The sequence below is a fragment of the Oncorhynchus mykiss genome, chromosome 24, assembly GCF_057628025.1.
Source record: "Oncorhynchus mykiss isolate SJ-2025 chromosome 24, ASM5762802v1, whole genome shotgun sequence".
Classification (NCBI taxonomy): Eukaryota; Metazoa; Chordata; class Actinopteri; order Salmoniformes; family Salmonidae; genus Oncorhynchus; species Oncorhynchus mykiss.
In genome coordinates, this window is record NC_143045.1 from 4,274,002 (window position 1) to 4,340,051 (window position 66,050).

At 44.5% G+C, this 66,050-nt stretch overlaps 2 protein-coding genes across 3 annotated transcripts; both read right to left on the minus strand.

Annotated features, from left to right (window-relative positions):
- Positions 1-20,437: 20,437 nt before the first annotated feature.
- LOC110503302 (bone morphogenetic protein 2) lies at positions 20,438-32,395 on the minus strand. 2 transcript variants are annotated; one of them, XM_036961773.2, is made up of 3 exons: positions 31,715-32,395; positions 23,848-24,200; positions 20,438-23,157 (listed from the first exon to the last, which is right to left on the minus strand). In XM_036961773.2, the coding sequence occupies exons 2-3, from the start codon at positions 24,191-24,193 to the stop codon at positions 22,091-22,093; spliced, it is 1,413 nt and encodes a 470-aa protein (XP_036817668.1). In that variant the 5' UTR covers positions 24,194-24,200; positions 31,715-32,395; the 3' UTR covers positions 20,438-22,090. The 2 variants fall into 2 exon arrangements, with proteins under 2 accessions (XP_036817668.1, XP_036817669.1); XM_036961774.2 differs by lacking the exon at positions 31,715-32,395 and adding an exon at positions 24,545-24,634.
- A 19,586-nt stretch (positions 32,396-51,981) lies between these two features.
- Positions 51,982-53,355, minus strand: LOC110503506 (gem-associated protein 7). The gene is made up of 2 exons (XM_021581845.3): positions 53,223-53,355; positions 51,982-53,006 (listed from the first exon to the last, which is right to left on the minus strand). Exon 2 carries the CDS (start codon positions 52,987-52,989, stop codon positions 52,603-52,605), a length of 387 nt encoding a protein of 128 aa, XP_021437520.3. The 5' UTR covers positions 52,990-53,006; positions 53,223-53,355; the 3' UTR covers positions 51,982-52,602.
- Positions 53,356-66,050: the final 12,695 nt, after the last annotated feature.

Consider the following 66,050-nt stretch of genomic DNA (forward strand, 5'->3'; position numbering starts at 1 on the left):
ATTAACAAAAGAAAAATCATCAATATACACACACAATACCCCATAATAACAAAGCAAAACAGGTTTAGACATTTTTGCTAATTTGTACAAAATGTAAAAACTGAAATCACATTTACATATGTATTCAGGCCCTTTACTCAGTACTTTGTTGGAGCACATTTGGCAGCGATTACAGCATCGAGTCTTCTTGGGTATGTATTTGGGGAGTTTCTCCCATTGTTCTCTGCAGATCCTTTCAAGCTTTGTCAGGTTGGATTGGAGAGTTGCTGCACAGCTATTTTCAGGTCTCTCCAGAGATGTTCGATCAGGTTCAAGTCCAGGCTCTGGCTGGGTCACTCAAGGATATTCAGAGACTGTCAAGAAGCCAGTCCTGCGTTGGGTCGGTGTCCTGTTGGACATGATTTGCTGTGTGCTTAGGGTTGGTGTCCTGTTGGAAGTGGGACCTTCTCCCCAGTCTGAGGTCCTGAGCGCTATGGAGCAGGTTTTCATCAAGGATCTCTCTATACTTTGCTCCATTCATCTTTCCCTCAATCCTGACAAGTGTCCCAGTCCCTGCCACTGAAAAAACATCCCCACAGCATGATGCTGCCGCCACCATGCTTCACAGTAGGGATGGTGCCAGGTTTCCTCCAGACTTAACGCTTGGCATTGAGGCCAAAATAGTTAAATCTTTGTTTCATCAACCAGACTATCTTGTTTGTCACAGTCTTTAGGTCCCTTTTGGCAAACTCCAAGTGGGTTGTCATGTACCTTTTTACTGAGGAGTGGCTTCCATCTGGCCACTAATACATAAAATCCTGATTGGTGGAGTGCTGCAGAGATAGTTGTCCTTCTGGAAGGTTCTCCTATCTCCACAGAGGAACTCTAGAGCTCTGTCAGAGTGACCATCGGGTTTTTGGTCACCTACTTGACCAAGGCCCTTCTCCCCAGATTGCTCAGTTTGGCCAAGCGGCCAGCTCTAGGAAGAGTCTTGGTGGTTCCAAACTTCTTCCATTTAAGAATGATGTAGACCACTGTGTTCTTGGGGACCTTCAATGCTGCAAAAATTGTTTGGTACCCTTCCCCAGATCTGTGCCTCGACACAATCCTGCCTCAGACCGCTATGGACAGTTCCTTCGACCTCATGGCTTGATTTTTGCTCTGACATGCACTGTCAACTGTGGGACCTTATATAGACCGAATTTCTAAAAACAAGTTTTGTTTTGCCATTATGGGGTATTGTGTGTAGATTGCTGTGTATTTGTATTTTATTTAATCGATTTTAGAATAAGGCTGTAACGTAACAAAATGTGGAAAAAGTCAAGGGGTCTGAATACTTTCCGAAGGCAGGTGCTGTTTATTTACACTGGGTGTACAAAACAATATGCTCTTTCCCTTTCCATGACATAGACTGACCAGGTGAATCAATGCAAAAGCTATGATCCCTTATTGATGTCACTTGATAAATCCACTTCAGTTGGGGGGGCATTTTGCTCGGCTCCGCTCATAAAGAAGCATTTAAAGGACCAAGTGCACTAATTTAATAAAAAAAATTCCCCCATACATTCACTTTTTTTTCTCCCCAATTTCATGGTATCCAATTGCTTAGTAGCTACTATCTTGTCTCATCTCTACAACTCCTGTACGGGTTCGGGAGAGACGAAGGTTGAAAGTAATGCGTCCTCCGATACACGGGGCGGCAGGGTAGCCTAGTGGTTAGAGCGTTGGACTAGTAACCGGAAGGTTGCAAGTTCAAACCCCCGAGCTGACAAGGTCGTTCTGCCCCTGAACAGGCAGTTAACCCACTCTTCCTCTTCCAGTTAACCCACTCTTCCAGTTAACCCACTCTTCCTTCCTTGAAAATAAGAATTTGTTCTTAACTGACTTGCCTAGTTAAATAAAGGTAAAAAAAATAAAAAACACAACCCAACCAAGCCGCATTGCTTCTTAACACAGCGCCATCCAACCTGGAAGCCAGCCGCACCATTGTGTCGGAGGAAACACCGTGCACCTGGCAACCTTGGTTAGCGCGCTCTGCACCCGGCCTGCCACAGGAGTCGCTGGTGCGCGATGAGACAAGGATTTCCCTACCGGCCAAACCCTCCCCAACGCGGACGATGCTAGGCCAATTGTGCTTCGCCCCACAGACCACCCGGTTACGACAGAGCCTGGGCACGAACCCAGAGTCTCTGGTGGCACAGCTGGCGCTGCAGTACAGCACCCACAGCGCCACTCAGCGCCACTCACTTTTTCAAACTTTTTTAATATATATAGTTAATTTAGTTCAGTTACCTTCACATTTTTGGGTACAGAAACAACAGTGGACATCTTGAAGCAAGTGGGGACAACAGACTGGGATAGGCAAGAGATTGAATATGTCTATAAACACTCCAGCTAAGTAGTCTGCACAAGCTCTGAGGACGAGGCTTGGGATGCCGTCTGGGTTGGCAGCCTTGCGAGGGTTAACAAACACACTTAAACGTCTTACTCATCGGCCACAGCAGGTGATGTAAAGCCATAGCTAGTGAGATTCTTCAATAACATAAAAGGCTGCACTGAAATCTAACAATACAGCTCCAACTATCTTGTTATCCATTTATTTTAACCAATCATCATTCATCCGAGTCAGTGCAGTACAAGTTGAGTGCCCTTCTCTGTATGCATGCTGAAAGTTAGTAGTTCTCTCTGAAATTGGTCTCTACATCAGTTTATTAAAAACAGGCAGAAAACTGATTGGCGGCTGTTAGAGCCAGCAAAGGGTGCTTTACTATTTTTAGGCAGTGGAATTACTTTAGAGTCCTTGCACGCCTGTGGACACACACTTATCTAGGCTTTGGTTAAAGATATAGCAAATAGGGGTGGCAATACAGTCCCTAACATTCTCAATAGATTCCCATCAAGGGTTGTCTTAATCTGGTGCCTTATCCTTATTAATGGATAACAATCATTTTCCAACTCTCCCATACTGACTTGATCAAATTCAAAACAACAATCCTTCCCTTTCCTTATTAGATCGATCATACAAAAATATGATGGTTCACTGTTCAATGTTGTCATTTAACGTCCACATTTTCAGACGTATTATTTGCAACATCGAAAAGGATGGTTTGCCACCTCATGTGCATCCTTTCTTTGAACCATACAATTGTCCAATTCATCGTCAATTCACTCATCGTCAATGGGAGAGGATGACAATAGTACGCCTGGGTATAACACCTGTCGTCACAAACAGCCACCTGCCGGTTTTAAGTGTGTAGCTGTGGCTAGACAGGTGCTGTGCAGGGAACGGGAGCGTGATTTGCTTGAGTGCAGCTCTTCCATGGATGGGAGTCAGTCAGGGGGGCCTCCCCCGCTAGCCGGTCATAAATCCTGGAACGTGGCGACTAGGAGGTTCGCACTGTTACTTTGACTCATGCCTTTTTCCTCTCCTCTGCTTTATGGAGATGTCAGGCGAGGACTGGGGGAGGTCGGCCCTGGGTCCCGAGGAAGGAATCAATCTTCTAAATAAACCAAATCCAAGAGTCAATCTCTGATCTGTTTCACACACGCAAGGAAGTGCTGCTGGTGGAATCAAGGGCCTCCGCGTTATAGCTAAAATGGAATAACCCTCCCCGAGAATGACCAAGCCTCTACACATTTTTGAGTATCGTTGGCAATGTCTTTCTTCATGGACAATATTCAACAACCCATTTCATAGATTCACAGACAATGGTGATAATAATGCAGTAACCACAGCAACAAAACAGATGGACTTACTTGCCTGTAATTGGTGGTAATGACCCAATTACAACTTCCACAGTTTGGCTGATGTGTCACTAACAACAATACCCATGGATAGTTTTTATGGCCACCCACTGTGGAGCCTGTGTCTCTTAAGTCACCTGGTCCTGCGGGCCTTTCCAATTGTCCCCTTCTCCCACGTCCCCTAAGGGATAATTGGGCTCGGCTGTTAATGATTGGTTTACCATGGCCTCTGTCACTGGGTGGAGCTGTCCTCCCTCCCATTGAACATGATAAACAACTAATGTCCCTCGTGTTTTACTGTCTTAACCCCATGTATTGCCCCTGTACTTTTTTGTTTTTGGTGTCAATGTACTGTCTGTATGTCCGTTTCTCTGTTGTTTTGACTTTTTTTTTATTGTAAAGTGTGTGGAGACTTTGTATAAATGCACTTTAAATAAAATTGTGATTTGAACATTGAAACCTGATGGCCAGGACTTTCCTGATCGAAATTGTACATGGGTACACCAGATATGAAAAATGAATTGTATCGCTTTGTACCAAGACACCAAAAAAAGAGAGAATTAGGGGCAGGCAGAGACAGAGAGAGTTACAGAAATTGTACTTAAAAACTAGCTGACCAAGGGCCTCCCGGGTGGTTCAGTGGTCTAAGGCGCTAGCTGTGCCACCAGAGACTCTGGGTTAGAACCCAGGCTCTGTCCAGTCGGTCTCTGTCGCAGCAATTGGCCTAGCGTCGTCCGGGTTAGGGAGGGTTTGGCCGGTAGGGATATCCTTGTCTCACCGGCTGGCTTCCGGGTTGGATGCGCGCTGTGTTAAGAAGCAGTGTGGCTTGGTTGGGTTTCAGAGGACGCATGGCTCTAGTTTTTTAGATATATATTAGATTTTGGCTTGGCTTGGCTGGATTGGGTTGTGTTTCGGAGGACGCATGGCTCTCGACCTTTGTCTCTCCCGAGCCCGTACAGGAGTTGTAGCGATGAGACAAGACAGTAACTACTAACAATTGGATACCACGAAATTGGGGAGAAAAAAGGGGTAAAAAAAATCTAATATATATCTAAAAAACTAGAGCCATGCGTCCTCCGAAACCCAACCAAGCCGCACTGCTTAACACAGAGCGCATCCAACCCGGAAGCTGACCAGGGGATGCAACTTGATCTATGACCTCTATGTACACAAACACACACCGTAAACTGTCAATAAGAAACTCAGACCACACTACAGACTAAAATACACACTTGTTGGCACACACAAACACACAAATCTTCACACACATGAACGCAAATACATAAACTCACAAATACATGAATATTCACACTACACACACCCAGTTCCAGGCCGTATGATGGGGAGCAACCCTGTTCCAGGCGTTGATGTAGAGGCCAACTCTGGCCATTTCAGAGGGCACTGGGCACAGACGTCAGTTCAGCGTCTATTCCGCAACGTTGACTCAACCAGTGTGTGACAGGAATGTTCAACAGAGCTGGAGAAACACACGGGCACTCAAAGAGCATGAATGAAAATTAACTATAGTGGTGGAATGTGAAACGCACTGCATATACCAGCATATGCTGGTGATTAGCCTTTGCTCTGTTTTGGACACTGGGGACAAGCCTTCACAGTGTTTTTGCTGGTGACCAGCCTTCACAGTGTTTTTTGCTGCTGACCAGCCTTCGCTGTGTTTTTTTGCTGGTGACCAGCCTTCTCTGTGTTTTTTGCTGCTGACCAGCCTTTACAGTGTTTTTTGCTGGTGACCAGCCTTCGCTGTGTTTTTTGCTGCTGACCAGCCTTTACAGTGTTTTTTGCTGATGACCAGCCTTCGCTGTGTTTTTTGCTGCTGACCAGCCTTCACAGTGTTTTTTGCTGCTGACCAGCCTTCACAGTGTTTTTTGCTGCTGACCAGCCTTCACGGTGTTTTTTTGCTGCTGACCAGCCTTCACAGTGTTTTTTGCTGCTGACCAGCCTTCACAGTGTTTTTTTCTGCTGACCAGCCTTCACTGTGTTTTTTGCTGGTGACCAGCCTTCTCTGTGTTTTGGACACTGGTGACCAGCCTTCACAGTGTTTTTTGCTGCTGACCAGCCTTCACGGTGTTTTTTTGCTGCTGACCAGCCTTCGCTGTGTTTTTTGCTGGTGACCAGCCTTCTCTGTGTTTTGGACACTGCTGACCAGCCTTCACAGTGTTTTTTGCTGGTGACCAGCCTTCTCTGTGTTTTGGACACTGGTGACCAGCTTCCCAGCTATAAATGGTCGCCGGCAAAACCAGCGTCAAGTCAAATTATGCTGGCTTGTAAAGTGATGTTTATTTCTATTGGAATCCAGTCAGAATGGGGATATCCAACATTTGTAACTTTAATTTCCCCACAATCTGCATTTAGAATGATGGCCAGGGTTAAAAATAATGAGACTACCTCAACCGTCTAAACTGGAACATCCATTTCAGTAACAGGTGCAAGTCCAACCAACAGATTGGATTAGTTTAGAAAAATGTGTATTATTTATCTTTGTGTTGCATAAAAGTCAATAATCAATCAATGGACATGCAAAAACACAACAAATAAAAAAACATATTGAAACAAACCATTCCTAAAATCTAACTGCAATAGAGCATGCTGGGAAATATGAAGGATGTGGTTTTGCAGACCATCTTGACCAGATAGACCACCAGCATGCAAGTATAAACTGCTCACCAGCATAAGCTGGTCACCAGCATGCCAGCATAAACTGGTCACCAGTATACCAGCATACCAGCATGACCAGCTAATCGGCCAGCCAAACCAGCTAGACCACGCTGGTAAGACCAGCTTGACCAGCTAGACCATGCTGGTCAGACCAGCTTGACCAGCACGGGCCAGCATTGACTAGCTTGAAATTTCTGCTGGTCTATGCCGTTTTTTTCCAGCAGGGTTGACATTTTTTATAGGTGTTTCACTACTCTTGTGTCTTGTGTCACTTTGCTTTGATGAAGATTGCTGTCTCTGGCAGAGGTTTACTATTGCTGAGGATGCTCTGCTGCTTCCCAAAACTCTGTCTGTCTGTGGCAGTACAGTAGTCCTGAATGTCATCATGAACTGGAACTACTTTTGTTAGAGAACTTCTGTGTGTTCGTTCAGTATTCTTCCATCCTGAAAATAGGACCAGTCTCGTTCTGGGAATGTAATATCTATATGCATGCTCTGTCTCCAGAGTTGGTCTTTCCTGTGCAATGTATTTCTGGATCTCCTCTGTTTTAGGGGAGTCTGGAGAGAGGAAGCCCTAGTCGGGGAGGTTAGCGTAGGGGTAGGTACAGGGGCGTTATTGATGGTAGCCCTCTCCTCTCCTCAGGTCTTACAGATGCACTATGCAGAAATCGCTCTGACATTTCCTGGTTGCTAAAATTCTAAAAGTTTGCCTAATTTCAATATGTCACAAAACAAGCAAATATAGTGTTGAGAATCCTTGTACAATCTAAACGGCTGTCAAATATATTTTCCAGCTGTTTGTAGCTGGTGTACAAAAGTAAGAGAACGGGAAGCATAGAAAAATGCAGATAGAACAGATCTACTGCTTCTTAGACTTGGTTTCAATGAGAATGACAGGTCTACAACTCACATTTCTATGTGAATTTGGTAGGGTCGCCTAAAAAGTTATATATTGCAGCTTTAAGCCAACTCTAATGGCTACCATATGTCCACCCGGTTTCCCAATCTAAACGCTTTTCTCTTTAAACATTATGAAAATACAAGGCGGGCCCTGAGAGATATAAAATCAAATGAGGATTTGATCTGTCACTGAGCACCTGTGTGTGGGGACTGATGAGGAACAGAGAGGTGCTTCGGATCCACTGCCACGTCATTAGAAGAAAAAGAGAGGGAAGAAAGAGTGGGAGGCTTTCCAACACTGCAATCCATCCATCCATCCATCCAGCCACCCGTCCATCCCACCTGTGCTAAGCCTCCGTCCGTTCCTGCCTTTTATTCCACCATCTGTTTATTCTCTCTATCCCTTCTTCCTCTCTCTATCCATAACTTGCTGGGTCTCTCTTTCACACCCCATGTCTATATCCCTCAATCATTCTTCTTGAGTAGAGATTTCTCTCTTGTCTCCTGCTTCTCCTGTCCCTCCAACACTCACACACACACGCACACACGCACACACACACACACACGCACACACACACACACACACACACACACACACACACACACACACACACACACACACACACACACATTGGGATTGGGACACAATGCCTGAAAACCATGGCATTGTGTCCCAATCCCATTTTTCCCCGTTCCTATTCCCAGCTAGAGGATAGGGTTAGGGAAGTGAGAATAGGGTTAGGGAAGTGAGAAAGTGAGAGTCCCCATCCATACAGGTCACTGTTAATTTAGCATTAGTGGCCTTGGGATTCTGTTATGGAATAGTTGTTGAGCTAACCTCTTCCTTCTTACAGACACTATCCCTTCATCACCAGGACAACTTCTATGGCTCACCTCTAATATACTAAACATATTAGTCTATTTCACAGCTGGATATTTCCGAGAATTTGTACGGTATGATTCCTAGGACAGACATCCAATAAAAGGGCCTAACAAGATTTGAAAAACCACAAACCACCACACTTGTGCTGCCAATCATGATCGTTCCAGATGTTTTTCTCCATCAAAACTATTTCTGTGTGGCTTCAAAAATAACGCCTAAACAATATAAACACAACGTGTTTTAGATTCATAATAACTTAGGTACATTTTCTATGGTCTCAGATTTGAAATAGATGTACACATTGACACCACAAAGCCACGAACAGACAAGAAAACCGGACATTATGGCGACCACAAATCTCAGTCAAGGAAGAGCCCAGACTCTCAGAGGTGGTCCAGAACAGACGATGCGCAGACGAAGGGAGAGAGGATGGAAATGGGGGACATGGACGTCTGTGGAACTGATCTGGTTCTGTGGTCGATCGTTTCCACTCAACCTCCCTGTCTGCAGTCGCATAGGGGAAAGAGAGGTAACTGTACTTCTCATAACGTCTCCTGTTTACTTGTCCTCTTCCTCCTCTCGCCCTCTCCCTTTACATCCTTTCCTCTCCCCTTCCACACTCTCCTCTCCTCTCCTCTCCTCTCCTCTCCTCTCCTCTCCTCTCCTCTCCTCTCCTCTCCTCTCCTCTCCTCTCCTCTCCTCTCCTCTGCCTTCCCTCCCTCCCTTCCTCCCTCCCTCCCTCCTTCCTTCCCTTACAGGGCTCAGGTCGGTCCCTCTGTGCCTGTCAATGATTATAAAAATAACCTGCAGGAGGATGGAGGTCCCTCTGATGACTGCACAAGGCCCTTCTCATGCCTGTGTTTGTTTGTGTGTGTGTGTGTGTGTGTGTGTGTGTGTGTGTGTGTGTGTGTGTGTTTGTGTAGAGAGCTTGGAGGTCTGGGAAGGCAGATGCATAGTCTAGAACATTCTCCCAGGCTTGTTTTTCTCATTCTGTGATTGATTTATCTTATTGTGCTATTGCTCAGGCAAAACAGGAAGGAGGGACAGTGCAATGGAGGAAAACAGGTGTTGATTGCTCAATCGAAGTTTTGCAGGACCTTACATTTTTGACTGCTGGTCTGGTGTTGGTGTAGAGTAAGGCTGACCTTTTGGATTGTGTCTGGCCCTAGTAGCAGCCAGGAAATGTGTAGTAAATGGACCAGTCATCACCATGTTGACATTGTCACTTCCTCCTTGGAGGTGGATGTTTTGGTGTTGTCTTGCCATAAGCAACCACAATCTATCCCAGGTTCCCTATGCAATGAAACAAAATACAGTCAGTCACATATTAAAAGGAAACCGTGTAATAATGTTTCCATCGAGCTCTGTGCCAGGCGACTGTGAAATAAGGACAATCTGGTCATGACGTTGGCCTGGGTTTATGACAGTCATAAATACCTCTTCCCATCTTTTTCCTCTCTCTACCCTACTGATGTGACATTTGAAAACCCCTTGGTTAACATAGAGATTCTGGGAACATCAGAAGGTGGGGGGAAATTAACTATATTCTGGTAATCCGACCAATTGAACATATGCGGTGGTATTTATGAATATGATGTCAGTTTGGTTGTCATCTGAGACATTCTCATCAATGATAGGATGACATAAACTCTACAGTGGAAAGTCTACGCATCTAGAGGTTTTTTAACCTTTATTTAACTAGGCAAGTGAGTTAAGAACAAATTCTTATTTTCAATGACGGCCTAGGAACAGTGGGTTAACTGCCTGTTCAGGGGCAGAACGACAGATTTGTACCTTGTCAGCTCGGGGATTTGAACATGCAACCTTCCGGTTACTAGTCCAACGCTCTAAACACTAGGTTACCCTGCCGCCCCTCCCCAGAGTTATCGGATTCACATGGAATTGTTGTTAATTTTAAATGTTTGAATATAAAATTATTGATGAAAAGATTAAATGTAATTTCAGCTTCCAAATGAGAGTTTTGGGTTTTCATAAGGTTAGGGCTCTGCTCAACCAGTGGCCCGGCCCTGTGAAGAGACATGGGTTATAAAACTTTTCAGACACACCCTTCTCGCTCCACTATATAAAGCCTTGACGAAAATGTAACCTCCTGTTCCAAGTACGTGAGGTCTGCAGCCTCTGCGTTAAAAGGACTAACATGTCAACTACAGAACTAAGCCAACCTCAGCGTGAGCTTTGGTTGTGAATGGTATGAACTTTGAACTCTTATTCCCTACAGAAGTGATACCTCCTAGCCGTTGAGTTAGCCACAGCAGCTGCAAACGTGGGCTAGGAAAGAACAGACAGAGTATCCTGTCTACCACACAACGATGTTACTACAACGTATCCAATTGACCACCAGAGACATTCTCCAAAGGACAAAGGACTCGGTTTGGCAACACAGCCTTCCATCTACCACCAACCTACCGAAGCGCAGCTCAGAGTAAATATTTATTGCATTTTCCTTTTCCAAATGGGAGGCAATTTAGAATGCATAAGATACTGTATTTACGATAGCACAGCTTCCCCCTTTGTCCCTCAGTCTTCCCGCTCTTTCGCTCAAACCCAGCCCCTTTTCTTTTGTGTAACCAGCTGTCACATCTGTTCTGCCCGCTAGGGACGTTTTCCTTTATGACGTAATTTATAATCAAGGTATGATTAATTCTGTGTATATGTAATTCTGTGTGATTAGTTAGGTATTTAGTAAATAAATAATTAAACCCAATTTTGCATTGCTGATTCAACTTGTTAGCCAGGGTTCGTGAAGATAACCAAGAATTTACAACTTTCAGGTGTGACTGAATTAAGGTGACGATTAATATTGACTGCTATTGATGTAAAATATTACTAGGTCTTTAAGAGTTTATTCGGAAGATAACAGCTCTATAAATATTATTTTGTGGTGCCCCGACTCTCTAGTTAATTACATGTACATGATTAGCTCAATCAGGTCAAATTAATTACGGAGAAAGGATTTTATAGAATAACATGTCATATCACTTATCCGGCATAGCCAAAGACACGACACTGGTCACGGTGCGCTGTTATAGCTCTCATTGTTATCGGAGGCTTTGTCCGTAGCCAATAAGCGTTTTGGATGATGCGCAAGCTGAGGTAGTGGGGCTTCCTCTCTTTCTCTTCCTTCGCAGTTGAGCTCGGAGTCTGAATCACCCACATGTGAAAACATGTGGGCTAGTCGGCTATACACCTGAACGTGATTTACAGTACGTTATGGAAAGCAGAGACCATGTGGTTTATGTGTTGACGGAGGATATTTCCCATCTATGTCTCCTATAGTAAAATGTGGTTGGAAACAAGGTGGAAACAGCAAGAGATTTGTATTTGACACATATGATAAGAGTGGCATTTGAGTTTCTGTCACTAGAGAACATTCCATAGGCATCACCAGATCTTGGGGTGAAACCAGTGGAGGCTGCTGAGGGGAGGATGGCTCATAATAATGGCTGGAATGGAGTGAATGGAATGGCATCAAACACATGGACACCATGTGTTTGATGTATTTGATGCCATTCCACTAATTCCACTCCGGCCATTACCACGAGCCCTTCCTCCCCAATTAAGGTGTCAGCAACCTCCTGTGGGTGAAACAATGTTAGTCATCCCTCTCCTTGCTGTTGAGTCTTCAGTCCGTGGAGGAAGGAGAGAGGAAGAGAGAGAGTGCTACACTTCCAAGTACAGCAGTAGCCAGCAGACTGAGTTCACTGGCCAGTGAGGATACGGTACGCTATATTTCCAAGAACTAGTTTGGCGTGGAGATTGGGCCTGGGCTTCCAGGGAGGTGCTTAGGTAGCATGCTTCAGTTAGCTTGCAGCTCCATTAACAGTGTATTACATTAGCGTTAGCTGTTAGCACCTGTTAGCTACTCTCCTCCCAGAAAAGTCTCCGCGCGGTGACTCGGCCAGAGTAATTAAGCCCTGGTCGGCCCACCCCTGGAGATAAGAGGGTATATACCGTACCAGGGGGGGGGGGGGGGGAATGTTATCCTTTCACACCCTCTCTCACTAGGTTGGATTGTCCGGGCGTATATCAAGCATTGTCATGCCTTAGAAACAGGTCACTGGACCTTCATCACTGGGAGTGTTGATGGTGTAACACCGCATGGGGGTGAGCCTTGTGAGCTGTATGATAGAATGAGGCACTCAACAGGTCCGGTCCCCTTGACGGGGTGGTGTTTAGTGATGGGTGTGGTATTGAGGAAGAATAATCAGAAACAGATTATTAGTACAATGCTTGAAGTAGTTAGTTGTACATTATTGGGCTATGTCATGGGTATGGTCTGTATAGTGTCAGACAAAGGCTTATAACAGGGGTTCCCAAATGCTTCTGTTCCGTGACCCCATTAAGATATATAAAAGAAAATTGATAATATCAACCTCATCACGTCAAAAAATGTTGACTTTTTTAAATATTGAAGCTATGACAGTCTGTCAAAAACTGCTTTAGAATGATTTGTAATAATATTTTAATCTGAAGGAAGCATGGTTTGAAATGCATCAGAAAGGTATTGGGAAGTTCCGGAAAACATCAAGGAAGATCATTGGGCAATAATTGTGTATGATGTTCTGTGTAGAAAAGAACATCATCATTAATGATGTTCTTTTACCACCGGTCTTCACCAGTCTGATTTTTTTGGCTGGTCCTGTACACTCTGTTCTAGGGTTTCTGACGGAAACAAACCATGCGGATGTGTTTGTGAGAGTTATCTTTCAGGAATGCGGTCATAATCATTTGTAGCGTAAACCGTTCAAAAGTTAGAGCCACATTTCTAGGAAGAATACAGAAACAACCGTATAACAAAAGTACTTAGCGGCTACCGGAGGTTACTCAAGTAACCCCGGTTCTATGAACCAAGCACCCATTTCTTTTCCCAATTTTTTTCAACGACCCCTAGGTTGGGAAACGCTGACTTATACGGAGGCACAAGAGGCACCAAAGCATCCAACCATTTTGTTGTAGGATCTATGCTCTGTAGACATTTGTTTTATATAAATTGTACCAATTTAACATTTGCAGCTTGGAGATGAATGGCTGAAGGAAGTGAAGGGTCGCAAAAAGAAACAACCGCACTCACACAGAGAAAAAACAGAACAGACAAACCAGAGGGGATGAGGGCGGTGGAGGATGGCGGGAGGGGGAAGAGAATGTGAGATCGGGCCCAGATCTGTCTGGAAGCGGTAGCTTGGGCCGGACAAATTCACAGATGTTTTAAAGTGCTAATCTAATCTCTATGCCAGGCCTTTCCCCCCTCCTCTCTCCCTTCTCTCCTTTTTTCTTGATTCTCTTCCTTGTTTCTCAACTCTGGATGGGCTGAAGCCCATGTTAATGTTCCTCAGGAGCACCGTGTACTGCTCAGAGATTGCCCGCAGTTATTCATGCGCCTGTTATCGGCCCTGTTCTCAGGCTTAGACACATGTGCTAATGCAATGAGGGAGATTTGCCTGAAAAAAAGGAGATAAAAATATCCCTACTCACTCAGGCAAAACACAAAGCCACCTTAAAAAAACGTGAAGAAGGAGGGAGGGAGGGGCTTGTTTCTTGTTTAGTTATGTCACCCCTGGAGACCATTCATCACATTCGATGAACTCACATTTCTTACTCAAGCAGTTATTCAGCTTATCCATGTCTCCTTTACCCATATTCTGACTATCAAAATGTTACAGTTTTACTCCCGGTAAAGAACCAAAGGGATCGTATTGCCATCGCATAGTAAAATATTGGATATGTTTAAGGGCATACTTTGAATTTTGACTACCGAATCCCTCTCTCCTCCCGTCTCTGCCTTCCTCCCTCTTTTGTCCTTTCCTCGCCACAATTCTCCCTTTCCTCTTTCCTTCAATCTCTTGCCAGGGAGGAAGAGCAGTCTGTCTAATACAGTAACCCCATTGAAATATAGTGACAGCTCCCCCCGACTCAACGGATGTACATGTTCAGGAACTGTACTCTCCTAATGTGACTGTAAACCTCAACCCTGTGGTTTAACCTGTATCACCCCAGACACGCTAGACAAGACACAGAAGTACTATCAGAAACGTCCACAAATAATATCAATGACGTGAGAGTCTAATGAAGTGTATAGAAGTAAGTGGGAATGGAGTCTGCTATGACCCATCATTTGTACAGTACTGGAGACCGATTCAATATACAACACAATGATATCTATCATATGTAGGCATATAAAAACAAACACATCAGTGAGTTAATCAAGGAGAGCAGCTGGACAGGGAAGCTCTGTTTTTTTGTTGTGTTGCTGGGCTCTGACTGTTTGGAATGTGTTTGCCACAGACCGGGGGCCCCGGGGCCAGGTACTCCTACTGTTGACCCTCAGTACCTGACCACGTAGCACAATGAATGTGAAAGTCATGAAATGCGTTCTATGATGATTCTATCCTGGCAACGACCCACAAACCCCAGCCTGTTTACTGGTCTGTTTACTTGACAGCCAAGTAAACAGACCAATAGCTGTCCTTCACCGGCTCCTTTCTCTTTCTCGCTCCCTCTTTCTCTGCCTTGCTCTTTCTTTCTTTCTTTCTTTCTTTCTTTCTTTCTTTCTTTCTTTCTTTCTTTCTTTCTTTCTTTCTTTCTTTCTTTCTGTCTGTCTGTCTGTCTGTCTGTTCCTCTCCATACCACCCTCTCTCCCAGGAAGCTTATTGATGGATGTTTGGCTTGTTTGTAGGGCCAGATCAAGTTAAAAACTAAATAGGGCAGATAATTGAATCAGTCAGTTAGGAAAGATGAGGAGGGTGTATCTGGGGCTCGTCTGAAGCCCCTCTCTGGGAGTTAGGGTTAGAAGAGCATCAGGTAATTAAGGGGGCTGTCCCATAGAGAAGCGAGGGTCTGGTCTACACGGTGGGGGGTTGAAGGGATGAGGGAGTGAGGAGTTTAGGGGTTGAGGTAATGACAGGATTCAAAACACTGCCTTTATTGTCAACAAGTTGCTCATTAAAGCAACACTTAAGGAAGATCGCCTCCCTCCTCTCAACTTTGATGATATATTTCCCCTTAACGCCCGCTTCCAGTGTTGACAGCAAAGCAAAGGCCGGCAGAAGGGAGAGTATGGCAGGAGAGACGGTGGGAAGGGAGGGACGAATGCGATTTCCATTTGAGTGCAGACAGCATCCGCATCGTGAGACACCTGTAAAAACATAATTTTTCATCCCGGGACTGAGGGGAGGAGGGAAGGGGAGAAACGGAGGGGGAACGGGAGCATGGCTGGCTGGAGGGTGGGGACTGGGGGCGGGGGGGGGGGGGGGGGAAATTCATGCTTTTCTCTCGCCCCTAAGTCGTTATCCAGCCTTGCATTTCCATGGCGAGGACTCTGGTACAAGACTTCAACAGGGATTCCAGGAAGAAATGGGATACAGGGATGCAACATGCACAAACAGAGACCAAAAGCTGGTCCTAACTCATCCCACAAACAAACCTCCATAACCCCCATTTACCCACACCATCATCCCCCAATTCCACAAACCACCCCCAGCCCACCATACCAATCCCAGACCCTGTGACTCCCACCCCAGGAGTCACACACTCCTGGCGCTCCGGTCTGCTTCCAGGATGGGGATTGGGGTCAGCCTTCCCAGCTTCATGACAGGCTGGCTTCCGCAGCACCTGCCTTGTTCTGTGACCCACTCACCCAGAGGTCAATGTTTTGTCATTCATTCCAGAATGGGTCCATTTTTGAAGCCCATAGGTGAAACCCAAAACCCTGGCTATCTATTTTCTGTGTTCCAGGCCAACCACCAACTCAGCAAACTGGATCCAGCTACCACATAACGTTCTGAGACCATGCGTTTCTTAGAGCTTGGTGAGAGCGTGGTTATCATATGTTTATCTTGCACACAATCTTTCCACAACGTTCTTGGCTTTGGAACATTCTCAGCACATTTAAGGAACTTAACAAAAAAAAAGTTATTTCTTGGTATTTCATTACTTTAACAGAACATTTCCTAAATGTTCAAACATGGTTCAATTGAATTTACACGTTGGTAGTGTTCTGGGAACGTTCTCCAACTGGTTTGACATTGGGAATGTTCTCAAATAGTTCACAGAACGTTAAGAAACAATGTTCTTCTCTCAGAATGTCAATACTTCAGCATATCTTTTTCTACAGTTTTCCTCATGGTTCTATTTAAAGTAATGCGCTAATAACATTAACAAAACGTTCCATAAAAAACACAGGAAAACATGAATAACGTTCAAAGAACGGAGTGGCTACGGATACTGAGTTTCTGTATCCCAATTTGCCCATGCAAAAAATAATAACGTAACAAAAACACTCTTTTCCTCTGCTCCTCTCCGCTCTCAAAGCAACGCATTCTGTGTAGCAGGTAGAACATCACATTGACACGACGCTGATGGCAAAGCGACGTTGTGTAAAGAGAGAAGTGAGGGGGGAATGTGAGCAGCAGGTATGTTAGAAAAACGAATGTGTGCGTAAAATAACACATGCGCAGGACATGATCCGGTTAAGAAATGGGTTTCCGGAGGGGGGTGGGTGAAAAATCTGTATCAGTAGCCAAGGCCTATTTCAAAACGTATACATTCTGTTCTCAGCGTCAACAAAACTCTTATCTTTTTTCTTGTTTAATGTGTTCAGGTGTGTTGGCCACGCCCACTAATTGGCCACACCTGATCTCAATGAGTGCTAGTTTCCTTTGAAATGGGGTCTGTTTGAATAAACTAAAATAAACATCTTTGTGTAAAAAAAACATGGCATGTTAGCTCCATCCTGGTGGCGCTGTGTACTAATTCCATGAATAAAAAAACCCCGAAGATCATAGGTTTAAATCTCATTGACGCAGTGCCACAATAAAAAAGATGTGTGTTTGCGTGATTAATGCTTAAGCAAATTCATGTGTCCTATCTCTGCTTGTAGGCCAAAAGAGTTAACATAAGCTGGTAGTGTAATTAAAATTCTGTTCTCAGAATGCTATTTAACTACCTTCAAATCCCCTATAATTTCCATTAATAAAACCTCTAGAAACCAGAATAAAACGCTCTCAGAACCTCTCTGTGACCTAAAAAAATGCACATTCCCAGAACAGGCAAAGTTTTCACTTCCGTTCTCAGAATATTAAAAAAACGTTCCGTTTTACCGTCAGGAAACTTATGGCTTCGTTCCCACAACTTCCAAGGAACCAAACATGCTAGCTGGGGAGGCTTTGACCACAGCTGCTATGGAGGGTTTTATCTTATGAAACAGGATATCTATCATATGTGGGGTGATCCGTGATTGAAAACCAGGTCTGACAGAGTACATGGAAACCTTTGTGACCCCACTGAATTGCTGTTGTGAGTTTTATTGAAATCAGACCTGGAACAAATATACTGCTCTTACCTGCATCACTGATGTTATCCTACGACAGAGTTTTAAACTAGTCTGATGCATATTTTGAACTATTCGAAAGCCAAGCCAAGCCAGGAGCTTTTACACGAGAACGTCAACCTATTATGTAGCCAGACTAGTCAGTCCACTGGTTCTGTCACGGATCCCTCTGGAACTTTCCTTGCGCACACCTGGCCCCTATTCCCACTGACTGTATATATGTTCCCTTTGTTCACCATGGTGCTGTCCATTATTGTTCCCATGTCTGTTGGTGCGTGTGAGTATCCGTGCTGTGTGTTTTGGGCTTTCGTGCCCTTGTGGATTGCGCAGATGATTACGGGTCTCGTCCCGTGTGTTAATCATTGTGCTCGTGTTATTTATTCGAGGTACTCCTTGCTCTTTTGTTTTGGGTTTCTACCCTGTGTTTTGTTACGTGTTTGTTTGGTCTTCGTCCCCGTGTCTTTACACGGCACCGGGTAATTTGGGTTTAATAAAAAAAATATATTACTCATTCTATTACAGCCTGTCTCCCGAATCATTTATACCAGCGTGACAGGTTCTGATGCTAAACCATGCTTTGGGCCTTGTGGTCCTAAATGTGGAAGGTCTAAGGCCGGGATTTAATCCAATCGGGGATTTTTACAATGCGGTATTTAAAAGTAATTTCAGATTGAGCCCGGCATATACAGCGTACATGTGGTTTCGAGGAACGTGGGAGCATTGCCTTTAAAACATGCATTGCCGACAAAGTGCGCTCGGATTGAATCCCGCCGTAGGTTGGCACAGAGTGATTTCCAACATGATAATTTGTGTGTGCTTGTGCTAGTCTATGTGGGTGTATGAGCAAGTGTGTGTGTGTGTGTGTGTGTGTTGGGGCAGATGTGGGCAGTGGGTGGGCTGTACAGTTGACACAGTAAGTTGACAGACAGGAGTATAGAGGAACTGACGGCAGTGGGGGTTATTTCCCTATGCCAGGGTGAGTGGGGAAAAGCCTGTCACTTAGTAGGGTACACCAGGGATGAGGCCTGCTCTGGGCTTACCTTGGCCCTGCCTGTGTGGCTGGTTGGATTGGCAGGTTGACGGAGAGTGTGCCAAACCTGGGTTTAACTTCATTTCCATGAACTCCACACTCCAACATGGAGGCACCTCTGGGCCTATCCCTAGCCCTGTTCACATGAACATTCTACTAATGCTGTAACGCAGTACTGAATGTTCCAATCTAACTTCCATCTGCATGTAACACAGACTTTGAGATCCATAGTAAAATCTGTTCTAGAGGCATAGTGTTATAATCACAACTGTATTATCTGAACATTCCATACATTTGTGGCTGGAACTGCACTGGGCCTGTTGAACACTGCTCGGCTCCTGTAAAGCAGTTATCATAAACGTTTCCCTGAATGCAGCTAAAATCTGTATGTCAGAACGAGGGCTATGTAACGTGAGAAATGTGTAATCCCCTGCCTGTCTGGGGTCCATCACAGGCACCTGGTTGTAGGTGCAGCCCCGCGGCCCTGGGTCCCTGTCTCTGTGGGTCGGGTGGGTTTGGAAGCCCTCAGGGCTGAGGGAAGGTGTTCCACAGGGTTGACTGGGTCAAGGCCAATGCTATCCAGGCTCATAGAGCCTACACACCTGACAAGATAAGCTGGCCATATCCTGTTTCCACTCCCCAGTCCTGCTCTAAACCCTGAACACAGTCATAATCCAACATCTGGGAGAGGAGGGTGAGGGAGGGGTTACGGGGGAGGGGGGGAGGGGTGAGGTGGGGTGAGGTGGGTGATAAGAGAATGAGCTGGGAGGGGGAGAGAGGGGAGGGTGGGATGAGGAATGGGTCAGTGGGTGAGGGATGGGCTGGGTGGTGAGGGAAGATGTGTGAGGGAGGAATGAGTTGGGGGGCAAGGATAGGTTAGAGGGGAGTTAGGGAAGTTAGGGAGGATACAGACCCTCTATGGGGCAAAGGTTATCTTCCTGCCCATGCATGGGTGACTCATGCTGTGTGTATTTTATGAGATGGTTTTCGCTACTTATCTAAACACATCTACATACAAACACATAAATGCTCTCTCGCACGCAGGCAGACAGGCAGACAGATGCACGCACGCCACACACACACACACACAGGAGCCCCAGTGGCAGTGTGCTGCTGTTGACAGCTGTTGAGAGGTGATATGTAAGAAGAATCTGGACAGCTCCAGCTGTAGCCGACGAGTTCTGGACCACGTCCAGCATCCGACAGGAGGGGAGGAGATTCGCCCCTCCCTAGGACAGAGCAACGCGGCTGTGGCTTTCACACTGTTCACCTCCCGATCCTTCACAAGCAGTGAGCCGATCCATCTGGAGGAGGGATAGTTCCTTTCAACACACAGGAATGCGGGTTCAAGAAAGCTGTTGAGTTGGTTTGACCCCCACATTCACAACGTGGCCGAGCACACTGACTGCTGTAAGCTCAGAGGCTCAGTAGCTGTCTGGGTAGCATCTGGGGATCAGAAACATATGTGGGCTGCATCATAGGCCGGGTGTGAATTGATAAGATGGTGCAGTGGTTTTGCCAGTAAGAGATCTGCCCCATGTATAGCATTCTCCTCATGCCCTTCTATCCCAGGCCTGTGTGTGTTAGTGGGACTATATAGGTACCCGAGGCCTATAGCCAAATCTGGTTTGTTCTGGGTTGCCCAAGGGAGCACTGGCTTCCTTCCTCCTTTCTGATCATGGATAATGTTAGCTTGATTGCCAATCTATGAGGCAATTTGTGATTGAAAGAGTCTGACCAATGGGAGGATTTGACAGTCCCACTCTGCTCTCCCATTGTCCTTGTGCATAGGCTCAGAGCAATATGTCCTTAGAACACTAGCAGAGGGACAGCAACAAGGAAACGTGGTTGATTTTAAAAACTCAATCATGTGACAGAGGTGTTGCTTTGTCTCTGTTTTATTACAGGTATCACCACGTCTTCAGACAATGTCAAACATTTTACAGACTGTTGTTTAAATGCTTCCATTTAAATAGAGGGAAAAGCAAATGACTGGAAAGATACTCAAAATACTCAAAAACACCTGCAAAACCCCCGAAAGGCACTGGAAATCAACTGCTTTAACATTAGCCATTTTTCATTTTTTTTTAAAACATGCACTCTGCTAGAAAATACACCTGTGGTGAGGATGACATTGTGTTGTTGTTACGCGATTCAGTGGATTGCAATACACAGAGCCTTGATATGTGGTATTTCTCGAGCTTTTGACTGCTCCATTATGTGTAGGACACCAAAAGCCACCATAACTTGCTGTACCAAAGCTACTATAAGGACTGCAGGCTCCAGCTTTAGATGTATTACGGTACTGTGAATGTGGCTTTTTAGAGAGCAGATATCTGAAATATTTTCAAGGTTAAATACACAATATGTGGTTGCTATTTAAATACCTAAATGTGACTTTTAAGTTAGATGTAATGGAATTACTTTGATGACAACAGTTTTCAGATTTGTTTCTTAATCTCTGCAAAGGAAATGTACAAAAAAAAAATGTAGCTTTTAAATAATAATGATGGTAGTACATTCAAACAATAGCATAATAATTCCTCCGTATTATTGTTGCGGTTTTAAATATCTCATGACGGGATGCTTGGCGCGGACAATTTGTCTGTCTGTGTGTCTGTCTGAGAAGTCCACATCTATACAGTCTATGACTCCGTCAATGTCTCTCTTGATGAGAGATCGGTAGCTGTCCATTGGCCCAGATATGTTAGATGAGTTAGTTTAAGGATGGTGTCACTGATGCAAAGGTTATACGTTTCCATCCTCCTCATATGGGCCACGTGACAGCTTTCTCTGCACTATACGTCACTCTTGATAATATGTCCACCGTATTAGATAGTATAATCTGGCACTGATATCTACATCTCTTGCCAGTCCCCTTGGTCTTCGACTCCACTGGTCGAGTGCATCTCCTTCACAGATTGATGTTGCAATGAGGATGTGAGCGACACACTGAGCACGGAAAGACACAGATACAGACACATTACAGACACGTAGAGGGCTGGCGAGTGAGCATTGAACAAGCTCAGGAGTTCTATAGACAGAGAAAAGGTGGGGCTAATGGGAGGATTCTCTCCTTTACTCCTGGCTGTCGTTCCTCTCTTCTTCTGTCAGCAGCATCCTCTACCCCTACTGGGATGTGGGAGACTGCTTCGTGTTTCTCTCTCTCTCACTATGCGGTAGTTCTGAAGCACTGCACTGTGTTCTGAGGGGGCTCCTCTGTCTCTGGTTTTTCCTCTCTCTCTCTCCCTATCCTCTCTTTATTTCCACTACTGACAGCTGTGGCCCTCCAACACCTATACTTCTTAGAAACCACTTGGTCCTGCTGGATTGGGTTCTACATTCCTGTCTCTTCCCTCCCTCATCCATCTCTCCTGCCCCCCCCCCCCCCCCCCCCATCCATCCCACCACCAGAAGGTCCAGGTACTCTTGTCTCACATGGTCCTGCTGGGCTGGGTTCTGTCCTTGCTCTCTTTCCCTACCTCATCAGTCTCTCCTTCCCTCGCTCTCCTCCCTCCCTCTCTTTTGTTTCCCATTACCGGCATCCACAGCCCTCCACCACCATGTCCTGGTAGTTTTTGAGCACCACGCGGTCCTGCGGGTCCAGGTAGAGCATGGCGATGGGGCTGAGGGCGGTGGGCACGCAGCAGGCCCGCGGCACGGCTCCGTTCACCGAGTTCACCAGCGTCTGCACCATGGCGTGGCTGGATGAGTTCATGTGGTGGGTGAGCGGGAAGCGGCACTCCCCCAGGCAGAAGAAGGCGTCGTAGCCACTAGGCGCCACAATCCACTTGTTCCAGCCCACGTCTTTGAAGTCCACGTAGAGCGGGTGGCGGCGGCAGCGGGCGCGGGACAGACGCTTCAGTTTCGCTGCGCGGCCACCATTGCGCTTCACCCTTCCACCCTCGTCCCAGCTACCACCCCAGCCAGGGCTGGCGCTCCAGTCCCTGTCCCGGTCTCTGTCCCTTTCCCGGTCCCTGCTGTTGCTCCTGCCCCTTTCTCTGGCCCGCTTCCTCCCCCTCATCCTCTGGGCAGTGTCAGAGGTTCTCCGGCCATGGGCGGCTAGTGGCTCCCCGTGCCCGTCATGGCTGTAAGTAACCAGCAGGGGTCTCTCCCGTGCCCAGCTGTGCTCATCCTGTCCCAGAGACCTGCGCACCCTCAAGTGTCCCTCTCTGCGCCCTTCCTCCCCAGTGGAGAGTGGTAGAGCATCATGGTCAGGGGGGGTGAGGAGGGTGGTGTTACCGAGAGGGGTCACCTCCAGGAGGAAGGCCAGGCTGCCGGTCCAAGCGTGGGCCCCTACGAAGAGTTCAGTGCTGAGGCTGAAGGCCTCCCAGGAGTCAGCTGGCCTGGTTCTGGGGGCCCCTGTGAGGAGCCGTGACTCCAGCAGAGTGGGCTCAGAGTCCCCAGTGCCTCCATCGAGGAACAGGCTGACCTTGTGGGCCCCAGGGCCTAGGCTAGCCCCACCACCCCGGAAGAAACGAAGCTCGGCAGAAACCACACGCTCATCCTGGGGGATGGAGGACACGTTGAAGGAGATGGGGACCTTGTTGTTACTCGCGGTGGTCAGCCTCTTTTCAAGGGGGAGTGAGGGGCTGGTAGACTCTGAGATAGAGGAGGGAGGGAGGGAGAGAGAGAGCAAGAGAGAGAGAGGTTAAGATAGGTCAAAGAAGAAGGTTAAATTTGTAAAACAAAATTGATGTCCTCCACAGTTCCTTGGAGGTCTCTCTTGTAGGATTTTCTAAATCAAACATTGTAATCTCACAATGTCAAATACAATGTAAATTGACCTGTCAACCCTTAACTTTAAAAGGTCAGACACATTCAGTGCCATAAACAGTTAGATAAGCTTTTCTTTGCACACACTAGCATCAGAATAGGACCTCCACTTGTTGCTGGTTAGCTTGTGAGTGTTATGGAAACATTCATGTTATCAAATGGAAAATAGATGGTCTGGATTTGGAGCCTACTGACTGCTAAGGTGGAGTCATAACAGAAAGAGACTGGGTATCACAGCCCTGTCGTCATCAATGCCATCTAACCCTGACTGAAACTACAAATGGAATGTGTAGAACAGTGTCTATTAAAAACATACTGTGGAACTGATACCAAGTGGTGGTAGGACAAGGGAGAACAGCTTTGCAAACTATCCACAAACTGTCTCAGATTAGGAGTGCTGATCTAGGATCTGTCCATATGATCTTATTCATGATAATCTAAAAGGCAAAACTAATCCTAGATCAGCACTCTTACTCGGAGGTGCTTTTCGGGATATGGGCCTATGTGTATTGTTACCTGTGTGGTGGAAGCTGCGTACGGTGTTGGCCTCCTGGACATGCTGGCTGGGGTAGCTGAAGTGTGGATCCTGGACTAGGTGATACTGCTGGGCGTGGAAGCGATAGAGGTCCAGTATGTACTGGGGGATGGGCACACCTGGCCGGGGGTTGGGGTGGGACTGCAGGCCCAGGCGGCTCAGCAATAGGTTCTGGATTGTCTGGGCCAGGCTGGGCTCCAGGGGGGTGGGTAATGACGGTGGCAACGACGGCTCACTGCCATCGGGCTCGGTGGCAAAGCCCTGGCACCCAGGCGAGGCTTGAGGTAGCAGCAGGACCATCAGGACCAAGAGTTTAGCAGCGAACATGGTGGATCTAGATGAGGGGGAAGAGAATGTGAGGAGAGGAGTTAAGTTAGAGTTTATTTCAGGGAGAAGAGGAAACGGAACGCTTAAGTCTGTCACTTTTTGACGCTTCCAGTGGTTGCCCTTTAAAGTCACAAGTGTTCATTAAGATTCATATACCATATGTTTAATGTCTTTCAGTAAATTGGAGTTGGGGGGATTAAAATACCACTACTCACAACTTAAATCTTATGAGAGAAACTACTACCACTATATCATCAGCTTGTTTTCTCCTCTCCCAGTCCCCACCATACTAATTCCTCGTCAGCAGAGTATGAATCATACCGTGACATTCAGACAATAAACATGTATTACCTTTAATGTGGCTTGAACACAATCAGTCATGATGTTTTCATCCGATTGTCAAACAAATCACTTTAAAAAAAACGTAGGCTACCTGCGCATGTTCATCCACCCAAAATAATTCTAGCATTCTAATGAATGGACATCTGTTGGGCGATTGTCATTAGTACTAAACTCTTGTGGCCGGAATGAATAGATGCTGTCACACCCTGATCTGTTTCACCTGTCTTGTGCTTGTCTCCACCCCCCTCCAGGTGTCGCCCATTAGCCACTGTGCATTTATACCTGTGTTTTCTGTTTGTCTGTTGCCAGTTCGTCTTGTCTCCTCAGGCTTACCAGCGTTTTTCACATACACCTGTTTTTCTCTCGAGTCCCTGTTTTGACCATTTTCCCTGCCCTGACCCTGCCATTCTGTACCTTGTGACACTGCCCTGGATTACTGACCTCTGCCTGCCATTCTGTACCTTTCGGACACTGCTCTGGATTACTGACCTCTGCCTGCCCTGACCCTGCCTGCCATTCTGTACCTTTCTGACTCTGCCCTGGATTACTGACCTCTGCCTGCCCCTTGACCTGTTGTTTGCCTCTGAACTGTCGGCAGCTGGGACTTAACGCGAGGTCTAATAGATGAGTCTTGCTGACAAATGTACATTTCTTTGTCAAAAGTAAAGTCGGGACATCTGAAAAAGGGGCTGAATTACGGGACGCAAATACAGCTCTGTCTGTCCCGAGTGCATTGGCACAGGCCTGGTTGAAACAATTATGTAAGTTCGCCTAGCGGACTAGACCCAGTTGATAATGTTGCAAGGTCGCTAGTGGGCTGGGCCCAGTCGATACAACGTTGCAAGTCTTCTAGCGAAAGCTCAAGGCAGAGAGTGAGGCAGAGAGAGAGGAATTTAGGCTGAGGAGAGAGCTGAATGCAATTGAAAGAACCTGAATCAACTGTCACTGGCCTTAAACCATGAGAGAGAGGTGGGGGTGTTTGTTTCATTTGGAATAAGCTTTTGAAATATTTTCATATTTACCACTGTAGCAGTGCAAACGTGCATCTTAATCCATTAGGAGAATGCCCCCCCCCCCCCCCCCCCCCCCCCGTAATTCACACACTTTTAGGACGTAATGCTGGTGTGACATCAAGAAATGTACTGCTGGAGTCCATGTGAAGTTGTTTGCTGGATACACATGGCTGTAAAAACAGCACCACTTTGTTTTCCTTAATGTTAATGTATTGCTATGTGTTGCCAAGGCCCCATCTCCTAGGAAACTCAAGCACAAGGGGATACGAGTGATTAAGCAGAGGCTATATTCAGTGTGTGTGTGTGTGTGTGTGTGTGTGTGTGTCTGTGTGATTTAGGATAACTTTAATAGTAGTACTGCTAAGACCATAAATTAGCTAAAGTTAGTGGACTTTAATGGAGAATAATAACTAGTGTAGCTACTGTACTTTATATCTCTATTGCTCCAATTTACTCTCCAGAGCGTATTTGCTGAATGGACCTATACAGTAGCTTCAACCAAATACTTGAGACCATAGTTGCTAACTGGCCTGTCTGCTGCGCGGGAAAAGGCCCAGTGCTGGAGGTCATAGCATTAATGCCCCAGCCAGCCAGGTTACCACCCTGTGTCTCTGTAGTACAGCTGTTAATGATTGAGCCACTAATTAGAAACTATAGGCCTTAATGGCCTTGTGCCCTCTGGAGTCAGGAGGTCAGGGGTCAGGGTAGGGGTGTCTGACCTGTCTATTGTTCAAAGTAGGATGAAGTTGGCCCGGGACACTTAACTAGAAGGTCAGTTTGCCGTTAGCAAGAGGGTAAGCTGACCCTAGATTTGGTTCAAAGCATTCAAAGCTAGTAGGCTCGTGTAGATACTGAGACCTGGGCTGGGCCATGACTTCTCTCCTCCCAACCTGTCTGCTTTACCATCATCCTACAACTAAAGAAATGAGAGATGTCGTCATTATTCTAAGAAGAAAAGATACGTCTCAATGAATGCAAACAAAATAGAACTCAACGTCCTGCTTCTCCCTACAGACTAGAGCGAAGCTCTCTCTTAATCTTATCTCTCCCTTCCTATCGCATCACTGTACTGAGCTGAGAATTGATTAAGTCCAACATGGCAGGATAACTGAGGCATTTATGGCACAACGAACACATAACTACGCCATAATCACAGATAATCATGTCATAGTGTCAGAGTAAGGTTTACAAGGAGGTCACAGGGTGTGTGTGTGTGTGTGTGTGTGTGTGTGTGAGAGAGAGAGAAAGACACAGCAATACCCTGGGAAAATAAGCTGTGAGCGTGGAACTGTGTTCACTACCCATTAACTCAGTCGGCCCCACCCCAAGTAATGTCTCTCCACCCCATGCTTCTCCACCTGAGGCAACACTACAGGGGGAATTAGAGGATGATTAGAGAGCCACAACTGTACACCCTTTCCCATGGCATCCTATGGCTTGACAACTAGATGAAGGATACCCTCCCCCCACCCCCTTAATGAATGTTCAAAGGTTTGTTTCAGAAGTGGGAGGAGGGGAGTCAGAGGACACCCTGCCGTTCATCCATCGAGAGTACGTCCACCCATCTCCCTGTGTTTCTCCAGCTAATCTAAACTGAGAGAAAAGTTCCTAAACTTAATTTGGCCTCTTTATCTGCCATCCTCTCCGTCGACCCGCCCCCCTCTCCATTCATCCTGGACGGTAACATCCATGCGATTGCTTTCCCTTCATCCCCCACTCTCTCCCTCCGCTGAAATGGGACTAATCGAGTCTTCCAGGGGGAGGTGAGGGGTGAGGTGGTGCTCTCAGACGTATTAGATGGTGTCTGACCCAGAGCAGACGGTAGCGTGACCCCAGGCGCACGCAGACGAGAGATTGGTGAGGTAATCAGGCTGTTCCTCTGAACTCACAGATCAAATCAGACCAACATAAGTATATATCTTTTCCTCTCTTTCTTTTAGTCTCTCCTTTTCTTAGTCCCTCTTTATCTCCTTAATTTGTCTCTGCATCAATCCCTCCCTTTTTGTTTCTGTCCCCCTCATTCTCTCTTAGTTCCCCTCCATTTCTTTCAAGTCTATTCTCTGGATATCTTCTACTTCTATGGGGGGCAGAGGAAAGACAGATTTAGAAAATAGAGAGAGGCAAAGATAGAGAAGAAGATATACAGAGTTAAAGAGAGAGAAGGGAAGACATACAGAGATATATCCCTCTTCTCTCTCTATCACTACTTGTCCTTTTCCATATCTCTTCCCCTGCCCCCCCTCTGTGTTCCCTGTCTCCCCATTCTTCTTTATCTGCATGTTTCTCTCTTTCCCAATCTCTATTTTTCTTTCTCTCCCTATCTTTATTTATCTACCCCTCTGTCTCTTGTGTTGTTCTTTTTCCTAAGCCCTCGAAATGAATGGTGTTTTTGCGGAAGGATGCTGCTGAGTGTTGTCGGGCGAGAGGGCCCAGTGTCACCGCAGCCGGCTGATTTATCCGCGGCCGCTGTCTTCGTGTTACGCCTGGTCCCGCCACTTTCCCTTCCTGTTGTTCTTCCTGTTTTTCTTTTCCCCAGATTCCTGCTCTCCCTCCCTCGCTCTCTAACAGACACATACACACAGACTCTCTGCCCATGTCATAATTACTGCATGTCTTGGAAATCTTATACTCGCACACACACAAACATGTGCAAGCTCACAAACACACTGCTGCTCATGGCCTGGATCCACAGGCTCAACACACTGTCTTCTCTTGGACTTAACCAGGATTTTGACTTGAAACCGTTTTATAGTTTCAAAATGTCCAAATTATTGTGTTTCCCCCCCCACCCTAATTGAATATTGAAGCGATGTCACTAAGTACTGCCACTATATATAGGATCTTCCACCCCCACATGGGATACGGATGCTTGATGAAGACCTAAGGGTCAAATCATTGTAAATAAATATCACCTGGGAGCATGAGCAGCAGTGTACAACTCCATTACCTTTCGGAAAGTACCTGGGAGCATGAGCAGCAGTGTGCAACTCCATTACCTTTCGGAAAGTACCTGGGAGCATGAGCAGCAGTGTACAACTCCATTACCTTTCGGAAAGTACCTGGGAGCATGAGCAGCAGTGTACAACTCCAGTATCTTTCGGAAAGTACCTGGGAGCATGAGCAGCAGTGTACAACTCCAGTACCTTTCGGAAAGTACCTGGGAGCATGAGCAGCAGTGTACAACTCCAGTACCTTTCGGAAAGTACCTGGGAGCATGAGCAGCAGTGTACAACTCCAGTACCTTTCGGAAAGTACCTGGGAGCATGAGCAGCAGTGTACAACTCCAGCACCTTTCGGAAAGTACCTGGGAGCATGAGCAGCAGTGTACAACTCCAGCACCTTTCGGAAAGTACCTGGGAGCATGAGCAGCAGTGTACAACTCCAGCACCTTTCTGAAAGTACCTGGGAGCATGAGCAGCAGTGTACAACTCCAGTACCTTTCGGAAAGTACCTGGGAGCATGAGCAGCAGTGTACAACTCCAGTACCTTTCGGAAAGTACCTGGGAGCATGAGCAGCAGTGTACAACTCCAGTACCTTTCGGAAAGTACCTGGGAGCATGAGCAGCAGTGTACAACTCCAGTACCTTTCGGAAAGTACCTGGGAGCATGAGCAGCAGTGTACAACTCCAGTACCTTTCGGAAAGTACCTGGGAGCATGAGCAGCAGTGTACAACTCCAGTACCTTTCGGAAAGTACCTGGGAGCATGAGCAGCAGTGTACAACTCCAGTACCTTTCGGAAAGTACCTGGGTGTGCGTATGTTCTTCAGCTCACAAACACACATCCCAAGAACGTTGTTTTTTTTTCGAACTTGCTCAACCCGCATCTCTGTGGACCATTCTCAAAATCACCTGAAACGGACACCTAATGCATCCGGAATGATCCTCACACTTCTCTCTCCACCGCTACTAACACACGACCGATCTCTCGAATGAGGACCGCGTTCACTACTTTATGATTTAATGTATCAGGCTGAAACGAGGAGGTTAAGAGTGACATTTTTCGAAGCATGACAGTTGAAATCATTAGAATAATATTCCTAGTTGCCTGCTGTGTGGTTTTATTAGAGTGTATTATACTTTATCCCAGCTGGGGCGATTAAGAGGTTAATGACACGGGTAGTCCAGACTTCAGCCCGCCGCTTGCCTTCCTCAACAAACCTTTATGGTAATTACGGGTCCACGCGTATGCACCACGCAGGCAGAGTGGAAATACAAGCCAAGAGGTACGAATGTGTGTGTTGTGTGTATATGAATGCATATGATGGACAAAAGCCAATCGATTAGAATGTTTTCATGCATAGAGCTGCACATGCATCACACACGAACAATCGCAAAAAATGTCAAATGCTTGGACACACACACACACACACACACACACACACAGGAGAAACCAGTGTCTGCTGCCAGGGTTGAGATTACACTTTCCAGCTACTGGGGAATCAACCAACACTCTCACAACATTGCTAGAAACTGCAACTGCAAGGTACCTGACTGCAAGGCCCTACAGAGGGTGGTGTGTACGGCCCAGTACATCACTTGGGCCGAGCTTTCTGCCACCCAGGACCTCTATACCAGGCAGTGTCAGAGGAAGGCCCCAAAAAATTGTCAAAGACTCCAGCCACCCAAGCCATAGACTGTTCTCTCTGCTACCTCATGGCAAGCAGTACCAGTCTGGAACCAACAGGACCCTGAACAGCTTCTATCCCCAAGCCATAAGACTACTAAACAAGACTCCTTCATGGCTAAAGAAATGGTCACCCGGACTACCAGCATTGACCCTTTTTTGCACCAACTCTCGTGCACTGACTATGTTCACACACTGGACTCTACCCCCACACACACATACATACATACACCCCAACACACGTATAAGCATTTTGCTACACCAGCAATAACATCTGCTAAATATGTGTATAGGACCAATCAAATTTGATTTGACATGCACGCTACAGACGCCCACACACATATAAGACGCGCACACCTGCATACTGACGCCACACACTTTCACACTCGCCATATCCGCTGCTACTACTGTCTATCTATCCTGTTGCCTAGTCACTTTACCCCTACCTATATGTACATATCTACCTGAAATACCTCGTACCCCTACACATCAAATCAGTACTGGCAACCCACTGCATATACCCATGTTATTTGTATTCGTTATTCAGTGTGTTTTATTCCTCATCTCACTATTTCTATTCTTTAATTTGAATTTTTTGAATATGTTTATCCTTAACTCTGCATTGTTAAAAAAGGACCCGCAAGTAAGCCTTTCACTGTTGGTCTACACCCGTTGTCTCCGAAGCGTGTGACAAATGACATTTGATCTGGAGCGTCAGCTACCCTGTACCCTAGGAAAGACATTTAGCCAGAAACCCCTATGTACAGTATAGTAGTCACCACTGCCAGGACCTTCATTCCCAGGTCCATTCTTAAAAGAGTCTAACTAGCACATACAGTGCAGGAGATCAACAGGTCACCTTTAACCTCCATCTATTTCAACCAGAACTACAAGTCACTGGAAGCTTTTCAGCTCTTGTAGATCTTCATCTATTTCAACTAGGACATTCAAAACTGTATGCCTCAGTGTTCACGCCATTTCTCGCTGTGATCCATAACGTTTCACTCAGAGCTATGTTTCAGATGATCTGAACGTCAGGGAGTTAAGCGACAGACGCCGGGAGGCGGTGTTTTAGTTAGCAGGAGGCTTTGCGGAGGCAGATGCATTGGTGGAAACAGTGACATGCACGACACGTGACATCAGACACGTCAAAAACATCTTCACACATCCCGTCGACACAGACAGAGGTGGAAAAGACAAAAACAGCACCGGTTCACGTGAAAGCTGTGTTTACCATCAACACTGAGGAATAGTTCAATGCCTTTACACTCCTACAGAGAAGTAAGTTACATTAGGTCCTCTGAAAACATAGTCACATTATTCTTGGACCCTCGCTTATAAGCGTTTGATTGCGAGCAACACAGTATGCCAGCATCTGTGTGTAAGTGAGCATGTGTTTGTTCTCCCTAGAGTGGCTAATGGTTTGAGCAGTGAAGTTCCCGTGGCCAGGCAGAGTTGGCTTGGCATACATGTATATGTGTGTGTTTGCGTGTGTTGTGAGAGAGAGTGTATGTGTGTGTGTGTGTGTGTGCAATACTCACGTCCAGGCGTGGTAGGAGGTGTGCAGAGTCCATGGTTTATCCTAGAGCTCCAGTGTTACGAACCATCGTCTCTCGCTCCCTCTCCGTTGGACAGAATGGACAAAGTAAACTCTTTACCTCTCTTCCTCTCTCTTTCCTTCCCCCTCTTTCTCTATCTCTGTTTGTCTCCCTTAGGTTAGCCTGTGTCTGTGTCTCCTCTGTGAGTGGACTGTGGATGAGGATGCTGTACTCTCCATGGTTCTCCCCCTGTACTGCTGGGCTCTCCCCTCTCACTCACCCTCTCATCCTGTTGTCAGTTTCAGATAAGCGGCCTCTTAAAACATATCCACCGGCTTTCCCCTGCCTGCCTGACCTCTTCAAACAGGCAACTCCCTCTCTCTGTCGCCGACACTTCCACCTCTGCTCAGACACAGAGAGATAGATAGACGTGCAATATAGCTACTGTATGGACCTGCACAAGAAAAATATGTCTGGAGAGTTCTGTTACCGGCAACAACAACAAAAATGCCCTCTTGTCCTCAGCTTCCTAAATGTGTCTCCCTTCCTCTCTTTCTCTGTCTCTCATTCTCTTTGTCTCTCCTCCCCTTTTTCCTCTCTCTCCCTCTCCCTCTCCCTCTCTCTTATGCTATACCGAGAGTCCAGCTGGTAAACTCAGTTTAACTCTAATTGACTTTCCTGGTCATTTGGATCCTCCCTGATCGTGATGTCACCAAGTCAGACCACCCCCACTACCATCACACACACACACACACAGTTAGAGATAAGGTCAGGGTGGACTGGCTAATTATTTTATTTTCCGTTATTACTTTCAAACTCACCCACTGATTTTCATTGACACCATTTTCATTATCAGCTAACATGCTGACATGTTCACAGACATTACAATTTCCATGATCAATTCATGACTATGTTACTGAATAAGACCAAACATATTCTCTTACCAGACCAAGGCATGAATGGATGACTCATAGGGGAGGATAAAGTCACTACAATTTGGGGGATGTGATTGGATGGAACGAGCCAAAAAAAAAAAGAAGGCACATTGTAATTCTCCACTGCGTTGTTCAAGCAAGGTGCAATCGTCCTTCCAGCGCCGGCCACCGAATTGGTATTCATCGGGCAGGGCTATGAGGAAACGTCTCTTTAGGATGTATCGTCTCACATATTAGATTTCATCTGGAGAATCACTTTATTTCCCGTACCTCTGCCCCTCCCCCTCCCAAACACACACACAACCCCAACTCCCATCAATTCACCCAGTCTGATGAATTACCCTGGTCCATAGGGACAACACACACACACCTTCCCATCTGTGGGCTCAGACAATTTACACGACAGTTAGCGAGTGTGATCTGTGTCATCTGAACAATTACACTGTAACATTGGGACCATAACATTATCCTGTCCAGTCTGTCAGTGAGTAGGCTAATGGATGTGTAAAGGACGTCATGTTGCTTGCTTTAGCGAGGACCACTTTCCTCCTGATTCAGCTCTTACCGAGGCTCAAACCCAGTACCTCTGCCTTGCGAACGCGTGGCCACCGCCCTTAAGCATATTACCCAATTACGCCACCGAAAAGCTAGCTATTCGGCAGCGCAGGTGGGGATAGTTCAGACTGACTCCCATCTGCTACATACGGACCCTTCAGTCAGAGTAGGCTACGGCAAGCACCCTTCAGTCAGAGTAGGCTACGGCAAAAGCACCCTTCAGTCAGAGTAGGCTACGGCAAGGACCCTTCAGTCAGAGTAGGCTACGGGAAGGACCCTTCAGTCAGAGTAGGCTACGGGAAGGACCCTTCAGTCAGAGTAGGCTACGGCAAGCACCCTTCAGTCAGAGTAGGCTACGGGAAGGACCCTTCAGTCAGAGTAGGCTACTGCAAGCACCCTTCAGTCAGAGTAGGCTACTGCAAGCACCCTTCAGTCAGAGTAGGCTACTGCAAGGACCCTTCATCACAAGAGCAGTGGTATAACTCCACTTCTGCCTCCAGGTTTCCCGTCCTCTGGTAAAGACGTCCGCTGTCCCACGTTCCCCCCTCCACATTCCGACGGGGGTGGAGGAGCTTTTAAAGTAATACCTCACCGCTCTCTTAACAAGCCGACCGGAGTCCCCCCCCCCACCATTTCTCAACCCTTTTCCTGTCCACTACCCTGACTGGAGTCACATCTGGAGGAGAGGGGACAGAGACGAGGGCCCGTAATCCCTCTGTACCCTTCACTTGAAGTTGTTGCCTATATCGTCATCATGGCGTATTTTAGCGCATCAGCACACACACTTAATGTACAAATACTGTATTGTATGAACATTGTTGCCCCTTGGTGTGTCTGAAATGGGAAAAGTCCACAAAGAAATAGACCGTGCACATGAGGGCCTACTTCTGTTGTGGTTTGATTCACTGAGCTCCAACACGGTTGACAACCATCCAGAGACATCGCATCCGTGTTACTGCTCAAGTAATCGCGGAATTAAAGATGATGGATTGTAGAGTCAGGCGGGACTGAGAAGAGCATAGCCATAGGCGTAAAATGAGGAAGTGAGGTGGGGAGGAGAGCAGTAAAAGCTGTATAGACGATGGCGTGATCCTTGGCCTCAGCAATAACACAAACAGCCGAACTGGTGTTCAGCTTGAGCAGAACTGCTTCTCAGGCGATAATGGGAGAATTTACGAGCCACTTTATATCTGCGATAAAGTTCCAAATGACTGGTCCAAACCGCACTCCTTATCTGTGCCCAACTAAACATCTGTTTGCTCAGGTAACCTCCTCATTAAACTCAGTTAGAGCTGCACACACATGGTGCATGACACACGTTCTTTGACGTCACTATGTAAGTATATAAGATAGGCTTTCTAGCACACCATTGGCTATTGTAAACTGGGTGGTTCGAGTCCTGAATGCTGATTGGCTGAAAGACGTGGTATATCAGACCGTATACCACAAGTATGACCAAACATGTATTTTTACTGTTCTAATTATGTTTGTAACCAGTTTATAATAGCAATAAGGCACCTAGGGGTTAGGGGGCTGTATCCATCATGCGTCATGCATAAGAACAGCCCTTATATATCACACCTCCTTGGGCCTTATTGCTTAACTGTGCACTGGTAATTTTGTAGCAGTATTGGATGAAAAATTCAATTGAAAATAGAAACATTTTACTTACAGACGTAGGATTTTAATTTGATTGGAATTTTCCAAAACAGCAGGAAATGCAAACTTGTAGTGTATTCAAGGTTTAAAAAGGCTTCTGAAGTTTGTAATTTCCACTTTAAAAATGTTAGACTTGATTTGCCCGAACAAAAAATGTCAACTCCAATAATAAATGTCCATTAATTATAATCCACATAATAATTCACATTTCCTGTTGCGGCAGGATTATTTTCCAGCTGTAGTAAACTGTCTTAAGTTAAGATCCTATATCTGTATATGGGGATATTTGATTGGCAGCACCACTACCTTAATACGGTATTCAAAATATATTGAAGATCAAATGAAAGTATTCATCTTTAAACATTTGAAGGAAAGATCATTCGAAGTGCATGCAGTTGCCATTAGAAGGTTGAGAACAAGTTATACTGGGTTTGGCCTCTGAAGGAATGACACTGCGGGAAAAAGAAGTGGAATGGATGGTTTGTGAGTGTAGCGTGCTGGGTAATACAATTTGATCTTGATGTCAGAGAGTGGACTGCAGTGTGAGGGACGAGGAGGAACACAGAGGAAGACTTTCATTTACAGTTCACATTAAATAATTGGGTTAAGTCGTGGACCACAAAACAAACACACGCGCACAGACTCGTGCACACAAACCACACAACATGTGTACACACACACAGAGCTGACGTTTTGCATTCACTGGCAAGGAATTCCAAAGTGCATTTTTGCAGAGATAAGATTCCATTCTCCTGAGCTCACTGTTTCCGAGACAGTCAGGGAGAGGGAGATGGTGGCAGGAGGGGGTCAGTCATGCCAACAACCCTCTGGCCTCCCTCCCCCTTGTTCATTCAGACTCCCCCTCGTTCATCCAGACTCCCCCTCGTTCATCCAGACTCCCCCTCGTTCATCCAGACTCCCCCTCGTTCATCCAGACTCCCCCTCCACCTCATCGGGGGACTATGAGAGCCAACAGGTTTCCTCTCTGTGTCCTATTGACTGAAACCTGCAAATGCAAGACAATACCTGCAGTACCAACACTTTCCTTTCCGGTTACATGATGAAACTTTTACTTTCTCCCTAACACACACAAACACACTGATTGTCCAACATCCCGCCCCTCCTTCCCCCAGAAACACATTCAATGATATCATCAGAGCAAATACTGAAGACAAGGTCGGTGAGCGGGCAAACGTGGACCAGGGTGTGTGTTGAAGATTGTGTGTGTATGCGTGTGGGGGAGTGTTCGTCCTTGTTATCAAGACAATGATTTTATAAACAAGCATGTGTGTGGAGGTTAGTCCCATTCAAGCTGTCTAGAGCAGCACAGGGGACTTCCCCACTAGCCCCATTCAAGCTGTCTAGAGCAGCACAGGGGACTTCCCCACTAGCCCCATTCAAGCTGTCTAGAGCAGCACAGGGGACTTCCCTACTAGCCCCATTCAAACTGTCTAGAGCAGCACAGGGGACTTCCCTACTAGCCCCATTCAAGCGGTCTAGAGCAGCACAGGGGACTTCCCTACCAGCCCCATTCAAGCGGTCTAGCGCAGGCCAAGCCTTTTCATCATTCATCTGCTCAAATGGTCTATGCAACACACACACACACACACACACACACAAATGTGAGCTTTGTCTTGATCGACTTCTCCAAAACCTGTCCACTCTCGTCCGTAATCGTCAGCAAAAATACCTGTTTTTAATTGGTGATCTCACGGAACATTGAAATAACAGACAGCTGATTCATTCAAGGTTCTACACGGTTCCGTGTTGCCTTAACAACGACCCCGAACCATGACTGTGTCTGGGGTGACAGAGGTGTGGTACTTTACCTTCCTGTGTCTACTGTATATACATACAGCTCTAAACGAAGGTCAACTATTTATGTTTGAGGTATTTTCAGACTCCATGTTGAACAAACTGGATGTGTGAAGCAGTGCCAGAGAGTGGGTGATGAACCATTGATATTGGCTGTCTATTTTTCAACGCAGGTGCCAATACCAACCATTGAGGCCAGACAGTCGGTCTTGGCAAGCTGAGCCCACAGTGAGTAGCATTAGGAGCAGTTGTGTGTCCAAGAGTATTTTCAGAGTCAGTCTGACTCGCCTCATCCGTAGACCTGTCTGCCGGTTTACCCTTGGAACCTCTGTTCCGTTCTCATCTTTAGGGGGGGAACTGTTTCATTCTCCTCCACGCGACCTACAAAACCAACCACACAGTCAACAGTAGAACTGTATAGGAAGCACGGGCTGAATCCGTGGCAACGATCATCATTTATTATTGTAATAGTGGTGATGTTTAGATTCTTAATGCCAATTACAGAAGTCAAACGCATACAGGTCCTCTGTAGTTCAGTTGGTAGAGCATGACGCTTGCTACGCCAGGATTATGGGTTTGATTCCCGGGACCAGACATAAGTATGAGCACATAAGTCGCTTTGGATAAAAGCATTTGCTTAATGGCATATATTTCTGATAAATAAAAAAGAACAATAAAAACGTTTATTTCACCTTTATTTAACCAGGTAGGCTAGCTGAGAACAAGTTCTCATTTACAACTGCGACCTGGCCAAGGCAAAGCAAAGCAGTGCGGCACAAACAACACAGTGTTACACATGGAATAAACAAGCGTACAGTCAATAACACAATAGAAAAAAAAGAAAGTCTATATACAGTGTGTGCAAATGGCGTGAGGAGGTAAGGCAATAAATAGGCCATATTGGCGAAGTAATTACAGTTTAGCAAATTAACACTGGAGTGATAGATGTGCAGATGATGTGCAAGTAGAAATACTGGTGTGCAAAAGAGCAGAAAAGTAAATCAAAACAATATGGGGATGAGGTAGGTAGATTGGGTGATAATAATAACGACCCAACAATTGTGAGAAGGAAAGGTAAAATACATGTCAATTACACAAAATTAGAACGTGCTGCTTTCATATTTTGTACATTTGGGTGTGCGTTCTTTTCTTTTTCTCACTCATCTCCAGACGGTGTGGTCTTTGGCAGACCAGTATTCACAAAGCGTCTTAGAATATGAGTGCTGATCTAGGATCTGTCCATAAAATTCAGTCTGAATCTTATTCATGATGATCTAAAAGTCAAAACTGATGCCAGATCAGCACTCCTACTCTGAGACTATGTAAGCTTCCCACAGACAACATTCAGCAGTCAGTCAGTCCAGCCATCAACGCAATCTCCCCATCTGTTTATCTGTAGTGGGAATGGCAAGGACATAAATCGTAAACATAACTGTCCTTAACAGACAACCAGGGATGAGAAGAGGGATGTTTGCATCTCTGTGTGTTTGTGTTAACGGCAATGTGTATGTCTCTGTGTGTAGCTGTGTGTAACGTAATGTGTGTTTCTCTGTTCGTGTGTGTGAGCACATGTAGAATGCGTGTTTGTTTGTGTGTGTCCGAGTACTTGCGTTTGCACAGCCTATGTTTACAATGTGAGTGCTCGTCTCGATTTATGTAGTTGTGTGTGCATGTCTTTAAGGTACACTACCAGTCAAAAGTTTTAGAACACCTACTCATTCAAGGGTTTTTCTTTATTTCTACATTGTAGAATAATAGTGAAGATGTCAAAACTATGAAATAACACATATGGAATCATGTAGTAACCAAAAAAAGTGTTAAACAAATTCAAATATATTTTATATTTGAGATTCTTCAAATAGTCACCCTTTGCCTTGATGACAGCTTGCACACTCTTGGCATTCTCTCAAACAGCTTCATGAGTTATTCACCTGGAATGCATTTCAATTAACAGGTGTCCCTTCTTAAAAGTTAATTTGTGGAATTTTTTTCCTTCTTAATGCATTTGAGCCAATCAGTTGTATTGTGACAAGGTTGGAGGGGTATACAGAAGATCGCCCTATTTGGTAAAAGACCATGTCCATATTATGGCAAGAACAGCTCAAATAAGCAAAGAGAAATGACAGTCCATCATTATTTTAAGACATGAAGGTCAGTCAATACGGAACATTTCAAGAACTTTTAAAGTTTCTTCAAGTGCAATCGCAAATACCCTCAAGCGCCATGAACACTGGCTCATGAGGACCGCCACAGGAAAGGAAGACCCAGAGTTACCTCTGCTGCAGAGGATAAGTCCATTAGTGTTACCAACCTCAGAAATTGCAGCCCAAATAAATGCTTCACAGAGTTCAAGTAACAGACACATCTCAATATCAACTGTTCAGAAGAGACTGTGTGAATCAGGCCTTCATGGTCTAATTACTTCAAATAAACCACTACTAAAGGACACCAATAATAAGAAGAGACTTACTTTGGCCAAGAAACACAAGCAATGGACATTAGACCGGTGGAAATTTGTCATTTGGTCTGGAGTCCAGGAGATTTTTGGTTCCAATCTCTGTGTCTTTGTGAGATGTGGTGTGAGTGAATGGATGATCCCCGCATGTGTATTTCCCACCGTAAAGCATGGAGGAGGATGTGCTATGGTGTGGGAGGACTTTGCTGGTAACACTGTCTGTGATTTATTTAGAATTCAAGGGACACTTAATCAGCATGGCTACCACACCATTCTGCAGCAATAAGCCATCCAATCTGGTTTGGGCTTATTGGAAGTATCATTTGATTTTCAACAGGACAATGACCCAACACACCTCCAGGCTGTGTAAGGGCTATTTTACCAAGAAAGGGAGTGATGGAGTGAGTGCTGCATCAGATGACCTGGCCTCCATAACTCCTTGACCTCAACCAAATTGAGATGGTTTGTGATAAGTTGGACCACAGAGCGAATGAAAAGCAGCCAACAAGTGCTCAGCATATGTGGGAACTCCTTCTAGACTGTTGGAAAAGCATTCCAGGTGAAGCTGGTTGAGAGAATGCCAAGAGTGTGCAAAGCTGTCATCAAGGCAAATGGTGGCTATTTGAAGAATCTCAAATATAACATATATTTTGATTTGTTTGACACTTATTTGGTTACTACATGATTCCATATGTGTTATCTGGTAGTTTTGACGTCTTCACTACTATTCTACAATGTAGAAAATAGTATAAATACAGTGCCTTGCGAAAGTATTCGGCCCCCTTGAACTTTGCGACCTTTTGCCACATTTCAGGCTTCAAACATAAAGATATAAAACTGTATTTTTTTGTGAAGAATCAACAAGTGGGACACAATCATGAAGTGGAACGACATTTATTGGATATTTCAAACTTTTTTAACAAATCAAAAACTGAAAAATTGGGCGTGCAAAATTATTCAGCCCCCTTAAGTTAATACTTTGTAGCGTCACCTTTTGCTGCGATTACAGCTGTAAGTCGCTTGGGATATGTCTCTATCAGTTTTGCACATCGAGAGACTGACATTTTTTCCCATTCCTCCTTGCAAAACAGCTCGAGCTCAGTGAGGTTGGATGGAGAGCATTTGTGAACAGCAGTTTTCAGTTCTTTCCACAGATTCTCGATTGGATTCAGGTCTGGACTTTGACTTGGCCATTCTAACACCTGGATATGTTTATTTTTGAACCATTCCATTGTAGATTTTGCTTTATGTTTTGAATCATTGTCTTGTTGGAAGACAAATCTCCGTCCCAGTCTCAGGTCTTTTGCAGGCTCCATCCATCTTCCCATCAATTTTAACCATCTTCCCTGTCCCTGCTGAAGAAAAGCAGGCCCAAACCATGATGCTGCCACCACCATGTTTGACAGTGGGGATGGTGTGTTCAGCTGTGTTGCTTTTACGCCAAACATAACATTTTGCATTGTTGCCAAAAAGTTCAATTTTGGTTTCATCTGACCAGAGCTCCTTCTTCCACATGTTTGGTGTGTCTCCCAGGTGGCTTGTGGCAAACTTTAACCGACACTTTTTATGGATATCTTTAAGAAATGGCTTTCTTCTTGCCACTCTTCCATAAAGGCCAGATTTGTGCAATATACGACTGATTGTTGTCCTATGGACAGAGTCTCCTACCTCAGCTGTAGATCTCTGCAGTTCATCCAGAGTGATCATGGGCCTCTTGGCTGCATCTCTGATCAGTCTTCTCCTTGTATGAGCTGAAAGTTTAGAGGGATGGCCAGGTCTTGGTAGATTTGCAGTGGTCTGATACTCCTTCCATTTCAATATTATCGCTTGCACAGTGCTCCTTGGGATGTTTAAAGCTTGGGAAATCGTTTTGTATCCAAATCCGGCTTTAAACTTCTTCACAACAGTATCTCGGACCTGCCTGGTGTGTTCCTTGTTCTTCATGATGCTCTCTGCACTTTTAACGGACCTCTGAGACTATCACAGTGCAGGTGCATTTATACGGAGACTTGATTACACACAGGTGGATTATATTTATCATCATTAGTCATTTAGGTCAACATTGGATCATTCAGAGATCCTCACTGAACTTCTGGAGAGAGTTTGCTGCACTGAAAGTAAAGGGGCTGAATAATTTAGCACGCCCAATTTTTCAGTTTTTGATTTGTTAAAAAAGTTTGAAATATCCAATAAATGTCGTTCCACTTCATGATTGTGTCCCACTTGTTGTTGATTCTTCACAAAAAAATACAGTTTTATATCTTTATGTTTGAAGCCTGAAATGTGGCAAAAGGTCGCAAAGTTCAAGGGGGCCGAATACTTTCGCAAGGCACTGTAAAGAAAAATCCTTGAATGTGTAGGTGTTCTAAAACTTTTGACCGGTAGTGTATATGTTTGAGTAGTGTGTGTGTGTGTGTAGGGGCTGTAATAACAGGAAGCTGGTCCTCTGTGTTGATATAAACCTGTATGGGTGACGGGCCATCTGAAATAAATAAATAAGACCTCAGAACCCAAACGAGCGGAATGTTCTTTAAAAAAAATAACTTTGAGGGCTCCCTCAAACCCAAACAAGAACACCTGCAACTCACCCCCGAGCTTGGCCCGTTGTCACGACAACCACTTGCATTGTGTGTAAACAGTTTACAGTAGAACAGGGTTGGGAGGGGGGAGAAGAATGTAGCACAGAGGTGGGGGGGGGGGGGGGATTGGGATGAGAGAAAACAGAGAGAGAGAGAGAGAGAGAGAGAGAGAGAGAGAGAGAGACACACAGGTTAAACAGTTCTTTGAGTAGGAGTGGTGGTTGGGACTGAATCAGGTGGCCTTGTAGCAGGATATAGGAAACACTATATATAGACATGAGGAATGCACAAATAAAAGCAACAAGGTTCCCAAAAAAGGCCAAATTAGCATTTGACCTTTAAAATGGTACAGAGGGGGAGAGAGGGGAAGAGCTTGCCTGAGTAACGTCATCCCTCCCACTCAGGGTTAGATGAGAATTCAGCAGTGTCATAAAGTATGACCTTCCTTGCACAGAGCCTGTATAGTTAGTAACAGAACCATAGTTGTACAGTGCAGCCAGGGATATCCATTTGGATTTGGGTGAACTATCCCTTTAACTCTATGGTTAGTTCTATGGTTGTGTAGTAGCCTGGTTGCCAATCGGTTCTTTCTTTGGTTGGAGCAAGACATGTTATTCCTCAGAGATTCTGGTCCCTGGTCACATATGGGCTCCCGACACCAGAGGCCCTTATTCACAAAGGATTGTTCCATTGGATTTCAATCACTTTTTTGACCACACCCCTTTTCATTTGAACAAAACATACATATTTGCCATGGTAGAAGTGGTCAGAAAGTGACCAAAACATTCAGGAGATAGAGGTGCTCAAAGTTGACCCATTTTTCATACCGCACAATACCAAGAGACACCCATGTCTTCATCGCTGGAGAAGACTAACCATTGAGTTTGATATCTTTTAAAAGGTTACAAACAGGGTTGTCAAACAATTTCATATTTTCTTGCTAATTTATTTAAAACAAATTAAAAAGTATGCGTTTTTTTTTTATTTTTACCTTTAGCATCAATTATTATGTTGTAGTTTAAACCCTAATTTTCATAATCTGAGATGTATGTGTTGTGCCTGCCATCAGTTGAGACACAGCATGCTCTTGAATACAGGGTGAGTGTCATTTCAATCATAGAAACATAATTCATAGAATGGACCTATCCCTTGAAATATTATTGAAATCTTCCAATTACCACCACAAAGATGGCCGTTGGTCCACCCACCATTGAATGTCAATTTAAAATGCGAATATCTATTCTATTATCCACATTTCTATGATTTCAATAGGTTTCCTATGGAAGATTGACAGTGTAATATAAAACAACTTTATACTCCCATTCAAGTCAACTTTCTCTGATGGGCAGACCTCCAAGTTGAAATTTCAATTTGATTCAACTGATGGCGGGCACAACACAAACACATCAGATGATGTCAAATAGGGTCTAAGCTACAACATATGCAGAAATTATGGTTTTAAATGTTTTTAGATAAATGCAGTTAAAGTTTGAAAAATGACAATAGTTTTCCAGTAATGAAGACATGGATGTGTCATGGTGTGGCGGGGTAGGCAAAATGGGTCAACTTTGGGCACCTCTATCTCCTGAATGTTTTGTCATTCGGGTTCAAAAAAAGTCACTTTCTGACCATTTCTACCAAATGGGCAAACATATCCGGGAAGTTTCCTTCAAATCAAAAGGGATGCGGTCAAAAGTGATTGAAATCAAATGGAACGACCCCAAAGCTTCTCAGAGTAGGAGTGCTGATCTGGGATCAGGTTTCCCATCTGTTCATATAATGGTATTATTTTATACTGAACAAAAATATAAATCGCAACATGTAAAGTGTTGGTCCCATGTTTCATGAGCTGAAATTAAATATATCTGAAATTTTCCATACGCACAAAAAGCTTATTTCTCTCAATTTGTGCACAAATGTGTTTACATCCCTGTTATTGAGTATTTCTCCTTTGCCAAGATAATCCATCCATCTGACAGGCGTGGCATATCAAGAAGCTTATTAAACAGCATTATCATTACATCGGTGCACCTTGTGCTGGGGACAATAAAAGGCTACTTTAAAATGTGTCACACAACACAATGCCACAAATGTCTTAAGTTGAGGGAACATGCATGCATGCTGTAGGAATGTCCACCAGAGCTGTTGCCAGAGATTTGAATGTTCATTTCTCTACCATAAGCCGCCTCCAATGTCATTTTAGGGAATTTTGCAGTACGTCCAACCAGCCTGACAACCATAGACCACGTGTAACCACATCAGCCCATGACCTCCACATCCAGCTTCTTTACCTGCGGGAACATCTGAGACTAGCCACCCGGACAGCTGATGAAACTGTGGGTTTGCACAACCAAAGAATTTCTGAACAAACTGTCAGAAATCGTCTTAGAGAAGGTCATCTGCTTGCTCGTTGTCCTCACCAGGGTCTTGACCTGACTGCAGTTTGGTGTCGTAACGGATGCATCGGATGGCAGGGGTGGGGTCAGTGTGTGTGTGGCGGGGTGCAGGTCATTTTTGGCTGGGTCCCAGAGCACGTCTCCCTGGCCGCTTATTTACTGATGGTATCTTCGAGCTGGAATCTGGGTAAACACTGAACCTACTGTAGATAACGAGGAGGGGACATATGCCTTCCACCCAACCTCCTCTGTACCCCACCTCCTCGTAATCCTTCCAACCAGGCCCCCCTCCCCCCCAATACCCTAACACTCCCTGCCACAGTGAAGCTGGACCTCAGCCTCGCCCTGTCCTAGCCTGGTGCTCCTCTCCTCCCATTCTGGAGTGCTGATTGGACAGACATGACCCTGTGACCTGTAGATGAAGCCCTGTGTGGAGGGAGGCCATGGGTCTGGTGGCGTGACGCCACAGGCCACACCTGGCCACATCTGGGAGAGCTAAACTCCTCATGTTAACCCCACACATCTGGAGCTAGGGCTCTGACGGAGTGAAATAACACATAAATAACACACACACACACACACATTCTGAGATGCACACACTTACTGTGTACACACACACACAGAGACAGGCATGTACACTCACACACACTGACACTCTGTATCCAGTGTATCCTTCCGCCTCATGAGTTGTGAGCTAGGCTGTTCTATTTTATGGATCAGAGGAGGCTTGTGTTTTATCCTGCAGTCTGGGGGAGAAATACGATCACCTGCTCTGTCTTTCTGAGGGGTACTTTTACTACCCACTGGACCCCACTGACACTGCAGGAGCATCCATCCCCTGCTTTCTCTGGGGCCCACAGATAGTGGTCCTCTCTGACCCAGCAGCTTCTCTACAGGCAGCAGAGGCATGTCACTGTCAGTAGAGTCAACCTGACATTCTTGACTCTAAAATGTACAGAATTGAGATGAAAAGTCTATGTTTGGCTTATAGGTAGCTAGATGGCAGTTTGGATTTAAATAATGCGGCTGCGGCTTTTTTCCTTTTTTGTCTCCATCTGTCGGGAATAACTACAACTTTGACTGCGAGCTGTGTCCAGCAATGGCAGAGGAGGTTCAGGGACTGTTCTTAACCACTGCCAAAATGTGGTGGCTTTTTGTGCGCTTTTCAGCAGCTGTGGCATCACCCAGGTGGGTGCTACGTGTTCGGCAATGGAGGACCAGTACCTACGGAGAAGCGACGCTTGGAACGGACGTCAGAAAGCAGGTGCGGTGCACTGATGAAGAGCTCCAGAAATGTTTGTCAGACTGTCTTTGTTTCTACCTGGCTGTACCATTGATGCCTCCTCTGCTGAGGCTACACTGTGTTTCCAATCCAAAATACCTCAACTCCCGGCCTTTCTAGAGGCGTCCAATACACATCTTCATTATCTCAATTTAAATGTGTTATTTGTATGTTTTCTATGCGCTTTGAGATTATTTTATGTAATGGAAAGCGCTATACAAGTTAAATAATAATTATTAGTAGCAGTAGAGGAGTCTGAGACCTATAGGTCTCATTTAGACTGATAAATGCATATCACATTAATACAGTACTCAATTATAAAGTGCCTTCCTCCCCACTCATCCCCATCGCTCTCCATGCTCTAGTGACGGACCACATTATCAACATCATAATGACTCTTTCAAAATGACAGTGTTACGCCATTTGATTCACTTCAAGATGACCAAGTGGTTTTGCATTCTGCCCTTCACTCTCTTCCCATCTCAGCCTCCCTCTCTCCATCTCCGTCTCTCCCTGCGACAGAGTGATGAGACAGTAGAGAGCAGACAATGTCGGATTCCCCTGGTAATTTCGGAGGGGACGGAAGTAACCGTGGCGTCCCACCCTGGGCCCAGACTGAGCTCACTGATGATTCACCGGCCTGCGTGATGAAGGTTGGCGACCCCAATTTGAAAGAGGAAGGAGGAGGAGGAGGATGATAAGAACAGTGGGAAGAGGGAAAGGAGGGGACGGCAATACCTAAATCAGTCTCTCGCTAATGGGCAGATGTCCTTGTCCCTGACACAAGTAAATCAAGCTTTATGAGAAGAGGGAGGGAGGGAGGGAGGGTGAGAGAGAGTAGGCCAGAGGAAGTGAATGAGAAAGACACACTACATGACCAAAGATATGTGGACACCTGCTCATCATTCCAAAATCATGGGCATTAATATGGAGTCAGTACCCCCTTTGCTGCTATAACAGCCTCCAATATTCTGGGTTGGCTTTCCACTAGATTTTGGAACATTGCTGCGGGGACTTGCTTCCATTCAGCCACAAGAGCATTAGTGAGGTTGGGCACTGATGTTGGGCAATTAGGCCTGGCTTGCAGTCGTAGTTCAATGGGGTTCTGTCCAGGCCAGTAAAATTCTTCCACACTGATCTCGACAAACCATTTCTGTATGGATCTGGCTTTGTGCACGGGGGCATTGTCATGTGGAAACAGGAAAGGGCCTTCCCCAAACTGTTGCCACAAAGTTGGAAGCACAGAATCATCTAGAATGTCATTGTATGCTGCAGCGTTAAGATTTCCCTTCACTAGAACCAAGGGGCTTAGCCTGAACCATGAAAAACAGCCCCAGTCTATTATTCCTTCTCCACCAAACTTTACAGTTGGCACTATGCATTGGGGCAGGTAGCGTTCTTCTGGCATTCTCCAAACCCAGACTCATCCGTTGGACTGCCAGATGGTGAAGCATGACTCATCATTCCAGAGAACGCGTTTCCTCTGCTCCAGAGTCCAATTGTGGTGAGCTTTACATCGACGCTTGGCATTGCACATGGTGATCTTAAGTTTGTGTGCGGCTGCTCGGCCATGGAAACCCATTTCATGGAGCTCCCGATGAACAGTTCTTGTGTTGACTTTGCTTCCAGAGGCAGTTCGGAACTCGGTAGTGAGTGTTGCAACCGAGGACAGATGATTTTTTTGTGTTAAACAAATATAGAATATATAAATATACAAATATATTTTATATTTGAGATTCTTTAAAGCAGCCACCCTTTGCCTTAATGACAGCTTTGTACACGCTTTGCATTCTCTCAACCAGCTTCAAGAGGTAGTCACCTTGAATGCATTTTAATTAACAGGTGTGCCTTGTTAAAAGTTCATTTGTGGCATTTCTTTCCTTCTTAATACGTTTTAGCCAATCAGTTGTGTTGTCATAGCAAGAACAGCTCAAATAAGCAAAGAGAAACGACAGTCCATCATTACTTTAAGACATGAAGGTCAGTCAATCTGGAAAATTTCAAGTGCAGTCGCAAAACGAATCAAGCCCTATGATGAAACTGGCTCTCATGAGGACTGCCACAGGAAAGGAAGACCCAGAGTTACCTCTGTTGCAGAGGATAAGTTCATTAGAGTGACCAGCCTCAGAAATGCTTCACAGAGTTCAAGTAACAAAATCAACTGTTTAGAGGAGACTGCGTGAATCATGCCTTCATGGTCGAACTGCTGCAAAGAAACCACTACTAAAGGACACCAATAATAAGAAGAGACTTGATGAAGATGATCTCTGGATGTGTGGTTCCCACCGTGAAGCATGGAGGAGGACTTGTGATGGTGTGGGGGGCACTTTGCTGGTGACACTGTTAGTGATTTTTTTAGAATTCAAGGCAGACTTAACCAGCATGAATAACACAGCATTCTGCAGTGATACGGCATCCCATCTGGTTTGCTCTTAGTGGGACTATCATATATTTTTCAACGGGAAAATTAACCAACACACCTTCAGGCTGTGTAAGGGCTATTTGACCAAGAAGAAGAGTGATGGTGCTGCGTCAGATCACCCAACCTCAACCCAATTGAGATGGTTTGGAATGGGTTGGGCTGCAGAGTGAAGGAAAAGCAGCCAACAAGTGCTCAGCATATGTGGGAACTCCTTCAAGACTGTTGGAAAAGCATTCCAGGTGAAGCTGGTTGAGAGAATGCCAAGAGTGTGAAAAGCTGTCATTAAGGCAAAAGGTGGCTACGTCGAAGAATCAAAAATATTTTTTGGTTTGTTTAACACTTTTTTGGTTACTACATGATTCCATGTGTGTTATTTCATAGTTCTGATGTCTTCACTATTATTCCACAATGTAGAAAATAGTAAAATTAAGAAAAACCCTTGAATGAGTAGGTGTGTCCAAACTTTTCACTGGTACTGTGTAGTGTAGATTGAGACTGCAGTCTGTCTGGGGAGAGGGCTGGTGGGCATGAGTGCGTGTGTGAGTTAAATTATAAGCAATTAGGCCTGCCTTTTGAAAACGCGCTTTTGATGTGAAGGAAAAAAAAAAGATGCGTACAGGAAGGAGAGTAGAGGGGAGAATAGCTGTACTGTAGTGTAGCAAGGACTGGAGGATAAAGGGGCTTTGGAGTGAGGAGGAGGGACTGAGTGTCGGGAACCGTCCTCCCTTCTGTTCTTGTGGGAAGCTTAATATTAGTGTAGCGCTCCAGTCACAGACACAGCGTTAATGACCACAGGAAGAAAAATCTTTAAATGTATGCGATTCTGCCCCTGATTAAATAGCTTTTACGAGACTGCCACTTCTCAGTGCCAGGGCACTTTCCCTTGTAGATAAATTACCAGACATCTCCTTCGCAACTCTGTTAAAATAACCTGATTTAGTCATTTAAGGGCATGCAAGAATGTCTACGGCATTCTTGCTCATCGAACAGGAATGTTATTCAACATAACATGTTGAAAAAAAGAGCCTTTGGCATAGCATGGTCAGTCCTGGGCCCTCGCCCACACCGAGCTCCAACAGGAAACCGTTTCTCAGATATTGCCTGTCTACTTCCTGTTTTTGTCTAATTAAAGGATTATTGCAGTGAGATCCTGACAGCCTGGAATGGTCCGTTAATACTGTTGGACCCGTTGTTTTCTGGCCTGGACATCTGAAATGAGGTTCAGGAGTTGTTGGGAGACCAAGGAAGGTCCCAACTTGACTGGAAATATGAAACGTATTTACCTTCCCCTGGCCTTTGAATGTGTAGAGGACAGAAATATGGAGGACTCTGTTTAACCCTTTTGGAGGGTTGGATGGACCCATTTGTCATCATGCTTAACCACAAACTTAACAAAATGGCAACTTTGCTTTCCTGCCCTCCTCTGATTGGCTGGGGAGTGAACTTCATTGCTTGTGAGGCGATTCAATCATCAGTTGGGAGCTCTGTTGGTGGGTCATCAGCATCATAGACAGTCATTAGAAGCATCTTCCTGTGTTTAGCCCTGTGGGAATGGGAGTGGGCCAGTTAGGGCTCTCTAGACTTTGATGTAGATCAATTAAGATAACTTTAATCTCTTACTAATTAGTAAACCCCCTTCTTCATCTTTTCCTGTCTAGACTGAGTACATGCGACCCCCCTCCTGTCCTTCCCTATTAGGTCACTCAGGAAGCAAAACTATGTTCCCCTACTTTACTATGATGTGTTGGAAAGCAGTAAGTCAGCAGCTGATTTGCTCAAACCATAGACCGTATATAAATACACTCAAACCTAGGGAAGAAAGAGAAGTTGGAATTTCAAGTCATTTATGATTCAGTCTAAATAGTTGAACATGTTTCATATACATAGCCAACCTACTCAGACACTACTGATAGATGCAATATTTCCTGGGAGATGTTGGGGTCAGGAACACATAGTCCGTACAGATAGTATTATATAGTATTTTATAAATGAGCAGGCTTGAGACCTCCTGGTATGAGTGGTATTGTTTGGGTTTGGGGCCCAGACGTCTACTTGCCTGGGTCTATCTGCTGGCATGGTCTCCTGCCTGGGTCTTTATCTCCCTGGCCACTTGAGCCAGGGAAGTGAGCCTGTCCCTCACAATCACTGGAGCTCCTCCAACATACCCTCACAGGCTAGTCAAACAAACCTGGGGAATGCCGCCTAACCATGACTGAGTCAGCCCCCCCTCTGTCTGCTCTGCTCTGACTGCCGCACAGCGACACAATGGGCACATTCCAGTCAACATCCCCGGCGGCCCAAGGAGCCACCTTCTCAATCTCCTGAATGGAGAAACCAAACAGCAGCATGTACGATAGAGGGCGCTGTGACCCAGTCACCACTGTGTTTTTCATATTATTCTAATCATGTCAAGTTTTTTTTTTGGTACCTTTACCCCTTTTTCTCCCCAATTTGTGCCAGCTCATGTACACAGTCACGTAAGCTCAACACAACCCTACGGTGCATTCAAGAGCTGACAATGCCCTGGGTGTTACAGTAAAAAGCATACATGCTTTGTTATCTTATTTAACCTGTATTTATCCAGATTAGCCTCAATGAGATCTATTTTTTTATTTTATTTTTTACCTCGTCCACGACAGCAGCAGGGTGCAGTCTGAAAAATGTATCTCTATATGTTTTGAGTCCTCGACCTCAGCCTGTACCGATGAGTAATAATCTGAATAATTTCTCAATCCCAGCGCTCCTAAACCAAAAACAAAAGACTGAATCGGCGAACCCCTTATGAGGCAGTCATAGAAGGAAAACACATACATTCCTTAGAAGTAACTGCCCAACAGTTTTAATGGAGGAAATTATGGGCAGGGTATGATTAAGTGGATGTGGCAATGTATTTTTGTAAGTTATCACAGACACTTGACAGGAAGTGAGAGGGCCACAAACAGGAAGGAGCGTAATGTGCTTCCTGTTGGCTGATGGTGTGACAGGGCAGATTCCTTGTACCATCGTGACAGCCCCTCTCCCCTTGTAACACTGGCGCACACTTACACCTGCGCACAGGGATGTTTTCCCACTTGAATCAGAGAAGCAGACTGCCAACAAAGAGAAACTCAAGAGTAGATAACATTGAGAAACAGTGTGCCCACAATGCAACAAATGAGGCAGCCCACCAGATTCAGTCCACAGCACAAAAATAGGATTTTCATAAAGTGACTATTCAACTTCTTCTCACTCATAGACAGTAAACACACAGCAACTAGATGTAACGTCTCACTCTATTGTCGATACACTACTGCAACAAGATTAACATTCAGACCACGTGCCTCACTGAGCTTGAATGGGACGCACATCAAGGAGAGTGCGGGCTGGGAGGGAGTTGAGCGCTGCTGTTGCTGCCTGGGAATATGAAATTAACATTGGTCGTCCTTGAGGGCTTCCTGATTTAATCACAAGAGCCCAATAACGTCACAGGATTTCACTCATACTTTAGAGGGGGGCGGGATGGTTATGACTCACCCTCTCATTGTTGACCGTCTCCACAAAGCGGTCGGTATCATTCAGGCACAACAGAGGGAGACTGTGCACTGCACACCGATTGCCTAATGCATTCCAATAAAATGATTTATTGGAGACGCACACAAAAACGCACCTTTTAGGAAGATTACATATTACTGATGCCTCATCATGAGGGCGTTTTGTGAGGATGATGAATCCTGACCACTACTGACCACTCATCAGGTCTGTTTCAACTGACAAACGTGTAAACTAAGGTATCATATTAACCCATACACAAAGTATGTAAGGACATTTGACCGTAAACAGTCATTTATACTTGTTTAGCTCACTGTAGACTCTCTTATTCATTTGTGAATATTATATTTGCAGTCTTAAAGATTGGGCAGTCAAGATCATTTAGGCTAGGTCATATTAAATTTCGAAAACCAGAGGTTGCAATATCTGTGCTGACTGGCATAATACTGAAAGGTATTTCAGGGTTTATCTAAATATATTTACAAAAAATTAAAGCCATATGACACTGAAAGACGACGTGACCACTGAACGTGAATATTTCATTCAGTGAGGAATACGATAAGCTCGATACTACCACCACTTTATCTACAATATATAGCCTACTTAACTAACACATTATCAAATTCAATGCAAGTGACAGAATGTTTAGTCAAAGTTTTTTTTTTTTTAAGAAAAAAAAGATGAAGTTCATATGCCCATTGGTAAACATATCTCAGCAACAGATCTTATGAAAAGGAAGACAAGAACCACATTGTCCTGTAATCACAAAATAATGGCAAGATTCAGGTTTCCAGACAATTATATCCAAATTCCACCTGAAGACATGTGTTTATCCCCCATCTCTTCCTAATGAAATGGACTGGACAGCTGAGTGTCAGAGAACCTGGTGGTATGGGTGCCCCCTGACATACCCGTTGTAAAGACAGTGCTGACATCTCCCTCCAGTGGAGGTACATTGAATTGGAAACTACAAAACAAATCATAGACATACTGTATAGCAGTGTTCTCAATACCTGGCTGGCCACATAAATATAACATATGGCAATGGCAAGTCTACCTCTTAATCAAAGTAACAGAATAATAAACGGTAACATCTTGCTACATATTCACCCAGACAGAACACTGTGTAGCAATGGACCTGTCATCATTGACTCCCCAAAACGCACGGTGTGTCAAACCAAATCATATTAGAAATAACAGTACAAATCAGATTCAGTTTGTTGGATATCTGCTCAAAAACAGCACAAATAAGTGAACAGCACTGTTCAGAGATCAAAGGAGTATGAAATGACATCCTGGCACCTGAGCAGAGCTTCTTTCTGCACCCCAATGGGGGTCTGTAGATCCGAGACTTGGAAGTTGAGCACGTCAATGTCCGACGCTCCAAACTTCGCCTCAACCTCGACTCTCTCGTACATGTGGAATTGCACCTGCTTGTTGGTCATGGCTATGAGCGTTCTCAGGAAGCTTTCTCTCAAAGCCGACCGTGCACGCTGCTCTTCTCCCACTTCGACAGAGTCAGTCCATGTTTCATTCGAAGCAGAAATAGTTGTTGGACACAGCGCGACGAAACGGGTTGAGTTCGGGTCGAATCCGCGGCCATTCGGATCAGGTCCTCTCGGGAGGCGAAGCACGGTCACGAGCGTACTCATTTCGAGTTTTTGTCGCTCTGCAATCAAAAATTGCGACAGATGTTGGCATGACGTGCAAACAAAGTTAGTAGATTCAATTTAAGCGAAAATATGACGACACTAGTTTGTTGTGTTTGCTCTGTCTTGGTTGACTGTGTTGACATTCACTAGCTAGCCAGCATGCTGTGTAGAGCAAAGCTAGCTAGTTTATGTTCATAGCTAGCAAAGCGAAGTCACTCGTATTTAATACTTACCGACTCAGAATAAACAGATTCTCTTTGAAGTTGGCCAAAGAGAACGTTTTATGAGGGTCGTTTGAGTATGCACACCGTACATTTTGTTGTCCCTCTGTTAAATGTGACCGGAAAATGTCATGTATTTTATCTTTTGGTTCCGCAGTAGGCAACTCGACACAATCTTTGACACTGATGCCGCCTAGCGAACAAATGAGGGAGCACTCCAAAGTTGATGTGCACTGTACACCAAGGTAGTAGGCAGGCTGTGACTGTAGTTAGGTTACTGGGGCAATGTGATGCATTTAGCTAGCCTGTTTACTCTAGTGTTTGTATAAAAAAGAAATAACTCCTCCTATTTGATTGATCATACAACTGGATCAATGAGCTTGCTCCACTGAGAAATGTTGAATATTAAATAATGTGGGCTATGTTCAGATTCAGGTGACAATAAAAACTATGATACATTTGAATGTAAATAATTGCAGCTTATAACGAGGGGGGCTTCAAATTACTTTTCAAAGTGTGTGTGTGTGTGTGTGTGTGTGTGTGTGTGTGTGTGTTTTTTTTGGCCTCACCTGTTTGAGTGGTCGCCTGTGAATGCCCTCACCCGCTAGTACGCTCAAGCTGATTCTTAGGTTCTGATCGTCTACTACAGGATGTCTGGTAAGAATAGGCGGATGCGCTTTCTGTCTCCATTCAAGGCTTTTATTCTTCTATCTTCAACACCACACACACACACACACACACACACACACACACACACACACACACACTACACCGTACCAAACAAACCAAATTCTCTGCTATAAGCCACCTCCAATATTGTTTTAGAGAATTTGCCAGTATGTCCAACCAGCCTCACAACAGCAGACCATGTGTATGGCGTCGTGTGGGCAAGCGGTTTGCTGATGTCAACGTTGTGAACAGAGTGCCCCATGGTGGTGGTGGGGTTATGGTATGAGCAGGCATAAGCTAACGACAACAAACACAATTTGAATGCACAGAGATACTGTGACGAGATCCTGACGTCCACTGTCGTGCCATTCATTCGCCGCCATCACCTTGTTTATGAAACATTCATGAAACATCATTATGTTTCATGATAATACACTGTCTCGAGGATCTGTACTCACCTCCTGGAAGCTGAAAATGTTCCAGTTCTTCCATGGCCAGCATACTCACCAGACATGTCACCCATTGAGCATGTTTGGGATGCTCTGGTGTCGACGTGGATGACAGCGTGTTCAAGTTCCAGTTCCAATATCCAGAAACTTCGCACAACAATTGAAGAAGAGTGGGGCAACATTCCACAGGCCACAATCAACAGCCTGATCAACTGTATGCAAAGGAGATGTGTCGCGCTGCATGAGCCAAATGGTGTCACACCAGATACTGACTGGTTTTCTGATCCACGCCCCTATTGGCATTTGTATATTTTGTAAATAACCTCTTGAACCAGTCTTCATCCTCACCTGCACTGTTAAGTAAATAACAAATGCCGTATTTTTACAGCTGATCCGTTGCTCCACTCCTCACGGTCGCCACTATCTGGCCAAGTCCAGCGTCCCCGACCTAGTTCTACAATTTATCTTCTTAAAATCGGACTTTAAACCTAACCCTTACCTTAACCACACTGCTACCCTTATGCCTGACCCTAACCTTAAATTGAAGAACTACAAGCAGTAGTTTTCCATGTTATTTGATCAATACAAATATTTTATTTCATGTGGTTGTTTTGTGTCTTTGCCCGTAACTGTTTGAAAACAGGGTTTTGTTCTTTCTGGATTCTATTAGAATGACAATCACAGAGAAAAGGACAGGGCAACAATTACAATTCCAACTATTGAATCTTGCAAGATACTGTTCTATATGATACAACTACCTCTTTTTTTTTGCCAAAGTGGAGAAGCTGAATCATTTTGGGGGGCCTGCGCTACACAGATCTATAATCGTCTGCAACTACTAGTAAAGGCCCAGTGCACTACTTTTGTGGAAAAAATTATATTCAATTTTTTTATTCAGATTTTTCAGGTGGGGCTGCAGCACCCTCAGCACCCCTACTTCAAGCGGCTATGTCCACATCTTAAATATCATCATGACTTTATTATAAAGGGGCTTTTTCTTCAACAGTAAATGGGGGGGGGTAGATCTATGATTTCTCAATCCGGCCCTGATACAATCCTCAGAATTACTTGTGGTTCGAAAGGGTAAAGATATGGAACCATAAAGAGTATTAATATTAATTTAATAGTATTGTTAAATGTCACATCATTTTGAAAATTACATTAATAGCACACATTTGAATATAAAAAAAATGCAGCATATAATGAGAGGGCCTACTTGTGAGTATGTGTTTATTTCTTACAGTATCACTCACTACTTTGTGAGTTGCATTGTTTGGGACAAACAGTAGCGTGCACTAGGGGTTTTACATGCAACATGTGGTGATAGATTTGTAGATAAATGTATGTATTTGACCATTTAAAACCAGATATGTGGATAATGCATTTAAAATCATTGAGGATGACACAAAAAAAAGTTTGAAAATAAATGGTTTTAAAAGGCACGAAAATCCTCATAGTAGGCCTAAGCTACACAGTAGAGCTAGCCATTCTAGGCATACTTAGGTTACACATATAACACATAACAAAACAAAGGACAGGACCACATTGTACTAGCCATAGAGCAATACTCCCTCAGTAGATATGCGATCTCAGGCTCCTAAAGTGAGTTAGATGATGGTTTGATGATTATGATGATGCCAGGTGACGCCAGATGCTGGTGACGCTGTTGGCTTAACGACTTTGACGTCATCCTCAGCTCAGCATCTATGTAGCCTGTACTTTGTGCTCCTCCACATGTAGCACCCACTTGGGGGATGCCTCTGCTGCTGCTCCAGTGCAACAAAAAAAAAGCCCATACCATACCACTCAGTCCAGAGCAGTAGTCATCCTCACTTTGAACTCTCTGCCATTTCCATAATGCAGTCAGGTCTCATTGATCAAGAAGCAGCTGGTGCTGAGATGCATCTTTTAAATTCAAACATTGGCCAGGGGCTAGCTACAATGGTTCCACAAGCAAAGGTTTTGAGCTTATGCCTCGGACAGTCTGTAGGTAGATTGCATCATTCTATCATTGCGCCACACTATCACAGTTAGTCTCTAATAAAGAAATGTTTTGACCAAGTTAATCTGCTCATGTTGTGTGTGTTCGATTATTTGTGACTTTGTGGTTACAATGATGAATGTAAATGAATAATCAGATGCGTGTTGCAAGCTTGTCATTTTTTCTTATGTCATTATTTTGTACGATTTTATTTGATCATTTTAGACAAAACAAAACATACACATACAAACGGCAACTACATCACACCTGTCCAGACCCATCTGCTCACACCCCCATCTCCAGCGCCCACATCACTCTCCACCACATGGCCTCAAACTGCACCGAGTCGCCCACACGCACTTCCAACATTTGGATAATGAAGCATTTAAAGGCTGACATTGGTTGATTTTCAGTTTTGAAGTATTATGTATACGTTTTTCAAAATGATTGATGAGAAAAGTATTGTCCAACTCATAGGGTATCTCACTGCACCTTTGTATGCCATGTCTTGAAATATGCAGACAGATGGATTAAAAGTTCATTTCTATTGTAATACTTCTGAGAGCCGATCCATTAACCCAACAAAACGAATATCAGTTTATTTAGCCTAATTGTTTTTATGACTAAAGACAGTAGGTTATTTTCCTCTTTTCCTGCATTAATTCATTTGTCTGCATGTCTATTCAACATTTGGCTAAAAAGAAACGACGGCATGAATTAAGAACAGATATATTTTTTGTTCACAATGCAATGCGGCACATTGACATAAATGTACTAAAACAATAACTGAATTTCTTCAAATTGCTGTGCAGGAAAAGGATATCATCCACCATGCCTGGCCACAGGCTCACTGCTGGCTTCTCTCTGAAACCAGGTGGACAGTAGGACTTTTGAAGCGATAGAGGAAATCAACAAGTATTCTTTCACAATAGCTGGCCTTATGTAATCCTATTTTTTTTTAGGAAATTGCCAGTCCACATGTCAAGTGTAACTGCACCATTGTATTTACCCAAGTTCTCTCTCTCAACTCCGGGGACCAGCCGCCAGCTGATTTGTCTTGCCTGATGCAGGAGTCTAGTGCGATAGGAAAGAGACTGACTGAAACATTCACACCTCCACTAATTTACAAAAGGATAGTCCAATAGCTCAGCTAGGTGTGAAAAATCCCCAAATTTGTGCCACAGTTTTGACTACCAATAGACAATGTTGTCAGTCAGAGTTGAGTCCTATTGTAAAGTGGAGCGTAATGGCCAAAAAGGGCAAACTTGCAATGTATTCGATGCTTAAGTACTCGAAAGTTTGACATTTCTAAATCAATATCACAGACCAGATTTTCCCTAACGAAAAATGCATCAACCCCTACAAATATATGAATTTATCAACATGATAATTCAAACGAAATTAGCTGTAGCGAGAGGAGAGACTGCATGCTAAAGACAATCAGAAAGAATGTGCCTTTAACCCTGCCTTATAATATAACTTATTTTTAACGCGGAATGAGTGGTGTTGTTTCTGCTTTTGTTGCCCATTTGAGTGTTTGTTTAATATCCTACTGATTCTGTGATCACCAAGCCTCATGCAAACGCAAAATGTCGGATAAAGCAATTTCAAGTTTTTAAACTTTGCTATGCAGTATGAAAGGCGTTACTTTTTTTCTTCATTAGAACAGACTCTCTGGTTTTACTTATACGTTATTTAGTATTGTTTACACTGTTCCAAACGGGCAGATAAATGATATTGCAATCTAACAGCACCTGTTTGTCATGCAACAGTATCTCTTGCGCTTTTGACGATTTCACATGAGGCCTAATTCGCATGATATGCCTAAAATAAATGTTTACAGTTGAATTTATGAGGTTTTTATTCGAAGAGAAAGTTTATATTCCATTATATTCTTAAAATATGTGTTGACTGAATATACAAAAAGTGATGTCTGCTAAATTAACAAGTTGATGGTGAAGGCATGAAGCCTCGTCTACTAAGCACAGATACAAAAAATAATAATAATCAAGACCTGATATATATATAATGTAGGTGTTTGATGTATTCCATTTACTTGTGGAATGTTACCGAATAGATAACAGTATAAATAATCATCTGGTGGCATTGTTAGAGAGTCAGGCAGAGAATGATTTGAAAGTGCACTGTGCTGTAAACACACAATAATGCTGTGTGCCAGGTGTAAATGGTTTTAGTAGCCTTTCCAATAAATTGGAATCCAAAAGAAGCCATCCACCCGTGATGGGCACTCAGCAGGACAATAGACTCTTGCCGAGTTTAGGGACTTTAAATGTATTAATGGGTGTTTGTGAGGCATATCAATTCCCCCATCTCTTTGCAAAGCCCACCACATGCACTGTTCTGTAACCACATCTGGATAGATCCATAACGATTTACTATAGGAATAAATGTCACTGAATAACAGAAATATTGGAATAAAGTAGGCTAATGCAATTGAAGGGAATAAATTGTTCCTTACTGAAACACCTAAAGTCATCCAATTGTTATAATAGGATTTCGAGCCATAGCCTACCTGCGTGTGGTCAACTATTTCAGCTCCGTTTCACGCTGCTTTGACACATATATGGGTACTGGTCTTGATAAATCAATCTGATCTCCGTTTGGGTATTGGTTAGCCTACAATTATTAGGGTGTGGAAATGTTAGGATTATTTGACTCTTCAATAGGCCTACTCCTGTCCGGTCACGTTGCCATATATTCCTAATGGGAAGCCTGAGGCCTACATAGGCTACTGTAAAATGCATTTTAGTTTTTCTTGGAATAGAAAAACCATAATATTAATCCACTTAATGAAGCTACATTTATAACAGTATACACAGCACAACAAATACAATAATCATTTCCAAACAAATTATCCCATATAGTCTGTTCTAACAAAAAACGTTTTTTAAAGTCTAGTACAGCCAATATAAAAAATAGTCAAATGCATTTGTGAATTCAATCGCTTTAGCCGACATGTTGCGGTTTATTTATTGTTAAATGATTCAAGGCTACCTTTGTTATTTTGTTTTATAACTAAAACGCTTGACTGTATTTCAAGACATGGATGGCTTGTATGCTGTGCGATGACGTGCACAAATGAATGAATGAATGATTTATTGATATGCTGTGTATTGAAGTCCAGTAGGCTTTTATGCCAATAAGTAAGTTAGGCTAAAACAGCTACAGTAAACAGGACTCGTTGGCCTATAGTTCCATGTCATTTCAATAACTTAGCTTCTCAAAGACGCCCTCTGGTGGTCGAACTAGCATTAACGGCAACAATGGTTGACGGTAAAATACTATGATGTCATGCACTCCAACATGCCATGCAGTCCTGCTGTATGACATAACTTTTAAAAGGAAGAAACAGCTTATGTGCAACCTGTGGTGGTTGCTGTGTAACCCCAAGGATGAGTAAGGCTGACTATGTCAGTCGTAGGGAGATTCCATGAAAAGTACACGCAAACAAGTTAGTAATTTCTTCATGGAACCACTTTCATAAATATTCCACCCTACTGTTTGTCCCAAGCAATGCAACTCAGAAAGTAGGAATGTGTCCACAGTTATTATTTTCGGGGAATCCCTACAGTACCAACCCAGGCTCTTTACAATCATGTGATCATTGCATCAGCTTAACCCATTATGTCAGTTTACAATCCAGGGTTACTCCAGGCAGTTTAGTCACCTCAATGTGCTCAATTCCCACATCATTTATTACAAGGTTTAGTTGAGGTTTAGGGTTTAGTGAATGATTTTTCCTAAATATATTGCTTTTTTAAAAAACGTATTCCTTGCCACCCATTCTGAAACCAACTGCAGTGTTGCAGTGATCCTCGACTTCGGCAATGTCATTTACAAAATATCTTCCAACACTCAGCAAACTGGATGCGGTCTATCACAGTGCCATCCATTTTTTCACCAAATCCCCATATACCACCCACCACTGCAACCTGTATGCTCTAGTCGGCCGGCCCTCGCTACATATTCGTCGCCAGACCCACTGGCTCCAGGTCATCTATAAGTCTTTGCTAGGTAAAGCTCCGCCTTATCTCAGCTCACTGGTCATGATAACAACACCCACCCGTAGCACGCGCTCCAGCAGGTATATCTCACTGGTCACCCATAAGCCAACATCTTCTTTGGCCGGCTTTCCTTCCAGTACTCTTTTTTTCTATTGTGTTATTGACTGCACGCTTTGTTTATTCCATGGGTAACTCTGTGTTGTTGTTTGTGTCGCACTGCTTTGCTTTATCTTGGCCAGGTCGCAGTTGTAAATTAGAACTTTTTCTCAACTTGGTTAAATAAAGGTGAAAAAAAAGCTGCAGTAGCTGTTATCCTTTCTACGAAACATGATCAAATAAAAAAAACACACACATGTTGAGAAGTCTTTTTTCAGTCAGCCTTCCCTGACTCACCTGTGGTCCAACTCAGCCTTAAGAGAGAGCTTTGTAAATGTTGTACACATTTTAGGTGTTTTTAATTTTTAATTTATTTTTTAATCAGCTTTTTTGTTTTTGATAAGTCATTGAGTTGTTGATTGAATATATCTGATTGTTTTTACCCACAGAGTTGCAGGACTGATTGCAGGTTGACTTGTTTGGTTTGACTAGCTACACCTCCCATTCCACACTACTGTTTGTCTCCATCAACGCAAATCACAAGGTAGGAATGTGTCCACAGTTGATGAGAAGATTATTTTAGGGTAATTCCTACAGTACCGTTCCCCAACCCTTTGACAAAACCAGATTCAGATAACATCACAGTTTAAAAAAAAGTTTTCTGAAATTCTAAACATTTTGCCATGGGGCAGAGAGAATATTTAGTAATTGTATAACTAATTTCATGCAATTCTAGACACTTTGCCATAGGGTGGTGTCATGTCTTTACTATCAGTAAATTGAAGACTTGTGAGTGCTGTAGAGTCAAAGGCCTAGAAGTAAATGTTCAACTTTACTAAGGCTGGTATTTTGCTTGGACCCTTAAGTGATCCTAGCATAAATCCTAATTAGATGTTCCGTTGTGCATGTGCGTTTATACTTAGACAAGCGCGCATGTCAAGGGAAGGAAACCAAGTATCCTGGCAGATTACAACTTGTTCAGAATGATTCTGACGTAGTCAGGTAATTTTACGATCAATGCCTGGAGGTCAGTCAGAATTGGTTTCAAGGGAGTCTGTAGTAGTTTTTACTACAAGTCACTGTCTTCCACTATTGTAGTGGCGATAGGTATGAAGTCTATTTCATAGCTATGTTATCCACGGAGGGGCTAACCTCACAATGGAAGTACTCTTTCTATTGAAGTACGTGGTGTGATCATGGTTAATGATTCTAGTAATTTTCCTCCTGAATGAAGGATTCTATTTATTAGTGACATGTGTTAACCATTGGAAGAGTGCACTGGTTACACTCTGAGTGACTCCTATTTCGCTATTGTCAAGGGTAATTTGATTGGTTAGGTCTCTAACCTTCTTACTGATTGTAGCTGGACTGACTGTTGTTGGTATTGGTACTGGTGCTCAAAGGGACCAGTTATCCTACCGATTTATTCTGAAATATTATACTACCGGAACACATGATTGGAGCATTTTACTAGTTGTATTGTAGTTAAACCTACACATGGCAAGGAATGATTATTGTTGCCATTTGTTTTGGAGGTGGACATGTCCACTGCACTTCCTTTACGACCAGTGTGGTACACCTCAGCACTATCTTAGATGTGTTCTAATCCCCGTCTAGGGGCCTGTCTGCTCCTCACTATTCTCATAGGGGAGTTTACAACTAGATTTGATTTATGCTCTGGCGGCCTCCTACGGTGTTGTCCGTAGTTTCGACCCCCCCACCGGCCTCGATGAGGCTCATTATGGGTCTGGGCTACTGTTCCCCCCCTTTGTGTCTCTGGATCCCCCCACCAGCGGGTGGTGTTGGCGCAAACGAAAAGATCGGACCCTATGTACGAGTTGTCAGCAGCCGCGTTGTTATGAGAATGGCTGTAATCTTTCAACCAAATCTCCTGGTGTTTGTGCTTCAAAACGCTCAGTGGCTGTCGAGGCATGTCAGTCACCACCGTGTCCGCGTGTAGCAACCTCTTCAGTACCTGTGAACTGAGATGAGGATATCAGTCTGTGATATCGCAAAGTGTTTCACCAGTGGGAGTCATCGGGTCAGTTGCTGGACTGACGCCATTAGTATCATTGTAAGGGGTGACAGTCCCCAACAAAGCGGAAGGTTTGTCATCAGAAGCAGCCGTATTGCACGACTGCAAGGAGGAGAGAAGTTGCGTATTCACAGAGACAGCTGGCTCAAAATCATGAAAAGAATGGTCAATCAGGTTGGCTGATGGAATGTGTCGAGATATTGTAATATCTCCTTGGATCGGATTCTGCCCCAAGAGGTTTTTAAACATCTTTTTCCCAATGGGTGCTTTCGACAGATACCCCTCGTGAGTGACTGCGTTGCAGCTAGCATTAGGGGCAGACAGTGTCGTCAGTGGAGAAGGCACTGTGGCCTGTGACCATACCTTGTTGGTTTTCCAATCCATCAATGGGAGTAACCGATCCATCAAGTCTGCTCCAAGTAGCAGGGTTACAGTTTCGAGGCTGGTAACATACACAGGGTGAACAAGCGATACGTCCTTGAAGTGTAGTTTCAGCATGACTCTCAATGTGAGAGGCGAGGTAGTCTGAGTGACCCCTCGAAGTGTAGTGTCGCATCGTTCCACTTTTAACCAATGTTTAGTTGGCTTCAAAGCCCTTTTGAGATCATCAAACAATGTTTGAGAGATGAGTGATATTGTCGCACCCGAATCAATTAGCGCATGACAAGTTAAGCAGTCCTCCAGGACTGTTTCCAGGTATGGCCGTTTAGATTCGTGGTTAGTGGACATATTCCCCACAAAGTGGAGTGTTCGTTCGCAATGACGTGATGTGCCATTTCTGTTCAAGGTGGAAGCAGATTGACTTGTCCGATTTTGAGTGGGCTTGGCTTTAACGAAGCGTTTGACCTTTTTCTTCTCCACCTATAGAGTCTATAGACAAAGCCCGAGGGCTTGTTTCTTGATCTCAAGCGGAACCTGGATAGGGTCTTGAATGAGAGCGGAAGAAATTTGAACTTTAACGTCCTTGCTATGGGTGTTAATTCCTGCGGACCTGGTGTCCGGTAATTCCTCGTCTAGTCCTTGTTACTTATCTTTTGCCCTTTTCTCAAATTGTTCTCACTTTAGTTATTCCCGTAGTGGAACTTCTGGAGAACATTGGTCTACGTTTTGATCGTCCTTCAACTCTTTGTTACCCTTTGTTACCCTTGTGCTCGGACACTTTTTGAGTAGTCATGTTGATGGCGACGTACTTTACAGTTATTTTGACCGCAAAGGTTATTGGAATCGTGGTTTCGTGGTAGAAACTGTTGTTGTACGTCATCTCTCAACGCTCCAATACCTGATAATGCACCCTCTAACTGGAGTGAGTGCTCCTGGTCAAACTTCAAAACTGAGTGGTCAGTGCTCTTAGCGTTGTGAACACAGCCTCAAAAGCTGTGCTTGCAAGCTCTCTGAGTTGTAAGATAGGCAAGCCAACGTGGGCGGCAGGGCCCAAGTAGGTAATGAAGGTAGGATACATGTTCGACAGGAACATTTGTTTAAAAGGTAACAGGTCTTCCATGCCTGTTTCAGTGAGTAGGCCAAAGTAAGCTGAACGAAGCCAATGATATAAAGCTTGTGGGTGTTCGTTCCGAGCTTGTTTGACGGTGTTAGCCAGTGAGTTATCGTGTTTGCGAGTCGCAGAACCACTGAATTCTAATTTCAAAGCTGTGGCAAGTTTAGCATAGTCATTTAGCATGTGTTGCTGTTGTAGACGAATTAACCTTGTCATGTGTCTATTCAATGTTCACTTCAACAGGTAAACCCTGTCAGAACCCGTAGCGTTCGGGTAGCCATCCAATGCGTCCTCTATGTCAGCTAGGAACTCTCAGTGTCATTTGGCTGACCTGGAACGGGGTCAAATGTGGGAAAACTCTTGATGAGTTTGTCAAGGTATTCCGTGCCAAGCGGGCGGAGAGGGTTGGCTTCACCCTGTGGAGAGATTGGGGCCGAAAGGCCAAGAGGAGAAGCCAAGCCTTGATGTTGTTGGCCAAGAGGCGCAATATTACTCAATATTATTTGCCGAATGGCCAAGAGGAGAAGACTGAGGGACACATGAGGGAGGCAAGGTCTGAAACCTATCGTCTTTACTCCTGTGAGTACAGGGCTCTGGTTGCTTGGATTGGTAGTCCTCCAGATGGTACCTATGAGTGGTATTCTGCTACATTGCAGAGTCCACTTGAGTGCTTAGAGTACTGATTTTGGACACGTGAGTGTCACACTTACTCCTTTCGGTCTCAAACTTATCGGTCATGGTTTGTAGATAGAGGTCTTGAGTACGGAGCGAGAGATTCAGTGATGAGATTTCCTCTGCTTGCTTAAAAATCAATATTTCCATCTTCATCACCTGAGTTCTCTCATCATTCATTTGGTCAGCGACTTCAATGAGTTCTGCTGATTTGTCATCCAACTTTGTCATTGTGTTCATTAACTGATCGTCTTTGGTCTGCAGCGTTTTGAGTAGAACGGTGTTACTTTAAGTAACGTTCAACAAAACTGCATGCATGTTATCAAGTTGAGCGCTCCTGTTTGTAGATAGCTCTTCAGATTTATCTAGTTTGGCGTGGACATCATCGTATTTAGTTTTGGCGAAATCGAGTTGTTCCTGTTGCATATGATTTTGTTCCTGTAGAAGATGATTTTGTTGAAGAGCTTGTGCTTGTTCATCGTCATACGTGTTTGCAATTACATTTAATTGTTCAGTTTTCAAGCACAGTTCCATAGCTAGCAGAATTTTTTCCTTTTCTGCATTTGTCATTGGTTTCCCGGTTCTCTCCACCTGTCCTTTTATGTCTACCCTTACCTGCTCGTGCTTCAGCTGTGCACTGCGGTATTGGACAGATGCCAATCTCGGAGGGCAAGACATCAGGGCTAGACTGGAGAGAACCTTTACGAGGCCCGATGGTTGATTTTGGAATGCGTTGTTGTCTGCTTTTCCACTAATGGCATAACTAATGGCATAATTGGTATCGCTGCTAAGGTCAGAGATCAATCCATTTGCGGGTGGAGGTTCACTAATTAGCGGGCGAATGGGGACTACCCCCTCTGATAGCTTGCACATTATTAGAACATTTGAAAGGAAACTTGTTTTTCCTAATTTTCCAAAGTTTGGTTTTGGAATATATTGGGAGCTGCAAAGACGATTTTAATCTATTTATAGACGTTAATGAACCATCAGTACTGGACAGTACTGTGGAAGTTGGACGTGAATGAATTTGCAAAAGCAAAAGCAAATTGAATTAATCAAATAGAATGATTAATCCTACCTGGATAGGCTATGTGGGAATTTAACTTTAAATTAACCTGGGAAGTTGATTCATCTAGGTTACTATTGCAAAGTTTAAGGTGTCTCATTTAACTGGAAGAACCTAGAAAGGTATGTTCAACAATTCAAATAAATAAATTGAATGAGACGATAATACCCAAGGAATTGAGATTGCTGGATTATCATAAAGGTAATGTTAGGTACATTTACCACTATGGTACACTTTCCCCTCAGGCCAAAGCCATATGGGATTCCCGCTGGGGGCGGGACTGATTGATTGTGCTTTACAGAAGCAGATTTTACTGATTGATCAAATTTAATGAATAATCAAACCTGTATAG

Coding starts and splice junctions, on each gene's coding strand:
- LOC110503506 (XM_021581845.3), bottom strand. CDS start 52,989: ATGAGTACGCTCGTGACCGTGCTTCGCCTCCCGAGAGGACCTGATCCG.
- LOC110503302 (XM_036961773.2), bottom strand. CDS start 24,193: ATGTTCGCTGCTAAACTCTTGGTCCTGATGGTCCTGCTGCTACCTCAA. Junction 23,158..23,847: donor ACGCAGCTTCCACCACACAG/GTAACAATACAC, acceptor CCTCTATCTCAG/AGTCTACCAGCCCCTCACTC.